General features: G+C 33.2%; 6 protein-coding genes across 13 annotated transcripts; 3 read left to right on the top strand and 3 right to left on the bottom strand.

The window, feature by feature from the left end:
- Positions 1-14,249: 14,249 nt before the first annotated feature.
- LOC133311061 (small ribosomal subunit protein eS26z-like) lies at positions 14,250-16,232 on the bottom strand. The gene is made up of 5 exons (XM_061512077.1): positions 16,114-16,232; positions 15,943-16,035; positions 15,760-15,844; positions 15,531-15,664; positions 14,250-14,770 (listed from the first exon to the last, which is right to left on the bottom strand). Exons 1-5 carry the CDS (start codon positions 16,114-16,116, stop codon positions 14,696-14,698), a joined length of 390 nt encoding a protein of 129 aa, XP_061368061.1. The 5' UTR covers positions 16,117-16,232; the 3' UTR covers positions 14,250-14,695.
- A 941-nt stretch (positions 16,233-17,173) lies between these two features.
- LOC133311047 (uncharacterized) lies at positions 17,174-18,247 on the top strand. The gene is made up of 2 exons (XM_061512060.1): positions 17,174-17,548; positions 17,633-18,247. The coding sequence occupies exons 1-2, from the start codon at positions 17,174-17,176 to the stop codon at positions 18,245-18,247; spliced, it is 990 nt and encodes a 329-aa protein (XP_061368044.1).
- Positions 18,248-26,232: 7,985 nt separating this feature from the next.
- On the top strand, positions 26,233-33,064 carry LOC133311039 (alpha-galactosidase 3). Of its 5 annotated transcripts, none has more exons than XM_061512051.1 (15): positions 26,233-26,372; positions 26,779-26,837; positions 27,473-27,529; positions 27,619-27,653; positions 28,070-28,173; positions 28,296-28,368; positions 29,146-29,204; positions 29,292-29,357; positions 29,446-29,529; positions 30,928-30,992; positions 31,079-31,161; positions 31,578-31,668; positions 31,857-31,915; positions 32,276-32,416; positions 32,620-33,064. In XM_061512051.1, exons 1-15 carry the CDS (start codon positions 26,311-26,313, stop codon positions 32,728-32,730), a joined length of 1,149 nt encoding a protein of 382 aa, XP_061368035.1. In that variant the 5' UTR covers positions 26,233-26,310; the 3' UTR covers positions 32,731-33,064. The 5 variants fall into 5 exon arrangements, with proteins under 5 accessions (XP_061368035.1, XP_061368034.1, XP_061368032.1 ...); XM_061512048.1 differs by having other exon boundaries at positions 26,238-26,546; XM_061512050.1 differs by lacking the exon at positions 27,619-27,653 and having other exon boundaries at positions 26,237-26,546; positions 27,473-27,534; positions 28,094-28,173.
- Positions 33,065-33,318: 254 nt separating this feature from the next.
- LOC133311055 (tRNA (guanine(26)-N(2))-dimethyltransferase) lies at positions 33,319-36,204 on the bottom strand. 2 transcript variants are annotated; one of them, XM_061512070.1, is made up of 6 exons: positions 35,575-36,204; positions 35,125-35,325; positions 34,933-35,032; positions 34,224-34,450; positions 34,086-34,140; positions 33,319-33,718 (listed from the first exon to the last, which is right to left on the bottom strand). In XM_061512070.1, exons 1-6 carry the CDS (start codon positions 36,183-36,185, stop codon positions 33,605-33,607), a joined length of 1,308 nt encoding a protein of 435 aa, XP_061368054.1. In that variant the 5' UTR covers positions 36,186-36,204; the 3' UTR covers positions 33,319-33,604. The 2 variants fall into 2 exon arrangements, with proteins under 2 accessions (XP_061368054.1, XP_061368055.1); XM_061512071.1 differs by having other exon boundaries at positions 34,086-34,148; positions 34,250-34,450.
- Positions 36,205-36,437: 233 nt separating this feature from the next.
- On the top strand, positions 36,438-44,245 carry LOC133311053 (uncharacterized). Of its 3 annotated transcripts, none has more exons than XM_061512069.1 (10): positions 36,438-36,557; positions 37,865-37,990; positions 38,065-38,308; positions 39,274-39,450; positions 40,700-40,792; positions 41,448-41,630; positions 41,737-41,839; positions 41,944-42,126; positions 42,539-43,362; positions 43,455-44,245. In XM_061512069.1, exons 3-10 carry the CDS (start codon positions 38,105-38,107, stop codon positions 43,902-43,904), a joined length of 2,217 nt encoding a protein of 738 aa, XP_061368053.1. In that variant the 5' UTR covers positions 36,438-36,557; positions 37,865-37,990; positions 38,065-38,104; the 3' UTR covers positions 43,905-44,245. The 3 variants fall into 3 exon arrangements, with proteins under 3 accessions (XP_061368053.1, XP_061368051.1, XP_061368052.1); XM_061512067.1 differs by having other exon boundaries at positions 42,539-43,365; XM_061512068.1 differs by lacking the exon at positions 37,865-37,990 and having other exon boundaries at positions 36,464-36,557; positions 42,539-43,365.
- A 3,249-nt stretch (positions 44,246-47,494) lies between these two features.
- Positions 47,495-48,379, bottom strand: LOC133311046 (uncharacterized). Its single transcript, XM_061512059.1, has one exon. The coding sequence runs from the start codon at positions 48,377-48,379 to the stop codon at positions 47,495-47,497; it is 885 nt and encodes a 294-aa protein (XP_061368043.1).
- Between the last annotated feature and the right edge of the window lie 4,786 nt (positions 48,380-53,165).

The raw sequence follows: 53,165 nt of genomic DNA, 5'->3' as shown, positions 1-53,165 counted from the left end.
CATCACGAAAGTGGCATTGTTTCTTTTAGTGTGATTAACAATCCTTAATTGAATTTTGGAGTAATCAAAATCCTCATTTCGGTAAAACAACGTACATCACGAAAGTGGCATTGTTCCTTTTAGTGTGATTAACAATCCTTAATTGAAATTTGGAGTAATCAAAATGTGTATGTATGGCACTCTAACATACATATGCAAATCCAACAAATAATAGAATCGATGAAAGAAAAAAGAAAAAAGAAGACACCGACCATGGCAATCAATGAATATTGGGGGAAAGTTTAGATAAGATTGGTGAGGCGTGAGGCATGAAAAGGAGAGCTCATGGTGGGGTCATGCTGTCCATTTTTTTTTCGTTTAAAAGAGGATTTTCTATGTTAAATTTTATTTTACTTCTTCATCTAAAAGTTAAAATTAAGGAGAGTCCCAATGTAATATCATATATATTTTCCAATCCTTATGCCTTTATTAACTTTCGGCTATCAAGCAGCCAAATGCCACTTTGTAACCGATGGTGTGTCAAAACTTAATCAATTCTTCGGTCATGCTAATGTCATTAACTCTAATTAATTCTAATTCTAATTAACTTCAAACTGAAAGCTGAAAATGAGTTAGGTCGGCTTACAGGAGTCTACGACCTAACCTATATTAGGTCAGACTTGGCCTCTTATAAGTAGTAAAATAGAATAGGCCTAGACTTTTAAAAAAATATATTTAGAATACAGGTCATAGATTTTTTTGTACATGTCGAACCTATAAGCCTACAGGCCGGTCTATATCATATTATTTATTTAAAATATAATAAATAAAATTATTATTTAATAATTTTGAATAATAAAAGAATATTATTTTAATTATTCTTTTAATTGTTAAATGTTTAATAGGTTTAAACATGCTAACAAGCCTAGGCCGAGACTTTTATATTTTAAATATAAGTCAGATCAGACTTGTAATTTGGAGTCTACACAGGCTAATAGACTAGGTCATACCCAATTTTTTTACACAAACTTGACCTATTTAAATCAAAGTCCAGCCTAACTTAACCTATTTACAGTTGAAATCCTTTTAGAAGGGTTAAGGGCAAATCAGCCTAAAAGAAAAAGGCTAATTAAGGGCATGAGGAAGCTAGGGACCTAGAATTGCACGTCCATTCATGTTAACCTTTCTTTAATTTTTTACTAGCTTGAAAGTTCATATAAAGTAACATCATGTTGCCAGCATTAAGTCTTGCAACAGATTTAAAGCCATCAATTGAAGTGGCGATTGTATAGCCAACGATGTTTAATTTGAGGTAGCAATTATGATGACAATGATATAGTGAAGATTTTGACATCCAGGATATATTTACTCATTTTGGTGGATTGTGATAACATAATTTTGCTCATAACATATATGGGGTATGCAAATCTCTGATTGATTGTTTTCACAATTTTTCCCTCGGTGAAATAGAAGGTGTTTGAGGCTGTTATGAATTCCTCCACCGACACATTAATTATTAAAAAAAGTATATTGTTTTTTATTTCAAAAAAAGAAATTGAAAGTGAAAATTGCAGTGCATGTTTGTTTCACGCAAGTCAAAGGAGTGGGTTAAATAGCTCTTTCCGGAGATATTCCTTCTGAATTTTTTAGAATTGAGCTTATTATTATTATATAGCTGATTTATGGGTTTTTAAAAAGTTGGTTAATTTAATATAACATTGACATTAAATTCCAAAATTTTTAATGTTTAAACTTGGAGGAGAAAAAGTTTGATCCTGTGACATCAACGCGGTTGTGGATACAAGTATACAAATGCATATTTAATATGGTCATCGTTCTCCCTTTTCTACTCTCTTTTCAGTCCAAATACAAACTATCGTTAGCAGTTGTATATGTGACCAAGATTCGTAGTCTTTTTTCCAGGTAAAACCTATGTGTATACACCTTAATTAAAGCTGAAATTTCGGCCCTGCCTCCTTTCACTATAATGCTTCGACCACTCATTAATTAGAAAACTCATTTTCTAGATTCAAGTGTCAACCTAATTGTTATCAAAGTTCATCCATTTCAGTACCACAAACACATGACTAGACCATATACAGAAAAATTCTTCTAGCATTATTACAAAGTTTCGTTCTATCATCATTATTTTCTTAAAAAAAAATATATGATAACTAAAAAATTTCTCGTATATATGTTGAATTCTCAGTTTAGTCATGCTTTTAAGAGTTTTATATATAACAATATGGATTAAAGTAATATTTTTTTAGTGCGCGCTAGTATTATAGCAGTTCTAACTAGATAATCTTTTAGTTTTTTGACGAGAAAAAATTTAAAAACAGATTTAAGGATTTGGTGCATTTTAGACTATATCTAATAAAGATATGTTAACGTTCAAGTGGTAAGGAGTTTGTTTCCTCTTTTTTTTTTTGATAAACAAAAGGCCTAAACCCAAACAACCAGAGAAAACAAACTAAACCCTACACACCACTGTCCTAGTCCTACCGACAGCAGATATGTCACCAAGAAGTAAAAACTGAATACTAGGAGGAGGATCCCTCCATATTTGATACAGAATATTAACATCCGTCTCCAAAATAGAATTAGCCATCGAGTCTGCGCAGACATTTCCTTCCCTGTAAATATGCTTGAAAACCACATTCCACTCTTTATTAATCTATGTCCGTATACGAGTTATCAAATGACACTTACGGACGGCTTCTCATTCCTTGGAAAGCACAGTGATCACACTGGAAGAGTCACTTTCAATGATGATGTTTCTATGTCCTTCGTTCCAAGCCAGTTCCAAGTCCCTAAAAACTCCCCAAAGTTCCCTTTTAACAAGAGGTCTCGAGTTGAAATCTATATATGATATATCGATATTTTTTCTGGTCATGAAAAACTTAAGAAAATGATGCATATTCCATGTGAAATTTGATAATTCTGTTATGTGTTTGTAAAGTAAAACTCCACCCAATATATAATATTTTATTTTTAATTTTCGGATAGTGCATGCATAAATTGTGTAGTAATAGTTATTAATTGTCAACTAAATAGAAGTAATATGAAATTTCTTTTGAATATGAAATGTCAAACTTAAAAAAATTCTTTAGATATTAATGATATATATACATAAAATTTTAAATAATATAATAAATGCACAATATTAAGCTACCAAGAGTATGTATAAACGGAACACGACTAAAAGTGCACGGAATAATGAATTTATAAAATATTAATGGAATTAAATAAGCTAACACCAATATCCAATGACAATGCATAAATTTAAAAATTTATAAATTTAAGTGAGCAAAATGTGAATCTGAGTAAAAAGTTAATCTAAATGACACATATATTTGTCACCAAAAAAATGAAAAAGATATATATATATATATATATATATATATATATATATATATATAAGCCTGTAAATAATTATAAATATCCATTAATAAAGTTTAAAACATCCATTATTCAATGGAGAACTATTTTAAAATATATAAAATATATAAAAAATTTATTTAAAATCATTTACACAATTGATGATAAACACATTTTTTTATAGGACTTGAGTGAAACAAATATTGCTAAATTTTGAATCCATAGTTACATAGAATAAGCATAAATGAACTCAGTTTTGGAGATGAGTAACTAAGAAAAATATATATCGATTATGATAATTGATTCAATTGATAAAATATATCAGCGTCAACTAAAATTGATTCATTAGTACTATTTTAAACTCCGTGAAAACTTGGAGAAGTTAATAATAAAAAACCTGTCGAAATGTATGTTTAAAATAAATATTAAGAAATAAAAATAGTTTTTATTATTAATTTTAATAATTTAAAAATAGTAAAAAATTAAAAATTAAAAAATAAAAAATTAAATACTAAATATTTATAGTTCATATTCAATATTTTCTAGCAAAAACCATTAAAAAAAATAAAGAAGGAGTGAAGCGTGTAGACTGCAGAAGAAGAGTAGAAGCGATGAGTGCAAATTCCGTTCCGTTTAGAAGTACGCGGACTCGTCGACTTAGCATCTTTGCCTTGGAATTGACTAAGCAAGATGGAAATTGGACTACTGACTAGTAGTAGTGTACATCGTGGCGTGGCTGTTCAACAACGCCCATTTTCGGTTCAATTTCTTCCTCAATAGTCAACACCCAACTACTACTTCCACGTCAACTCTGACTTTTATCTTTCACGCGCACACCTTCAAATAAAAAAACATTAATATATCGAGAAATAATTTTTACAGTTGTGCCTGAAATTATTTCCTCTGCCGCTAAAATAAAAAAACAAGAGAAAATAAAAGGGAATGAGTAGGTGGCGGTGAGACATTTCTTTGCTTTTAAAGCAGAGATAATTTTTTCTTAATATACTTATTTTTACGAAGAGGGGACAAATTTTGAACTCAAAAGTTTCTTAAAAAAAAAAAAAACGCATTCAAACGATACCTTATCGTAAATATTTTTCCACAAAATCAACTAGATTTAAGGATGTCAGCCGGCCATGACGCGTTGAGTTAAAAGTCCGAACGAATATGAATATATTGGATACAAATGATATGATGAAACATAAATAATCCATCAACGTTAAAGTATATAGTTTACAATGTAAATTTATATTACACGACACAAATAATATGAAAAGAAATTAATGTGTGTCGGTTGTGTGTGTAGCTATTGATTTGCAACATGACATAATTTTATTTTATTTTTGAAAAATTTTATAAATATATAAACTCAAATACAAATTTCGAGTATCGTCCGGATGACCCTGCCTAGCCAACCAAAATAATTGTGGCTCTCTTGTACACGTGTCTCTCATATTTTTCACGCACGCATGACTCTTTACACGTTAGAAGTCATGCAGCCTCACACCTAATAAGATTTCACGACTGGAAACGATTATGACATCACACTTAGCGTAACTCAATTTCATCTCCCCTTTATAGCCTCAATTAACTTGAGACCAGTATGGTAACTTCATAGAGCTCTGATCCATACTACTGCCTCTATTGTTTCCGTCGTATCAACGTACTTTATTCTTTGAAAAAAAAGTAGAGAAATTTATTTATATCTTTCTACTCTAATTCAGTTCAATAAATATTCATGAAAAAAGAATGCCTTTATTCATGATCTCCATTAAATTGTTATATTAATTTTGCGCGAATAAACCAATGCGTTGGTATTAATAACTAAGAGAGCAAAACCTGATAAGATTTTTATATTTTTGTAGTTAGTTGACATATGGGGGAAGACTACAAATAACTATATTTAATGAAAAAGTCGTGAGGGGATTATTATTAATAAAAGACACGTAATGCAATAGGGGCATGAGAGAGGTAGCTGAAAATCACAAGCAATAAAAGAAAACTGGACGAGTGTTACCCAGTTTACAAGCACGACACGACCATCACTGTTCTTCTACGTTCTGATTTCTGACCTCGTCAAATTCCCCATATCCCTCCCTCCATTGCTATACCAATTGGTGGCATCAAAAGGGTACTTTCCCATACATTTTCTCCCCTCTTTCCCTTCCATTCTTCTACCATATATAAAGGACCAAACCCATCTCTCCCATCATCACTCCTTAAATCAAGCATTAACATTACTTCAACCCATAAAACAATCTTCTCTAGATCTCTCTCAAATTCTCAATCTCTCTTCAAACCCCAAACCCATCTCACTCACACAATATAGTAATGGCAAATTTCCCACACACAAACCACCACCTTGCAGCAGTGCTGCTTCTCGTCTTTCTGCTTCTGATATCATCAGCTTCATCATCCGCTAGGCTCTTGAACCATTTCAACCCCACCTTAAACCTTGCGCTTCCCAGCGACATGGCGGTGCCGGAAAAGGAAGACCAAGCTGGACACGTGTCACCATGTGACCACATGAGGGTCGCCGGAAAGCTTCCTTCGCCGGGAACCAGACTCGCCGGTGGCAAATATGGGCCATTGATTCTGAACATGCTTCCCAGGGGACCGGTCCCACCATCTGGACCAAGCACGGGAATCCACGACCTCAAAAACTAGTTTGGTTATTAATATTATTCAATACAAGGATACATCAACATCAACTGCAACTGCTAGCCATTCATGCCAATTGCCAACAGTGTTTCTTCTTCTTCTTCTATATTTATTTGTTACTTAAATTTGTAAATACTATATATCATACATACAGTTGCAGGATTATACTTTTTATTTATAGAAACAGGGTGTTCTTACTTCTTTCATATTCATGTGTTTTTGTTTAGTGTGTTACGAATTTTAGAATACCAAAAATCATAAATTCCATTATTTAATTTGTTTGAAGTTTGAACGCTAGCCTCTATTCTTTTTTATTGTGTATATTTAATTAATGAGACTGTACGTATGCGTGATGCACGAATTTATGAGAACTATATAGTTGTGTACAATTCATACTTAGCTGTTGAAAATGGCCTCCGCTAACAAAGTCATCGTTTATTTAAAGAAGTGTGTATATCGAGTGTAATTAAATTGACCAACTTGAAAACACGTTAGTTTAGAGTTGTTCTTTAGCTAGTGCATCCTCTTATGTTAAATAAAACATAATATGATTATGTGGGGAAAATCATAATTTTAAAAGATGAATGAACAATAAGTAGTTACAAAATTATCGCCCATAATTTATGTTTGCATGATTATGATTTTTCTATATGACCGTGCCATATTTTATTTAACATGAGAGGATGTATTTCGTGGATTAATATTTTGGCACGACCAATAACCATTACATAAAAAAAGTTAATCAAATGAATTAAATAAATTGACACTTTTATTTGCATATATTTTAATATAAACTACCTTTTATTGGCCGTAAAATATGACTTTCGTATGAAATCAAGAGTTAAATCAGTCATAATTGATAGGAAATATTTTTTAGTACTTTTTACTACTTTTAAATTTAATTAATAAAATAATAAACCTTATATATATAATGCTTATATAAAAAACATTAATTATATATAAAAATTGTTGGAAGCGAAGTTAAAGAGAAGGCATGCAAACCGACTTTAGTAAGATTTAATTTCAGGATCAGTCGGTTCTCCAAATGAATGTACTTGTATTAAATTCTCAGTTACACTCTCGTGTTCAGAAATAAGCCATTAATTTGACGCGCAAAAGCTTTTTATTCAACTTATTCTTAACAAAGTTAATTTCTAAAAACAAATGAAAAATATAAAAATTAATATTTAAATAAAACAACTATAATATCTAAAAATACTGTTAAATAAATATTATAAGGACCAAAATATTATGTAAACTTTATTTTAAATTTACTGAAAGCTCATATATATTATTTAAATAGTTAATATATATTTGATGAAAAAGTTAGACATCTACGTCAGGCATTCATTCAAATAAGTTGTGGTATGAATCTAACCATACTGAGATTCAATTAAGACAGAATAAAATAACCATCGAAATTAACAAACTTTCAATCGATCTGTACCTTTTTTTCTATTCATTAAATGTAACATTATTGACTGAGTTTAGTATTTGTGTGCCATTTGAGCTTGAAGATTCTGAAAAAGGAATTAATCATCTTATGTTAAATTGTATTTTGTGTTTATATTTCCTTTTATAGATATTCATTAATTTTGATAGAGTCTCGCCTATTTAAATATCTATACAGAGAGAAATATGCACAAAAAATTTGCATGATAAAATTATGTAAAAGTTTAACATAAGATATTTACTTTTATCGAAAAGAGATTTGCGACTTGGAGATATTGTTCAACCAAAAGCAGTTGCTAGTCAAAAACATTCAGTTGTACAGTATGTTTTGTGTTAAAAAAAATTATTGTAGAACAAGTTTGTTTTTAAAATAAATAAGTGAAAATTTGTTTATTTTTAAATTTTAATAAATTTAGATTATGATATATATTAGATTAAATTAAAGATAAACGAGTCTCTATTTGTTCGTCTTGAAATAATTTTAACCATTTTTTTTTGTAATTAATGTTGACAATTTATTTTTATTCTTAGAAGTGTTACTTCTCATAAGAAAAATGTTAAATACAAGATTCTTAAAATAAAATAAAAAAACAGAGATATTTCTAAATAAATAAATTGTGCAGGTAACTTACGTGTTAATAAATTAAATTTAATGATACAAGAAGGATGTAGACTTTATTGATAAAAATAATTACATATATCGCTTCCATGCCATGTTTCAATTGTGCTTTTTTAAAGTGGCTCCAATGTACTATTTCTAATTGATAATAAAAAATATTTTACAAATAAAGGTGTTAAGAAATTAAGAAAAACAGCATTTAAAAAGAAACATCTAATACATTAAAAACTGACAAAGTTTTTTTTTTTTTTTATAACAACTGACAAAGTTTTTTACCTATAATAATTTTAGGATAATATTTTTCTTCTTTTACATGACACAAGCAATCTTCCTACACAAACATAAAAGTGGGCCCATCAATTCTTTTACTTTTCTTTTATTTTAAAAATAGTGGACCCCACAATCTCTTGTCTCTATGACATGACCTAAGAACTTTCCTACAATATAATATTAGTTTTTCCCATAATTTTAATATTTGACCCTTAAAACAAGATCATCGTAGTAAATCGTATGCCGTTTAGAACAAGTTAACTCTAGGAGAATCCTGAAAAAGGGGCTGGACCGGGGCTTTAATGCTCATTAAATCAAGGCTAGTTTTGTGCTACTGTTTTGGGACCATAAAACATATCAAGACAACTTAATATTTATGGCCATTTTGAACAACCTCAGATTCACGAGAATCCCATTTCACATAATCATATACATAAAGGTTAAAGTTAAAGCAGCTAAATTTTGTTAAGAAAATCTGACCCTCTAATTTACTACCTGTCCTAATAAATGAAAAATCCAATTATATATATATATATATATAGGGCATGTTATATTTACAAACTTTTTTGTTTACAAATTTTTATAAATTATACTAAGTACGACCGGTCATACTTTAATCATGCAGTGTACGACCGGTCGTATTTAGTGTAATTTGTAAAAAAAGTTTGTAAACGGATCCTATCCCATATATATATATATAGGTAAAGGATTTCTCAAGTCACCGGAAATAAAGTTATCTCCAGTGAGTTCAAAATGACGTCGTTTTGGGACAGAAATCAAGATGTTTTTGTAATTATAATATATTGAAGGGTTATATTAGTCTTTGTCATTATAATTTTTTAATCTTATAACCTAAAACGACGTCGTTTTGAGCTCACCGGAGATAACTTTGTCTATGGTGCCTGAAGAAATACTTTTCTATATATATATATATATATATATATAAATATACACGCGCGCGTTGGCCTTGCATATAGATGATATAATATATTATTATTAATATAAATGAGCCGCCTAATATGACCGAAGACACTCTTGTTTTATCTAATGAAATGTATAACTTTTTCGTCTTTCTTGTGAATAGAGTGTGTTTGAAGTTTAACTAAAGTTACTAAGCATTTGCCTTATTTGCTTGACTTGGACGTGGAAGTTGGAACCCATGAGAAAGTCTAACATACTCTTTTGCGTACGCCTTCACTCCTGTCTCTGTTTTGAATAAAAATTGTATTTCGAGCGACTTTGTCGAATCTTTCATTTTCACTTGAAAACATTAGGAGAAATAATAACGTACTAATATGCTGGTTAGCATGTTAAAATGAATGGGTTTACTATTTATCATTTTAAAAGATATAGAGTTATGTCATTTTAAGTAAGAATAAACAATGAAAATCATGGAAGAAAAAGTGAATGATTCTTTTCTTAAATTTAAATTTTAAATAAAAAATTACTATGTTGTGTATTTTTCTCATTTAAAATAATACAATTATATGTCCTTTAAAAGGACAAACATTATGTAATATCACATATCTTGAATAATGTTTCATACGAATTGTTAAATTCTGATCCAAATAAAATATAGGCTCAATAGTTAGAGGTCCAAGAGGGATCCAAAGATGATAGGCGCAACATCCACATTGTGCGGATTACCCTTATGGCACAAATCAGTTTCATTGAGCAGGTTATCACACTAAGTCGTAAGGTAAAACTTAAGGACTAAGGAAGGACATAAAGATTTGATAAGGTCCACCGCGCATAAGAGCCAGTATAAACAGGACAGCTCTAGCTTGTCACTACTCTAAGGACACATACTAGCATTTAGACTTGTTCATCAAATAATAGCTTGAAGGGCACTAACTGTGACAGAAGGGCAGCAACCCTAAATCACCAATAAGAGATGCCGCTTACAAAGGACGGCACAGAGCACACTATAAATTCAAAGAGTACAATCCTAGGTATACATATCTCTCAGTAAAACATTATACACCTCTCATTGATACGGACTTGAGCGTTAGAGTGCCTTTGTAGGTACCCACCCAAGTCACTTCCATTGCGCCAAAGTTACCTCATAAACACTTCGAAGAGAAGCTTATTCTATCTTACAACAACCGTGAGGCCCATAATCTTCAACTTTCAACCGTATGTGATTTGGCTTATCTTATCTTGTAAAATTCTGATCAAATTCTATGATATGACTGAGTTTGGTAATATACTCATTCCATGAAATGAAGATATTTTATTATGGACTTATTTTATTTAAATTAACTTTTAGTCTATTTTACAATGCTTCTATGTAACAAATAATGAAATGACTCTAAAATATATTTCATTCCTAAAAGTTACCAAATTCTAAAATGAGAATTACCATTCTGTTGTAGGTTATCTCATGCCCATTCTCATTCCATTTCCATTTAATAAAATCATCGCTACTAAGTGTGCCCAAATTTTACACGAAATAGTGCAGGCGTGGTATAAAATCGTGTTGAGGAGATGTAAAAATTTCAGGGTATAAATATATTTGATACAATAGTATATAAAAAAAGCAGTGGCGGACTCAGGAAATTTTTTTTATGTCTGCACACTCAGTGCTTTGGTGAATTTTTTTTAAAGATCATAATCATTATTCAATTTTTACTTTCACTTCAAAAATAAAGCTTTGGTGAATCAACCAAAGTTTTAAGGAAATAATCGATAATGATAATTAAAAATAAATAAACACCACAAAAGACATTTGTAAAATATAGTATAATTGTAGGGGTTAATCGATCAAAAACTCACTTTTGTCGATGTCTATTTGATCCAAAGTTGACCAGTTTTGTTTCATAAAAAAACATGAAAAATTCCGTGTGATTCTCCTCCACTCTTTATCTTTTTCCTTTTAATCTTCCTATTTTTTTTATTTTTTTTACTTGACTTGAATCACACGTCATATCATTTATTTTCATTAATTATAAATTATACACTCATTTTTGTCCATTTTAGCCAACTTTAAATTAATTTTAGCATATTGAAAAGTTTGTTTTCATTTTGAAAGGAATTTTGATTCTTTTAATATGTTTTTTTTGGTACGAGACTCTTTTAATTTTTTTTCCAAGCCTACTTGAACCCAAAGCGAGTTAAGAATGGGTGCTTGTTAAAACAATGTACAATGGACATCACATTCGAAAAATGACAGAGAAACAAGTTTCATATTTGTAAATCAAGTCCTCAATTATATAGCTCAAATGCAAGAATGGAACAAAGACTAAATTAGGGTCCATGGGTCCAATATCAGTTCTTTCAATTACTGTGAAGCTATCTGCATGCGATTTCAAGGGCCATTGTGTGACTCCCATAGTTCTAAAGAAAAAGCAAGCTTTTGCTTGTATTCTAAATACGTATCCATTGGACTATAGGTTACAAAAACTATCTTGACCACACTGTAATCATATTAATAATACATAGGAGTAGGACAAAGATTGCAAAATAAGAACCACCCACATAGCACAAAGGAAAGAAAAAAAAAAATCTGAAAATGCAAATAGACTTACCCTGCACCTGTTGAAACGCTGTGGAGGCTCAGACTTCCTCCTGTAAGTGCGAGAGCACAGTAAACACAGTTCTGCATCTTTTTTGAGTAAAGCTCGAGTATTTTTTGGCCGACAGTCGAAGATTGATCTCCTCGAGAGGTAAAGATTACCAAAGTAAATTTTGCCTCTATCAACACAGAATTTTTTATACACTTGCCGGAATTAAACTCCTGAAAACGTGCTTAAAGGACTCAGTTATCTATCAATTATGCTCGACTTTGTTGGTCAGTGCTACATCTTACATACTATAGAATACCTTTTTCTTGGGATTTTATGGAATCAACTCTTAATGGTTTCATTGCATTCATTCTGTCAAAATGGGTTGAAGCCCGGCGGCGAGTTCCCGTAAAATTTTATATTTAGCCCTAACCCATTAGGAATTTTTTGGTAGGGTTTTTTTTGGCTCTAACCCTTAAAATCATGTAATTTAGCAGGTTGGGTTAGGGTTAACCCGCGGGTCATTTGAATGACCTTGCCCTAGCTCATAGGGCTTTTAACTCATGCGAACCTCTATTATTGAAGGTCATTTGGTCCTGTGAAATTTTCTGCCCTAACTCACATGGACTAGTGCCTAATGGGATGGGCTAATCCATTTTAACATCGCAAAATCTTCACAGCTCAAATGATGTCTATCTGGATCAAGCTGCTCAAAATGCATCTTCATCAGGCATTAAGATGAATTTCAGTGTCCTGCTAATTTCACCTTCTAAAACATAGGCTAGACGAAACAAGTGAATCAGTGATCCTTATCTTTGAAACTTTACATGTTCTTTGACGCAACTTGAAAAAAGAATGAATCAAGAATGACTAGATAACTGTTGTGCACTATTTTGATGTCAAATAAATATATTTTGGCCATCGGTATTTTATTGCCACTTTAGCACGACATATTGTTTGTTCATATTTAGATTGTAATGTGAGAAAGCTTATTGACTAATATGAATTTTAAGTTGTGGATGCGTACTATATGCTAAATTGACTTTGGTTTTACATTTTTACAGGTTTGGGCACTTTATCAGGATATCGATTGGATGTTGCACTCGAATCATTGCTCAAAAGTTGCTACTACAACTGTCAGCTTCATGGAAAGCACCTGGGCTTGAATCAGGAATTCATGTTTTAGTGAGGACTGATTGCAGGTAAGCTAACCTAAGTGCATGAAACTGCCCCAATGGGTTCTGTACATCTTGCTCGAGCTTTTATTTATACGTAATGTTATTATACTTTCTGAACTCTTCAAATTCCAACCTTAGCCATCATAGTATATATCAATATGTTCTTGTTTAACCATGTTAATTGCGAGTTACTCGAATAATTGGGGTTATAATTGGGGTTAGTTACTCGAATAAATCATTTAACCGAGTAACTGGCCCAAGTAACTCAAATTAAGATCCACAAATAATTTTAATTAAAATTAAGTTCTAAAGTCTTGTACATATATAAATAGACTTGATATAAATGTTTATGAATCCTTTACAACTAAGGGCAATCCCCGTTCATTCAATTCAAGATGTCAAAACATGATTTTCTATTGATTTTCAATATACAAACACATATTTGGGTTTGTATATGGGTTCGAGGGTTCAAAACAATTGAAAATAATCTTCATCTAAGCTCTCTATACCTTGAACTAAATTTACTAAACTATATTTGATGTACATATTTATATCAATGTGGAATTGAAGATTTATGGTCATTTACTTTACCATTCCCGAAACCCATGAAGAAAGCATTAAAAAAAAAATTGACCAAATCTCTAGAATTTGCTATCACGTAAATCTAAAAAAGTTACATTAAATGATAAAAATTCTGATTAAACATCCAAACCGAAAGTCATGCCCTTCCAAAGTTTGCATTATTTTAAGATATAAAAAGATTGAATGGAGAATATCCTTGATTGTTTTGAACCCGCAAACACCCATCCCAAGTCCATTTATACATACACAAAATATTAAAACTAAGTCTGAATCAAAAATATTAGTTGATCCAAATTTGAATTGCCCATTTACCTAAGTAACTCGCGGTCAATGTAGTTAAAGAGAGACAAAGTGGTATATAGTGTAAATTTGTTTTTTCAAAAAAAAAAGGCCCAAAAGGCTCGCGGACAAGTAGACAACTATATGGTGTAATCATAGTTCTCCCGGTCTACATCCAAACGCTCATGCAAATCCAAAAGAAGCTGAAAACTACAGGAAGCTTGGAGAATCTGACAGGGAAGAAGCAGTACGAGATAAGCAAATAGTGCTTGCTAGATTAATGGTTAAACATGAATATTGTGCCATGTGAAATGACAGACTAGTAGGATGGGGTGGCCTGATAAGGGGTAGACTGTAGAGTGAGGAGGAAATTCTCCAACATACAATAAAAGGAAACTACTGAGCTGACTGCTGTTCCAACCAACCAGGTAAGGAGGCGCATCTTCAACATATTTTAGGAAACGAGAAATTGCTAAGCAAAGACATTACTCACAGTTGTTCCTCTGTTTGCTTCATAATCTCTCATTTTGAACTGACCAGTCATTGTTAAGCTGTGCCAAGTCTAGCTTCTATTAGTTCACAAAATAGTCGGCTAAATCAAGGTCCATTCTCATCAAAACCACCAAATTATAACAATTGAAAATGTAGGTATCACCCATGGAATAAAGCATACAAATAGAAGAAAACATAATATCCCTAAAAAAACTGAAATTTCAAAATTCAAGCAGCAAAGAAATTCGGTTTATCATATGAAACTGATCCAACAAGACCAAAAATCTTAATATTTGCTTTCAAGCACGGGCAGGAGCTCCTGCACCTGCAGGACGAGGTGCTTGACCGGGCTGACCTGGCCTTGGGGCATCATCCTTGCAAAAAGAACCAAATAAGCTCATCAAACACCAGCAAGTGAAGATAAAAGACAGGACTCGGAATTCAAAGCAACAACTAATAATCAACCATTGCTAAAATAAACTCATTGAACACCAGCAAGTGAAGCATAAAGCCATAACTCAGAATTCAAAGCAACAACTACTAACCAAACTTTGCTAACAATTTCATAGGCAGACAATACATTCTCCTAAAGAAAACTGAATGTTAAATGAGTTTCCTTTGTACATTCAAAGGGGGTAAAATCTATTCTTTAACCATTAAACATTTAAACCAACTCAATGGAATATCAATCTTCCTCTAGGATAGAGAAAGAGAAATAACTTTGTATATCAAGTTATGAATCATGCAGCTCAAATGCAAGAGTGGGAAAGAGACAATTTTAATTAATTAGGTTCCAATCTCAGATCCTTCTAGTTCTGTCAAATTCTACATCTAGCCACAAGCAAAGAAAAAAAAAGCAAGATTTTGCTTGGATTTAAATATATGTCACGGAAGTATATTATACCCCAGTGACCACACTATTATCCAGTTGATAAGTGATAACACACAAGAAAAACACAATTTGAAACAACAATAAGTTCGTATTAGGACTAGATTACTTTGGGGCAAAAAAGATTTCAGTGGAAAGTTTCATGATAGCTTAACAAAAAAGAGAAATAAAAACATTTATCAAACAGTAAATCATACAACACAAAGTAAAGCAAAAAAAAAATTGAAAATGTAAAGTAGACTTACCCTGCGCCTGATGAAACGCTGTGGAGGCTCACGCTTCCTCCTGTTTGTGCGTGATCGAACGCGCACAACATGAGAGTGGATAGCACATGAGACGCAATATTGCATTTTCACATACAATTTAGGGAGAGTGTATTCTACAAAATCAAAAAACAAACCAATCAAATCAGTAACATAGCACATGTTGTATTTTCATTAAAAAAAAACAGAGAGACAAGGTAAAGATAATTACGTTCATACACACAAGCCTCTTGCACATCTCTAACGGCAGCCTGTTCTACAATGTTTCGGACTAAAAATCTTTTGATGCTCTTGTCCTGTTATTTTTTTCAGGAAAATCAGAAACCCAATGTCAAAGACCTAAACTTTATTGATATTCTGTACAAAATTTTGAAGGTGCGAAAAAGTACAATACCTTGGGGCAGCATTTGCCGCAGTTGGAGCACCTGATGAACTTTACATGGCCACGACCATGCTTGTTGCGACCTCCGTTCCTGCGCTTGAATGTCTGCAAAGGAGAAGATTGAAGAATGAGAACAAAACCCTAACAGAATTAAAGAAACGAGGCTAAGATCTGATCCCCAACCATGGTGAATAACACTCGGGCAAATTAGGGTTCTCCGCTGCTGATTCTGAAAATGGCTCGAAGGGCTTTTATATCGCAGCTCACACCAAAGCCTAAATATTTTGGTTTTTAAGTTTTCCAGCCTGCCTTTTTTTTTTTCGCCTTCATATTTTTTGAGAAGTCAATTAATATTTTGAAATTAATTCTAAATTTTTTTACTTACTTTTTTTATTTATATATTATAGTTAATGTAATGTTTTTATATCATAGGAAGTTAGAAGTTCAGTTTAATTCGGTTCAAGCATCTTGGGATTCTCCTTATATTATTTTTTTAATATTTAGCTCAATTTTGATTAATTGAAAAAATGACTTTTAAATATTGAAAATTTTAAATATATATTAAATAATTTAAGAACGCCATGATAATAAACTATAATCTTTCACTTAATGGTGTAAGTTTCAAATTATACTGTTTAATATAAAAATATTACACAATTCATCACTTTTTGTGTTTCTTTGACATTTAAAATATTTAATATCTAATAATTTTTTATTTATCATAAAAACAACATATAATAATATAATTTATATCATCAATATATCACAAACTTTGAAAATTAAAAAAATTGATTTTAACAGTACTATTTTTTTATATTTGATTAACAAATTTTTACTATTTTTTGACTTCATACAAACTGGTGTATTTCTTTTTTAGTCTCTTGGTTAATTGATTGGTCTAGCTCAAGTTTTGTTGGTACTATATAATGAGGATAAGCCCAAATAATAAAGGCCCACAACCTCAAGCTGATACACATAGTCCAACCAACTCAGTTTCCACGTCAGATGACAGTTGCATTCTTTCAACTAACCATAACAGAATGAATATAGTTTGTTAGAGATTCATTATCCATTAAAAGCATGTATAAATATTATTTTGTAGAGTGTATCTTGATTATCGATTGTATTCTGAATTCCCTAAGTAATGCAAAGATCTAAGTTTCTCTCAATTTCAATATGGTATCAGAGCTATTATTGCTCTGATACTTCGCTTCAGATATCTGATTTTCAGTTCTTCGTTTCCATGGCTAACCAAGAACAGCTTCCTGCTTTCATTACCAATCCTTCACATCCTTTCTTTCTTCATCCCAATGAGAATCCCTCTCAAGTACTTGTAAGTCCAGTCCTCAATGGTCGCAATTATCACTCATGGTCTCGATCCATGACCATGGCTCTACGGTCCAAAAACAAGTTGGGATTCATCAACAACAGTGTGATAATTCCAGATGATGATGATCCAGAGTATCAAGCTTGGAAGCGCTGCAACACCATAGTTTTGGGTTGGATACACAGATCCATCTCACAAACAATCGCTCAATCCATTTTATGGATTGAAAATGCATCTGATGCATGTAGTGACCTCCGCGATAGATTTTCTCAAACAAATATGTTCAGGATAGCAGATTTGCAAGGAGAGATTTGTAGACTAATGCAAGGTGAGAAATCTGTTTCAGAATATTTTACTCATCTTAAAACTTTGTAGGATGAGTTAGACAATCCGAGGCCATTGCCATCTCCGGTGATTCCATGTGAATGTGGTGTAATTGCTCAAATGAGAACATTTCATGATCAAGATCATACAATAATATTTTTGAGAGGATTGAGTGAACAATATGCTCAAGTTCGTTCTCAAATCATGCTGATGGAGCCAATGCCAAATGTGGTTAAGGCCTTCTCCTTAGTGACTCAACAAGAACGACAATTTCGTTCGGAGGATCACCATAATCTTCCAGTTATTGTGCAAGCTATGGCAGTACACAGTGATCAAGGAAATTTTCGTAGAGGAAATTTTGATAATGGACGTGGAGGTCGAAATATCAGAGGACGTGGACGAAGCTTTTATGGTGGAAGAGGCTCTACAAAATTGTGCACTCACTGCAATCGCACTAATCATACTATAGAGACTTGTTATCTTCTCCATGGTTTTCCATCTGGATATAGAAGAAATATGATCAATAGTGCCTCTGTGAATCAAGAAAGCAATACTAACGATCGAATGACAACTCCTTCCATAAACATAATTCAAGATCAATACCAACAGATCCTGAATCTGTTACAAACAGCCACTCCCGCCAATCCAGAATCTCAAAGCACCTAATCTATGCATACAGCCAATGCAATTCTTGCATCCAACTCCATTTCTGAAAGCTCAACCTCAGGTATCAGTGTTGATGAATGGATCATCGACACATGTGCTACAGATCACATCACCTTCACTATGTCTCAGTTTTCTTCTTTCCACGAAATTCAACCAATTTCCATTTCTTTACCTAATGGTTGTAGTGTCATTGCTTCAATTTCTGGGATTGTACACATTAATTCCACTCTTGTCTTAAACAATGTTTTGTATGTTCTTGATAATGGACGTGGAGGTCGAAATATCAGAGGACGTGGACGAAGCTTTTATGGTGGAAGAGGCTCTACAAAATTGTGCACTCACTGCAATCGCACTAATCATACTATATAGACTTGTTATCTTCTCCATGGTTTTCCATCTGGATATAGAAGAAATATGATCAATAGTGCCTCTGTGAATCAAGAAAGCAATACTAACGATCGAATGACAACTCCTTCCATAAACATAATTCAAGATCAATACCAACAGATCCTGAATCTGTTACAAACAGCCACTCCCGCCAATCCAGAATCTCAAAGCACCTAATATATGCATACAGCCAATGCAGTTCTTGCATCCAACTCCATTTCTGAAAGCTCAACCTCAGGTATCAGTGTTGATGAATGGATCATCGACACATGTGCTACAGATCACATCACCTTCACTATGTCTCAGTTTTCTTCTTTCCACGAAATTCAACCAATTTCCATTTCTTTACCTAACGGTTGTAGTGTCATTGCTTCAATTTATGGGATTGTACACATTAATTCCACTCTTGTCTTAAACAATGTTTTGTATGTTCCTGATTTTCGTATCAATTTACTCTCAGTTTCAAGACTTTTAAAATCTAATTCTTACAATCTCATTTTTGACAAATTTCATTGTTTCATCCAACAGAAAAGGCCCAACTACCAGGAGACGATTGGTTTTGCTAAGCATCGTGGATGATTGTATGTGGTATTCAGAAATAAAGGAGCATTGATTTTGAATCGTGATTCTACTACCTCCTCATCAAATGTTTTCCTATCAGTAATTGTAATTCTACACAGAGCAGTAATAATGTAGTGTGTGATGCATCTCTGTTATGGCATCAACGCCTAGGCCATGTATCAAAATAGATTTCTCAATGTATGTCTTCATATTTTCCTTTTATTCCAAACACTCACATCGAACCATGTGATGTATGTCAATTGGCAAAACAACACAAATTGCCTTTTCCTTTAAGTGAATTCAAAAGTTCTGCAATTTTTGAGCTTCTTCATGCTGCTGATATATGGGGGCCCTATTCCACAAGTTTGATATATGGCCATAGATATTTCCTCACGGTAGTTGATGACTACTAAAGGTTTACTTGGATTTTCTTAATGAAATCTAAATCAGAGATAAGAAAGCAGCACCAGAATTTTATTACATTTGCTCAAAACCATTTCAATGCAAAAGTTAAAACCCTTCGCACAGATAATGAACTTGAATTTATGATGGATGAATTTTATATGTTGAAAGGAATTTTGCACCAACGCAGCTGTGTTGAGACACCAGAACAAAATGGCAGAGTCGAAAGGAAGCACCAACATATATTGAATGTGGCACGAGTCCTTTCTTTTCAAGGACATCTTCCAAGCAAATTATGGTGCTATGCAGTGACACATGCAGTCCATTTAATCAACATAATCCACACCCCTATACTTGCCAACAAGTCCCCATACTCAATCCTATACAATCAACCCCCATCCCTTATCCATCTTCATGTGTTTGGATGCTTAGGATATGCATCCACTCTCACTAGTCAACGTACCAAATCTCACCACGAGCCCGCAAAGCTGTTTTCTTGGGATTTCAATAAAGTATTAAAGGTTACATTCTTTATGAAATATCTTCTAACTCCATTTTTATCTCACGAAATGTCATATTTCATGAACATCATTTCCCTTTTGAACCTAAAAACCTTTTATCCAATATAAACCATTCACCCGAAACCACATTTTCTGAAACTCAGCAACTAAATGCTTATGACCTTGATTATACACCTATTCATCCCTTAAGCACTCAACCATTTTGTCCACAAAACCAAAGTCCAGAAACCCACAATGCACCAAGAAGCCTAGATAATACTGAAGATTCATCAATTGTTGCTCCATCACCTACAGATCCATTTGTCACTACCACAACAGTTATTGCTCCATCAGCTGCTGCTCCACGTAGATCATCACGAATCAGATCAACTCCTAGATATCTTACTGATTACCACTGCAATCCCTCTTCTGCTGCTCACATCTCTCAATCGCATCCAGGTAGTTCCGTTTCACCCTCTGTCCTTTATCCATTATCCAATGTACTGTCATATTCCTCTTGTGCACCATCATATAATTTTTTTTGTTTTAACATCACTACACACACAGAACCAAATTGTTTTTCCCAAGCCACTAAGTCACAGGAATAGAGGCAAGCTATGGATGTAGAATTGAATGCTTTGGCCAAAAATGATACTTGGACCATTATCGATTTACCACCTGACAAAACACCCATAGGATGTAAGTGGGTATACAAGATTAAGTATCGTTCAAATGGAGAAAATGAGAGACACAAAGCCCGTTTGGTTTCAAAAGGGTTTACACAACAAGAAGAGTTGACTTTTTCGATACATTTTCACCAGTTGCTAAACTAACCTCCATTCGAGTTTTACTCAGTGTTGCAGCTGCCAATGGATGGATATTGGAGCAACTGGATGTAGATAACGCATTTCTTCACGGGGATCGTTGTGAAAAAGTGTATATGACAATTCCTCTAGGATTATATACATCCAAAACCAACCAAGTTTGCCGTCTCAACAAGTCCCTTTATGGACTCAAACAAGCGAGCCGTCAATGGTACAACAAATTGTCTGAGGCTCTTCCATCTCTTGGTTATACACAAGGGAATGTAGATCACTCTATGTTTACTCGGAAGGTTGGTTCTTCATTCATAGTACGTTTAGTCTACGTAGATGATGTTGTATTGTCTGGAAACTCTCCATCTGAGATCACTCGAGTGAAAGATTTTCTACATAGAAAATTAAAAATAAAGGATCTTGGTCCTCTTTGCTATTTTTTGGGCCTTGAAGTTTCTCGCACTTCACGTGGAATTCATCTCAACCAACGCAAATATGCATTGGAGATTCTTTCTGATATGGGGATGCTTGCAACCAAACTCAATCGTACTCCAATGGAGCCATCTTCTCGCCTCAGTCGCACCAGTGGATCTCCCCTGATAGATGAGTCATCTTATTGTCGCTTAATTGGACGCTTACTTTACTTGACAACAACGAGACCTGATATCTGTTTCGTTGTTCAACAACTTTCTCAATTTGTATATTGTCCTCGCGATACTCGTCATCAGGTTGCACTTCGTGTTCTTAAATACTTAAAAGGAGCACCAACTTTTGGACTTTTCTTCCCTTCATCTCCAGATATTCAGGTTCGTGCTTTTGCTGACTCTGATTGGGCATGTTTCCCTGACACTCACCGTTCAACCACTAGTTTCTTCATATTTGTTGGATCTTCTTTGGTTTCTTGGAAAACGAAGAAGATATCCATTGTCTCTCGTTCCTCATCTGAAGCGGAGTATCAAGCTCTTGCCACTCTTACTTGTGAAATCCAATGGCTCCAACATCTATTTCACGATCTGCATATTACATGGCTCAAACCAGCCTCTGTTTTCTGCGACAACAAATCTGCCATCTACCTTGCTCATAATCAAGCATTCCACGAGCGCTCCAAGCATATTGAAATAGACTGTCACATCACTCGCGAGAAACTGCAGCTGCGTCTTCTGCGACTACTTCCTGTAACATCCTCTGATCAGCTGGCCGATATGTTTACCAAGTCTCTTCCTCCGACAGCATTTCACACAGCTCTCTTCAAGCAGGGCCTTATTAACATTCACAGTCCAACTTGTGGGGGCGGGGGTAATAAGGATAAGTCCAAATGCAAGCCCAGATAATAAAGGGCCATAACCTCAAGCTGATACACATAGTCCAACCAACTCAGTTTCCACGTCAGATGACAGTTGCATTCTTCCAACTAACCATAACATAACGAATATGGTTTGTTAGATATTAGTTATCCATTAAAAGCATGTATAAATATTATTTTGTAGAGTGTATCTTGATTATCGATTGTATTCTGTATTCCCTGAGTAATGCAAAGATCCAAGTTTTCTCTCAGTTTCAATACTATATAGGAGGTGACTCTTTGTCTGACCTATATATAGAAGACGACTTTCCTAAAATTATTTTATTCAAGTAACTCAAACTCGACCTATATTTAAATATATGAGACTCATTATTTTATTTTATTATTTTATCTTTTTTATATTATTATAATACTATACAAGGGCGGGAGTCAACCCCCACATCACTTACGTGTAAATCCAATTTTGTAATTTAAAAAAAAAACGCTTATTATATATATGAAAAAATATTTCTCATATTACATGAAATAAAGTTATTTTCTGTAATTCTAAAATGACGTATTTTTTATATTGTAGGAAAAGTATTTTTTCCATGTATAGAGAGGAAAGTCTCCGCCTGCATGGTTTAACTCTCAAATTTATTCGTTGATTCTACCTGCATTTAATGGTTTATGTGCTCTAATAAAAGATTTATTATATACAGGTATAATCAACCACTAAGATTGAGTGTGAACTGTTTAATTGGTCGAGCCCAACAAGTAACCCCAAAGGGGGGTGTAATGGTTACTGTAGGGGTATCTAACACAGCTATGTTGAAGACCAAAACAATGGAAGGTGTTCCTAATGATGAAATATGCAGAATGGGGGGATGATTAGTGACAAAATGGGGCTCTGGCATGGTAATGACTTATAAGTTGTGGATCCTTTGTATGGTGAGGGAGGGGAGTATTTATAAGCTTCAATCTGCTGGGAGAGTGTGTCAAGTCAACTGGTATGAGGGGAAGCTAAAGCAGCTTGGCTTAACTGGAGCAGGCCGCCCATCAGCGGCTGGCATGCTGACCGCAACTGCTGAGTAGGGGAAAGTGAGGGGGAGCATTTTGGTGTTCTATAATGGGTACCTGCTAAGGCAACCAGGATGTGGGGGGTCTCCGAGGTAAGCTATTTTGATATTTAATGTTAGGGAGTTGGTCTGCTAATCCAATGGTGACAGGAACGTCAGTGCAGCTAGTCAATTAAAGCTTACGTGGCTTGTGCCTCTAGTATATGTCTGCCTTGCGGGGCTGGTGGATTGGACCAGCTAGAACAGAGTATAAGACTTGTTATTTTTATATCAATGTAAGTTCATCATATTAGGAATATGACTTCCTAATAAGAATGAATGGAGTATTACAATTTTTTTTCCAATTACCCTTTTTTTCTAAATTATATTTTCATCCAAACTTTTAAGTATGAAAGACTTATTATCCATGCATTCAACCATTTCACAATATATACATCATCACAATAATACAATCTATATTAGTATGTACAAGATACTGACAAAGTTATTACAATGCTAGAATAAAAGAGATAAATGTTTAAAATATTGCGAACATGTTATATCTTGCTTTGATCACCTTTGGCATTTACTATTGCATTTGTTTTTAAGGCTGTATAACTAAGTAATTTTATTTTTTTGAGTTATCCAACCCTAATTGCCTTTTTAAGGTGAGTTGGCGTCCTTGATTTTTTACAAGTTTCAACTTTTTGAGTCGGTTATGAGACTAAATCGGAGTGTGGGACGGTTCAAGGATGAAGATATTCAAACTCATCCCAAAAGTGATATATGATGATTGGACTGAAGCTCTTTCCTTTCCACTGCTGAGCTCCATTTACTTTATATTTTTTTGATACATAAGTAATCTACTTTATAATTTTTATAATTTAATTCATTTTTAAATAGTTTCATATATTTTAAACAATTTTAATAAATTTTTTAATATTTATATTTTTTATAATTTAATTATGTTTTTAATTAGATATTTAAGGAAAAAGTGTTTGTCATTTCAAATGACAGAAAGTTATGTCATTTTAAGAGAGATACAGACACAGAAAATTTGAATTTTAAATTAAAAAAAACCACCCACTTTCTCCTCCCATGATTTCCGTTTTTTTGTGTCTATCTCTCTCCTAAAATGACATAACTTATGTCATTTAAAATGATAAACACCAAACCCGATATTTAATCATTATAAAATTACAAGTTTTAAAAATCTATAATAACAATATATAATAGCTTTTATAATTATAAATATCTATTTATACTCCCTTAAAAATGTCAAAAGTATAAAAATCCAATATAAGAATTCAGCTTAAAAAAAATATTTGAAATTTCAATATTACTTAATTTGTTGCAGCAAAATATTTAAAGAGCTATACAAAGTATTGTTTAATTAACTTTTACGAAAGAATCAAACCATTAAACTTTTCACTTGTACTGAAAGTAAAACTAAATAATGAAAATATTCACAGTAAATATTACTTATTAATAAATATAATTAAAAAATTATAAGAAGTGAGGACTTAAATGTTTTTAATATAGAACTAACTATTCAAGGATTATTATTTTGCTTATTTTTGAGTTGTATATATATGTGCAAATATTATTTTATCAAAAAATAATATTTTATATATAATATTTTAAAAAGCGTTAAATTTTTATTTATTAATATAATATTGAATTCTTTGAATTCAAGAAAAAGATACATATTTTTAAATTATAACTTTAGATATTCCTAGCCCGTAGGGCTTTGCAAGACTTTTGACTGGTATTGGTATGACTTATGAGTTTTTATTGTTGTGAGCCTTTTGATCATAACCGACAAAAATCAAGGCCTAATGTGGCGCATTGATATGTTTTGTTAGCTCTATTTTTTCAAACAAAAGTTATACAATTAATCAAAAATTATATAACTCGTAAATAGAAGTTATACACTTATCAAATGGGTCATGTAACTGGAAAATAAATTTTTTCCTGCGACAACATTTTGGAAGAGAAAAAAAATACAAGAAGAGAGAAAAAATAATACATGAAACCCACAAAATGTTGTCTCTGTCGAATTTTTATTTTATTTTTCTATTATATGACCAACAGTTCCCTTATATATTTTGGGATTAATATTTATCATGCAAATAGAAAAATAATTATATCTTTTATATACTCATACAAAATAAATGAAATTTATAAAAAAAAATTCATCTATATTTATATATATATATAAAAAATAAAATCATTTCCTATTATATTTATGGGGTTTTAGTTTGTGCTTTAATATGATACAAAATTTTTTCTTACACACATAATATTTTGTGGGACCTGCATTTTTTAAAGCAAAAAAAATTAAGGCACGCAAAATAAATCTTTATAATATTAAACAATTATTTTTGCTACAACATAACTCTTATAAAATTCTATATCTTTCGCACGAGGAGTATAAATCCAAATCAGCTATACATTATTGCTGTATGGCTGAATGGTGAATACAAGCATACAGATAATGTTCGAGTACGACTTGTATCGATTGGATTCACAGAAGTTTCGACTTTCGAGACATCAATATTATAATGCAACAAAAATTTTAGTAGTGACACGTCATGCAGATTCAGAAACTGATAGTGGGGAGGGGAATATTACATAACAGATTCTTATCCATAATTGTATGATAAACTAAATTAAGTCCCATTTGTTATTCAATATAATTATTTCATAAAATCATAATTATAAAAGTATGAATTAATGGTGATAATTGAGGAAAGATAAAAAAAAATATAAAAATAAGAAGTTAGAAAATCATCGTTTTAATTAAGTCATGATACGATGCATTTTCAAATTCATTTTGTTAATGATCATTATTTTCTGTTATTCATTCATTAATATAATTTAATACTGATTGATCTCAACAAATTGAATATTAACATAAAAAATAAGAATGACTCACATGATGATGTTTTGCGGACATGTCTTAAAGTGACTACTGTGTTCCTGGGTCAAACTTGTCTACATACAGGAGCTAGCTACCTTATAAATTGCATCGTTGTGTTTAAGAAGAGTAGTGAGTATGATGCATAAGGAGATGCAACTCATGGCAAAGCAGAAACGGAGCAACACTCTTTTCATGCAGTCGGTGATTCTCTTCCTTTTTGCTTCCTCTGTTTCAGTTTCAGCAATAGTTGTGCCTCTCTTGCAGAGCTACCAGAAACCTATTTTCAGATCAAACTTTCATACTATTTATGACACTTCAAAGTATGGTGTGGTTCAACTCGATAATGGGTTGGCTCGAACGCCTCAGATGGGGTTCGTTTCCTCTCCCTATCTGACTCTTTTGTTTTTAGCGAAAATAATTTCTGGCTAGTTCAGTTCATCCGGACTTGAAAGTTTTTTTTTTTTTTTTTTTTTTTGCAACCGCAATTTGTCAAAGGCCTATGTGCACAAACACGCACAAGTTTGATGTTTCTTTTAATTTTTCATAAAAAAAGGAAATTGGAGAGATAACTTGTATTATGTGACATGATTTGGTCTTCTGTAGATGGAATAGCTGGAACTTCTTTGCCTGCAATATCAATGAAACGGTTATTAAGGAAACGGGTATAGTTTTCTTGTTTTGATGTTGCCACTTGTGGATGCATCACTTCCATTTCCTCTATGAATTATGCTTATGCATACATGACTGATTGTGTTGATGACTAACAAGGAAGATTAATCTCCTGGGTTTCTTAATCAAACTTTTGATCCTCCCTTATCAAATTTTTTATTTTGCTATGCAAAGGATAAACACATTTTAACTTTGATTTGGTTTAAATCAATTACTAATAAAATTACAACTTATATCCTTCTGCCATTGGACTAGAAATGAGTTTAAATTAAGTCTTGGAAAAGTGGAAAATGATGAGTGTTATAAAAGCCGATATACTTTGAGGAGGGTCTCTGGCCCTAACCGTGCTTCGAAAAACTCTCCATTCTTGAAATATTTTGCCATCTTCTTCGGTGATGTTGGTAAACTATTTATCAAAGACAAAAGTTCATTTGCTTTCCTTGTGAATTTTGCATTCCACAGGATAAAAATTTGTATTAAAATTCTTTACAACATATCTTAATTTTATAGTTTCCCATGTCATATTTTGTTTCACTGCAAGCATTATGTTTCATATTTTTACAATAATAGTAATCTTTTCCTCAGTAATTTATGCCTACCAACACTGATATGTATTTTATCCTTCCAGCTGATGCACTTATATCAACGGGATTGGCTGATTTAGGTTATGAGTACCTCAACATAGGTACTGTTTCTTGTATGTTCAAAATGAACATTCTAATAGTAGTTTGTCTATTTTATACTTGAAACATATTACAATTTTACAATGTGCAGATGATTGCTGGTCTTCTGTGACAAGAGATTTGAAGGTCAGCTAAATCCTGTTCCTTTCAATGTTACTGGTTCAACTTTCGGGCTATCATCATCTCTTATCGTATATACTTATCAGTTTTCAATGTTTTCTATCTTGACTTTCAATTGGCATTTGTTATGTCTTGGCTTAAAATAGATATAATGATATAAATATTAAGTCCTTAGATATATTTTAAGGAATATTAATGGGTAAAGATTTAAAGTAATGCTTTCTTTGTGCTTCCACTGTATGGTGTATTTGTTGTTTTAATGTTTAATCAAGCAGGAAGGCATGTCTTGTATACATGATTACATGTACTATCAATTTTCTATGTGAATAAATGTTTTTTGTAGAAAAGCTTGAAAGTGAGTGATTGGAACCTTGTCTCAGAAAATATATATTGCTGCTTACTGTTTTGATGTGGAAGTGCAGGGTCAGCTGGTCCCTGATCATAAGACATTTCCATCTGGAATCAAAGCACTTGCAGATTATATACATGGAAAGGGACTCAAGCTTGGCATATATTCTGATGCTGGGTAGGGTGATATTGCAAAATCAGGCCAGATGTTTGAATAATTCAATCTAATATAATCATTCCCATGTTGAGTGTGACTAACTGATCTTCTAATCTCCTGCTCAATATTCCAACTGTTATTAGGGCTTTTACGTGTCAAGTCCGACCAGGTTCGATTTTCCATGAAACTGATGATGCAGATTTGTTTGCCTCTTGGGTTAGATTCTATTCTCTCATTTTTTTAGTTTGCAAAAGAGTATCAGATATTCTTCATGTTTCAGGGAGTTTGTGGTGGTCCAAAGAACAGAAGTCCACCTTATTTATTTTTATTTATTATGGAATTACATATTGGTAGGTCAGGTTCAAATCCCACCTGATATGAATTCTTTAGCTTTACAACCCCAATATATATTTTTAGGGAATTAGTCTTTTTTTTTAAGGAAACAAAGACAGCCTTTGAATATGAAGTTCTAATCAGTGCCATCATACATACCAAATTTGGACTAGATAAGAGATTGGGTCATTTAATGGAATTCTTTTAATGTTCTTAAGAAAATAATTGGAAAATTATGCCTTTATAGATCAAATAGTTCTCAATCATTCATATGGTTGAAATTTGTGCGTTGAGAGTCTTCATGGAACTTGGCAATGAGCTTTACCCACATAGATATTATGTCTACACAGCAGTTAGATTGTTAGAAATACGGCACAACTCTAGAATTTCTAAAGGAAATGGTGCAGTAATACCTGAAAATTATTATCACTGCTGGATAAGTTTAACCATAAGATATTAATTGTACTCCATTTAATATGTTGACAAATATTTTTATGATATGAAAGTGGACTCATCTTGGTAACATATCTTAAGGTGTTTTTTGGAATAATTCCTTCCTAACTAAACATATCTGTCACATTATTTACAAATTTGAATTGTTGATAGTTATATTTTTCTTTAGCTTATCAGTGATATTTTCCCCATTCAATCTTTTTCCAGGGTGTTGATTATTTGAAGTATGACAATTGTTACAATCTGGGCATCCCTCCTAAAAAACGGTTTCGTCTCATCTTTGTCTCAGTATTTGCAAAAGCAGCAATACCTAGTAGATGTAAATTGAGTTAACATGGTTGCATGTATTCCAGATATCCACCTATGCGTGATGCTCTCAATGCAACTGGACGTAAAATATTCTATTCAATCTGTGAATGGTAATAAGGTGTCTTTTTTTTTTTTTATATCTGAGTTTAGTTACTGTTGGCTTGACAGAGATCTTCCTACTTGACTTCTGTTTTAAAGGGGTGTTGATGACCCTGCCTTATGGGCAGGCAAGGTTGGTAACAGTTGGCGCACAACTGACGACATCAATGATACTTGGGCAAGGTTAAAATTCTGGACTTTTGACTTATAGGTTCATTTAACATTCTACTAGGGTTGCTTATAGTTCAATAACGTCAATAGGTCAGGCTATCAGGGGTACTTCAGATAAAAACATTTAACCAGATAACACAGAAGTTTAGGGGTAAAAGTTAAAATCTGTCCTTGATTGCCACCTTGGGATTTTGCTTTTGTCTGTTGTTTTCCATTAACTAGTGTCCAGTAGCCTTAACACTAATTATGTTCGAAAATGGTATGTGATGATGGCATTAATGGAAATTATTTGGGATTTTGAATTATATTAAGGAAAGTTCTTAAGTTTTCCTTTTAGTTGAGGTAATTTTTAATTGTTCGGGCAGTATAATGAGAATATAGTTAGTGATGTGGGGATTAGTGTTTCATTATGTCAAGGCTTTGTACCCTAGTCAATTTATGATTGGACTTTCATTCATAGAGGAATATTATATATTTTGGTTTCTGTCAGTGATGCAATTTATTGAATGGTGTTACCCATAATCTTCTGTTCCCTCTATGTTCTTTCTTCATTTTCTACGTTACTCCCTTGGCACCTGAGAATAAAGGGAAGTGATGAGTATATAGGCATTGTGCACATGCCAACAAATAATGAATATTTCATGGTGTAATGGTTACACTTTATCAGGCCTTGTCTTGATAGGTCACTAGCTATTAAGGTATGAGAAAGGTTTTAGGGATGAGTCATGAGTCAACATGTGAAACGAAGGAGAAGAGGCTGGGAAAAATGAGAGCGGTGGATGGTATTTTTTCATCTATTTCTCAGAGCCAGAACACAAAAAAGAATTAACAATATATATCTGTGCATGTTCTTTCTCTGAAGAGCAAGATGATAAGTGGGTGAATAATCCTACCCAGCTGAATTTATCTTGCTCTCATATAGTGACTGGACTCAAAATTGGATGCACACTAGCATAAAGTTACTTTAGATTCTTGCATGAAAGCTCTAAAAACAAATTCAGAATGATAGAATATGGGAATAGTGATGGGCTCGAGGCTCATGACTATATTTGTCATAAAAGAATGCTATTGGATCATGATGATAGACATTGCATTACCAAAGAGTTAGGTATTACAAATTTTTATGTGGATCTGGGTCGTACTGCTGCATCCATCAATTTTGCTTTAGGTTAGACCACTTTGAAATAATATAATATGTACCTCGTGATAATTCTTCATGTCTATTAGTAAAAGATATACTTCTCTTTGGAAATTTGCTCTTGGCAAACTATAGATGCAAGTGCCAAATTTTTTTTATGTCTCACTGTCATTTCGATATGGAGTTTTAACATATGATCAATTAGCATTTTTGTCTGAAATTGTCTGTTTATGGGGTAGTCCAATTCTGAAAATATCGTTTTTCTTGTTTAGCATGACAACTATTGCTGATCTTAATGACAAGTGGGCTGCATATGCTGGTCCTGGAGGATGGAATGGTACACACGTCTGAAATTTTTTATTGAAAATGTAGAGCAGGCCAAAAACATTCTTACTTATCCTTCATATTACTATTTCTGGACAGACCCAGATATGTTGGAAGTTGGCAACGGTGGCATGACATACAAGGAATACCGTGCTCACTTCAGCATCTGGGCTTTAGCGAAGGTCTTGCTTTTAAGTCTTATTTCTCCCCCTCTCCCTTTCATCTCCTACGGGGATTTGACTGATAATGCATATATTTATGCTGGATTGTGATAATCTCTCAATAGTCATCATCATCACCCTTTTTTCTATATGTTGCTTGATAATTTAGCTAGCAATTTCAGGATCCTAGGATAGCAGGAATGGTGGCAAAATTGATCTTCTGGTAAAACTTAAAAAAACAAAAACAAAAACAAAAATAAAAGCCATTCTGATTTCATAAATTTGTTTAATCTGTGATGTGATGGTAATCCTCACTTTAATTAGTATTGACCATAATTTCTTATTACTAAAGCATGAAGACAAACTTGCAAAGAGTACAACACAAATACTATAGCTGAATTTTTCGCATGCTCAAAATTGTGAATTTGTGTATGTAGGCTCCTCTATTGGTTGGTTGCGATGTAAGAAATATGACTGCTGAAACAATTGAGATTTTGAGCAACAAAGAAGTCATTGCCATAAATCAAGGTAGTACCCACTGCTTTCTGTTTATCTTTGTTATCAAGTTGATGTATAATGCTTCTCTCTCTCTCTCTCTCTCTCTCTCTCTCTCTCTCTCTCGTTGTTGTTTCTATTGTTACTTGGTTTATTTTTTCATTTATATTATTCAGGAAGGTATAATGAGCAAGGTTACTAATTCTTGTGTGTCTCTGCAGACTCACTTGGAGTCCAGGGAAGGAAAGTTCAAGTTTCTGGAATAGATGGTTGTAGTCAGGTAATCTATTCTGTATCACCTCATAGTGCATCTATGTGATAAAGCTTGGGTATTTTGTCTATGATTTCCAGGTTCATTGTAGTCATGCTTCACAACACACATGATCCTTGTCTTTAAAACTTGACCTGTTCTTAGACGCAACTTAAAAGAGAATGAATCAAGAATGATTAGGCTACTGTTATGCACTATTTTGATGCTTGATAAATAGATTTTGACCATCTGTATTTTGCAACTTTGGCAGGACAAATCTCTATTCTTATTTTAATCTTAATGTGACAAAGTTTATTGACTACCATGAAGTTTAAAGTTGTGTATATGTTACTATATCCTAAATTTGACCTTAGTTTTACATTTTTACAGGTTTGGGCAGGCCCTTTATCAGGAAATCGATTGGTTGTTGCTCTCTGGAATCGGTGCTCTAAAGTTGCTACTATAACAGCTTCATGGAAAGCACTTGGGCTTGAATCTGGAATTCATGTTTCTGTGAGGGATTTGTGGCTGGTAAGCTAACCTAATTGCATGAAACTGCACCAAGACAATCTTTATATATGATCTTATTGGTTCTGTGCTTCATGGTGGAGCTTCTATTTATAATTTAATTGAGATAATTTCCATACTTTATTGAAAAATTCCCATACCAGTGTCTATTTGCTTTTACTATTTAAGGACCAGTTAAATGTTTTTGTCCCTTTACTATCTTGCAGCACAAGTTATTAACTGGAGATGCAGTGTCATCATTCAGTGCTCAAGTTGATGCTCATAATTGTGAACTGTACATTTTCACTCCATCTAAAGTATCTCAACTTGTAAAGTAGCTCATGCTTCACACCTGTGGGTCTTGGTCCATCTGTATACTACGAGCCGCATGTAATTGAAGGAGAAGATGATGCCATGCCTATTCTGGATTCAATGCTATAATGAAAGTGAATTAAATGAACTTCTGCTTGTTTTTTTTCTTCCTTTTTTTTTTATCATTAATCATTTGTTGGTTAGACATGGAGAAGTTAAATCTTCAATATCTTTGTGGTCCCATTTCAAATAAATTGTGTACTAGATGGCCTGCTACTCATGAATAATGATCACAAGATTGCTGTGTTCCAAATGGTTGTATGATGTTTTTTAAAAGTTATTAAATAAATTACGGCAAAAAGAGAGCCTCATAATTTAGTCTATGAAATTGGACCGTTTTGGTCTGTTTCTTCCCTAAAATTCGAAATGGCCAATTTCAAACGTATAATACGTGTCATAAATTTAGTACGCAGAAATAGAGTGTATTTATGTCATGGAATGTAGTAAACTGAATATTTGAAAAATTTATACACAAATCATATTCATTAAACCCCTACACGGTAGTAATAACAAGTTAGTAATTAAAGCAAAGTTTACAAATTGGTTTAGCATTTTTTTCGACTTACATATATGTGTGTAAAACCTGTGTGTATAGTTTTGTTGGATTTAAATGGGTTAGTCAGCCGGAAAAAAAAAGGTTCAATCTAAATCCCAAAACTGTGGACAGAAATGTACAATTGTTTTTTTTACAATCATTTTCACTAGCTGAACTAAATCATATAGTAATGAAATTGATCTCCCAAGCAATGAAATTCGATCCGGCTTCATTAATCATTTTCCTTATGACTTGCGGCTTCTATGTTGGTTTTACAGCCTGAGGAACCTTGAGCATTCAAATCATTAAGAGATAGAAACCTGCTGTAGTTCTTTGGCAATCTTGATGCATTCTGTCATGGGGCAATTTGTCTTAATTGCATTTGTGCGAATGTGAGACCTGCTAGCAGCATAACCCTTCTGCAATAAACCAACATAGAAGATAAGTAAAGATGTGTTGTGCCATGTTGCCATGTGAACAACTGAATTTTGTACCATAAATGATTTCATGGCTTAACATAGGTGTTTATTTCGTTGTACCATTTTGTACCATATATCTGACATACAATTGAAAAGATGATCTTGACATAATTTTCTAAATAATAAACATTTACACAGTCTGATCATATCAATGCAATGGTTAATGATCCTTTAACACAATTTTGAAATAGATTTAAATTAGATTTGTTCTTAACATAGAGATCATCCAAAGGAGAAACATTCAATGAACAAAGCACACAATTATAACTTAATTCTGTTACCATATTAAAGATTTTTTAATGCGTACCTGGTGTATGGCGCTCATCAAGGTCTTCAGAGGTGGAGTACTAATTTTTGCAAGGCTTGACATCTGGATAAATACACGAAAAACCACCATTAAGTCATTTTTGTAACCAAATTAACTAACATTATTTTACAATGCAACAAATATATCACTTGAACAAGAAGCACCTCATCCAACTTGATATAACCAAATGGCAACTTTGGGTCACTTTCATCCACCATCAGTTTTATAAGCTTTTCAAGACTGTCTTTACCGTCACATCCAATCCATTCCCACTGCTTGGCCAGATTTAACATATCCATAAGATAGGCAGCATCGTGAAGAGGCCCTGTCCAGAGAGGTCCTGACACCACAAGGGAGTTTGAAACCTGAAAAAAGAAATGAAATAGAATGTACTTTATGCATTCATAGAAAGTAAAATCTTTCTGTAATTTGAAATCCGGGAAATTAAAACGCACAGATAGATAATAGAAACTTCAATAGTTTTCCTCATTCGGGTTCCATTAATCGTACGTTAAAACAATTGACAGAAATGGCAAAGAAAAAACGTGTCAATAATATGAATCTAAAAGGATAGCTTTTACATCTTAGTTGTATATATTATGATTACCAAAGGGAAAAGGAATGAGTATAGTTGGAACAGATTGTCTTATGCAGTAACTGTTTAGATAGGAATTTAGGATTAAAAAATAAAAATAAAAAGTGGCACAAGTTATGAAGGGATTATCTAGCAATGTTCCTTAACAACACAAGTTAAAACTTACAAAGATCTTGTACCCCAAAAAAAAAAAAAAAAAAACTTACAAAGATCAAACCTCAACGAGGAAGTCTCAAACAAACCAGATCATACCTCGGACATACTGCAGGAGCAACTGATATGACCAAGTTGATTCCAAGAAAATTCATGGGAATTTCCACACCGGTGGCAATAGCCAATAAAACCATAATGCCTACGGTAATCATAAAAGTAATAGCAATTAAATGAGAACACAAGGAAAAAAAAAGACTAAGAAGAAGTAACACATAGACAACGATACATCACCTACTGTCATGAATCTTCCCACGATTTAATCTGAGCAAGACTCGGAAAACAGGTCCATGAAAAGCGTAGTACGAAAATAAAGGAGTAATATGATACCCCAACACTGCAGCCTCCCTGGCAGCCCCACCTATAAGCATTCGCAAACCAATCTCATTCGAATATGGCATAGGGCGCACGTAGGCTCCATATGCAGCTAAAGAACTAAGAAAAAGTAGGAAGTTACAAATTACAAACTGGGGGCCCAATTACATAAGTAACATAAATAACAACACAAACATGCAAATCACCTATTACAATCTAAGTTTGGTAAACAAAAACAAACCAGCCATCACCCAAAAAAAAAAAAAAAAACCTTTGTTACAAAACATCATCACATTCAAAAGCATCCCATCGTATATGAATCTCACATCAAACATAAGACAAAACAAAACAAAAGAGAGAGATTCTTACTGATGAGGACGATGGCCACCAGATGAGTAACCATCAGTTGAAGTAACATAGAGCAAGCCACCAATTCTCAAAGCATTAATAGCAGACCTCAAGAAAGAAGAGTCACTCCCAAACGAATCAACATCAATGAAATCAAAGAAACTCTTTTGCAGGTAATACTCAGTCATCACACGATTAGCTTCTAAATGAGTAACCACCCATCTTTTCTCTTCCTCCTTCGAAACCCTCGACAGATTCTCCACAATGGTGCTTCCATAGTTCTCATTTCCATCATTCGCCACAACAAAATCCGCATCCGCTTCCGCAAGGTACCGAAGCGACCGAACACCACACCCACACAATGCGTCCAGAACGCGCAAGCTTCCGTTGAACTTCTTGTGCAGCGAAGCTGCGAGAACACCAAGGTCGCGGCCGGTGGCGCTCTCTTGCCGGAAAAAGGCCTCGCCGGTGTTGAACTCCAAACCCCTTTCCTGGAATTTGCCGTTTTCGCTGAGTTTCGGAGTAAAGGTAGTGTCTTTACAACTATGACACGTGGTTGAGGAAAGTGGGGTGTGCGGAAATTGAGAAGAAGATAATGAATGGGGTTTAGAAGATAGCGCGAGAGTCAACATCGCCTGAAACTGATGACGGAAGGGAGTAACTGCCTTTGTCTTCTTTTATGTGAAGTTATCAAGAACCCTATATACAGTACACGTGTGGAAATGAGAGATTAAAAGATGAGGTTTTTTCTTTTTTTTTTTCCTTTTCGGATATTTAAGGAAGATGATCGCGACACTTAAGAATTAGCTGCTGCCAAACTCGTGGACTATTGGTGGGGTCCAACGTGACGCGGGGCTTTGATGAAGGAGGAGTTTCTTCTGCTTAGGGTTTTAATGTCTTCAACAGCGTTTCTTCTTCTCCGCCATTGTTGCCGGTAACGTTCAGAGCTTACGACCCAGTTCTCCTTCTCAGACAAAAGGCAACAACTTTTTATGTTTTTTAAGGTAAACTTTTCTCCCCTCTGCTTCCCCAAATTTGTTGTTGTTATGGGATGAGAGGACTTGAAATAGGGTTTCATGGAAGAAATTTGTGACCCCAAAGTATCTGTTTTCTTAATTTTTTTAATTTTTTTTTTTTTGCTGAAAGAGAGTCTTCGGTTTTTGGTCCCTCATTGTTCAATTGTACGTTTTTTTAATCCTCCTCGTCATTTGTATGGTTGAATGGTTGAGTTCTCCAGCATTACCTGCTTAAAGGAACAAGCTTTTACTTTTTCGGGTTTGGACTAGGGTTTGTCGTTGCTGTATTTTTTTCATGTTTTTCCCCATTAGGGGTATATCACGTCTATCTTATTCTATGTCTACTTTCCCTGCATAATTGTCTTTCTTTTGAACTAGCCAGTGTGTCTATATCTGAAATTGCTTCTTGCACTTTGTTTTTTTCTGTTACGTTGGAGGCGTAAGCATTTGGGTAGGAGAGGGGAATGGGTGACCTAGTGGATGATCGAAACCCAAACGTCATTATTGCAACTAAATCTAAAAGATTTGAGTCAATTCCGATTAAATTACTAGTCACTCTGATTTTATGTACCTATAAAATTCCATATCATTCGTGGATATAATTTTAAATGCCTATTTTTTCCTTGGACAATCATTCTTTCCTTTTCTTCTCTCCCTCCCTTAAATCAAGCTTACGATGTTAACAGTCCCTGAGTGTATAATAAACACAAAATGGTCATGGAGGACTGTCGCGTTGGCCAATGATACAGACCAACCAACAATCAACTCAAACAAGATGGAAATAAGGAAATTATATTGCAAACTCTGTCTATATCGTTCAGAACCAGTAACACTACAATTGATTCAAGAAATTAACAGCGGAAATCTCTAAGACAAATTACAGAGCAGCACAGCTATTCAACTCATAACACACCAAATTGAAGATTACAATAAAAGGAAATAACAGAAAAGTAAAGATAACATGGAGCAATTGGAGAGGCTCCATTCTCTCCCAAGTTCCCAATTCTATTCTTCTGATTCGATAAAACTTCTCTCACCCCCAGCCACGTTCTTTAATCCTCCCCCCTCTCGCGTTGTTGTGCTTCCCTATTCTGTTGTAACAGAATAGCTGAGTCAGCAGCTAGCTCAGATTGGGCTGGGGCCCACACTCTCATGTGTTTGTCTCTTTTATACACAATGGGCTGAGGCGTGGGTTGGGTTGTATCAGCCAAGCATTTGATTTTCTTCTTAGTTGTATGCAAAATTAATTAATTGATACTGCAATCTCTCTGCTCATTTATTTTAAATTTAACTAGGTAAGAGGTGTCCCATCTTTCATTTGAGGTTCACCCGAAGAAGGTTGTTCTCTTATGAAAAGATCTTAGTTTCAGGGGTCTGTTTTGCTTCCTCTCCAAAGAATGTTTCTTTCTCCTACGGCCGAGGTTGGTAAAGAAAAAAGTTTTATGTGCAGTTATTGAAGTCAATGCTGAGACATTGTGTTTGTGGTGTTGTCTAGATTTTCATTGCAGGAGATCCGAGTTCTGATATCTGCAGCTATGGATGATATACAAGAACAATTGTCATCCCCCTCCTCGCCTAACCAACAGCTGTTGTCAGTTGATGAGGAAATTTGGATGATGGCTGAAGAGAGGGCCCAAGAAATACTATATACAATTCAACCAAATGTGATTTCAGAGGTGAACAGACAGGAGGTTATTGATTATGTTCAGAGGCTGATTAGAGGTTACTATGGGGCAGAGGTGAGAATATTTGGATCCGATTTTCAGGGTTGTAACTTTCTATTGGTTGAGTGGTTTTTCTACATTTGGTCAATTTTTCTTTAAATCAAGTTGCTTTCTTGCCCTCATGATTTGTTGCGTTTTTGTCTAATGCTTGCTGCTTTAAATCAATATGAATGTTCTTTGATTTCTGTTTAGAAATTATTGGTTGAAATTTCTGTTCTGTTTTTTTCTCTTCATCTTTCTTTCCTCTTAGGAGCAGTTAGATTTAGTATGATTTTACTTTCTTAAGAAGTCATTTTACTTATTTTTGTTGAGATATATAGTCCCACATTGGTTGTATGTGCAACTAATGTGGAGTTTATAAGGTCTTGGGCACTCCCACCCTTTGAGCTAGCTTTTGGGGTGATGTATCTCAAGGTTCTTTACATGGTATCAGAGCCTCGCCGTCCCCCACTTTCTCTTGTGGCGTTTCTTAGCACAGGTAGGCTGAGCCTGTTACATTGTCCACTCTTCAAGCCCAACGGGCTCTCGTGTGAGGGGGCGTGTTGAGATATATAGTCCCACATTGGTTGTATGTGCAACTAATGTGGAGTTTATAAGGTCTTGGGCACTCTCACCCTTTGAGCTAGCTTTTGGGGTGATGTATCTCAAAGTTCTTTACAATTTTACTATCTTATTTTGATTTTACAATTATGGTGTTGGCTCTTCTGTGCTGCTGCTACCTTATCTTAGGTGCCTTAATTGACTCCTGCCACTATTGGTTCCTTCCTTTTCCCCCTATATATTATTCGAAATAACCATTAAAATCATGGAAGACTGGGTTATCATTTGCAAGTCTTATGATCAATATAATCCTATTACGACTTTAAATTTAAAAGCTTAAAAGCTTTTAGGTGCCAATAACATGTTGATTTTCGTTATGATTAGACCATTATAGTAGTGACCATAAATGAATGTTTTCCCTTTTTGTGGGTCACCAACAGGCCTTTCCATTTGGCTCAGTCCCACTGAAAACGTATCTTCCTGATGGAGATATTGACTTGACAGCTCTCACTTATGAAAGCACAGAGGAGGATTTGGCTCTAGCGGTATGCCGTATGCTTGAAAATGGAGCCCACTCTGAATACGAAGTAAAAGACGTACAACATATACGTGCACAGGTTTTGAAACAAATTTTCTATTTAAACTGTTGTAATTATTGAATTCTGATTTCTTTGGATCTTTATGTATCTGAAATCTTGTGTTTAAGATCTTTCATTTTTTTTTTTTTGCTTGTATGTTTTATAATTTTACCTGTCTTCAAGAGTGTATTACTTGCCTTTAACACTGCAGTCAGAAGAATCTTCAATTTTTTCAGACCTCTAGAAACTTCTGAGCAGTCACCGTAGATCATGCTATTGTTGACTTTAAAAGGGAAATTAGAAGTAATCAACAGAGCTAACAACTATATGAAAGCTACTTTAATCCCAAAAGATTTGTTCCAAGCATCCATTTTTGTCCTAGTCCATTTTCTAACTATTAATGGTATGTCTGAGTGTTGTTAAAGATCGAAGGGGTGCAATTGCAATTCGTCACACCCTGTAATCTGCTTGTTCTTTCCTTCGATCTCATGAAACATAAAAACTGGGAGGTTAGAATCGTGCATGGTCTTCATGAAAGAAATCAGGTGGCAGACTAGTTGGCTTCCCTCATTCTCGGCGCCTTTATGTGTTCATCTCTTAGAAAACCCCCCACCGGGTGTGGCTCTGTTTTGCACCGGGATTTTGCTTCAGTTACCTTTCCTTATAAATTAAATAATGGATTAGACTAATTAATATTAAATTATCAGGAGTCATGATGTACTACTGGAAAGTTTGAGATCTGTAACAGCTACTTTTACCATATGAGGTTTCTATATTTTTGGGCCTGCTTACTAGTTTCAATTGTTCCCTTCGTTTCTTTGCTCACATCAGTGTCTACTGTCTAAACATTTTGTCATGTTAGTGGAATAGGCTTATAGGATTTTAAGCATTCCTTGTATGCTTTGACTCACTGATAGTAGAACTAAGGTTGGAATGTTTCAATTGAATTCATTTGAGGATGGGTGCTCGATATGGATTTTGGTTCTGTTTGTGTGGTAAGGCTTGGCCTTGGCCTGTTAGATAGATACTAAAACATCTGTATAGTTTCTCGCTCGGAGTCCAACTAACTTTGTCATGCCAAAGCTAGTGTATTATTTCTGGAATGTTACATCCTATGTGAAAAAGTAGCATCTCCACTGCCAATGTTGCTTCTTTATCTTTTTATATTCAAAATTATTCCTTTTCTCGGTTTATCCTGATTAGAAAGTAGTATTTAATGTTCTTATGTAAAATGATATATTTCAACTTTATCAGACTCCTTTTTTGATGTTTGGATGATGTAATGCAGGTCCAGCTTGTTAAATGCACAGTGAAAAATATAGCAGTTGACATCTCTTTCAATCAGATGGCTGGACTCTATGCTTTGCGCTTTCTGGAGCAGGTAAAATCTCATTTGTGCTTCTCAACTAATTCATGCTCTTTGAGTTCTTCATACCATGTGCTTTAGATCTATATGCTTAAATTTCACTGTTGGTACTGTAAGTCTGTACAGTTTCTTTAATGCTGAAACTTGATAATTGAATAAACCTAATATGTGGTTAGTCTTAGCAGTATATAATTGAATATGAAATTGTGTGCCATATCTGAAACTTCTTTTATATCAAATTTGTGTATATGTTCTGCTATTTTTCAGCTCTCTTGATGACTTTTTGAACTCGTTTTCCTGTTATCTTTTTTATATATTTTTTTTGCTTCTTCTTCCCTTTTTACAGTTTGTACTACTTGTTGAGCTCTGTTCCTGGGATCCTGCAGAGTCAGAACCATTGTGAATGATCATATAGAGAATACCATCCAATAAATTTTACTGTTTCCATTCAGTTAGATTGGTTTTTGAGTGGCCTCAATGTTGAATTATTTGTTTAGTTAGACCCTTTCCGATCTCTTACCCCATGTATTTTCTTGATAATTGGTTGTTATCAATTCTCTCTCTCTCTGCCACCACATTTTATCCATTTCTGATTGAAATCCAATTTTTTTCCCTGTTCATAATCAGGCTTTACGAATTCTTTTTTTTTTAAAAAAAAAAAAATTCTCAGATTGATGAACTTGTTGGGAAAGATCATCTTTTCAAACGCAGTATTATCTTAATCAAAGCTTGGTGCTATTATGAGAGCCGAATTCTGGGTGCACATCATGGCCTGCTATCAACATATGCTGTGGAAACATTAGTCTTGTATATTATTAATCGTTTTCATTCATCAGTGCGTGGTCCTCTAGAGGTGAGTCTAGTCTTCCATCAATTTTCTTTTGCACTCTTTCAGCATTTCTAATTTTCTATTTACATCTACGTGAAGAATAAAACCACTGAACTGCTACTACTAGCAGGTGCTGTACAGATTTCTGGACTACTACAGCACATTTGATTGGGAGCATCATTATGTCAGTGTAGATGGACCGAAAGCCTTATCTTCCCTTCCAGTAATTATTGGTAGGTGTTATTGGGGTGTATAAGCAATTGGATGCCTACATGATTTGATGGGATTTTTTTTTTTTAATCTTCACTTCTTAATAATCCCAACTCGCTTGTTGCAGAGACACCAGAATGTGAACGGGGCGAATTTTTGCTCAATAAAGAGTTTCTGAGAAATTACAGGGATATGTGCTCTGCTTCAGCAAGGGCAATGGAGACTGTGACCCATGAATTTCCCATTAAACCCATGAACATTTTGGATCCTCTAAGAAATGACAATAACCTTGGCCGTAGTGTTAGCAGAGGTAATTTTGCCTACTAAAGCATCTATTGATTATGGGGAAATTTTTGGTTTGTATTTTAATTGCTTCTGGTCTGACTTCATACTTCATAGTGTTTTAATTACCTAAGGAATTTATATTGCTCCGAATGTTACCCCATGGAAAGTATTTATAGTTGGGAAGACGTTTACGAATGGTTGGAAAATATCTACAAGTTCACTACAATTTTGCGTGCTAGTGACAAATTCATAATGCCTTGCTCCAATGTCATTACATATATTTATATTTAGTATATGTTCCAGTGATGCCTTTAAAGTTGTATTTATGATGCTGAAATAATTATAGAGATTGTGATGTTTCATGACATGACATTATTTCAAATCTGTAATGGTTACTTCTTTGAACTGAATACTTACCTTTCACTTACTGCCTGCAGGCAATTTACATCGAATAAGATTTGCTCTTTCTTTTGGTGCTCGAAAGCTTAAGGATATCCTCACACTTCCAGAAGTATGCATGGTTGGAGAGATTGAGAAGTTTTTCGTGAACACTTTGGATAGAAATGGGAAAGGAGTAAGGCCAGATGTTCAAGTTCCAGTTCCTGCATTTGGTACTGGAAGATCTGAAAAGTCTGACCTCCGTGGAGATTGTGACAGTTACTATGGTGGCCTTCAATATGCTCAGTTGTTAAATTACACCGTACCGCACACTGCACTTACCATTTCTCCATCACTGCCTTCTCAATCTGATATGCACGTGCCTCACACTGCACATACCATTTCTCCATCGCTGCCTTCTCAATCCGAAATGATTGTGCCACACACTGCGCATTCCATTTCTCCATCACTGTCTGCTCAATCCGAAATGTTTGTGCCGCACATTGCACATTCCATTTCTCCATCACTGTCTTCTCAATCTGATATGTTTGTGCCGCACAATGGATATTCCATTTCTCCACCACTATCTTCTCAATCTGATATGTTTGTGCCGCACACTGCACATCCCATTTCTCCATCACCGCCATCTCAAGCTGATATACTTGTGCCGCACACTGCATATCCCATTTCTTCATCATCGTCTTCTCAAGCTGATATGCTGGCACTATCGACACAACAAAACTGTTATATGTTTTATCAAACAGGTACTGATGTATATGTCCCAATCCCAAGACAGACACTCTATCATCCAAATGCTTCGCAAGCAACTTATTGCCTTGAAGAAAGAGGGAAATCACGAGGAACAGGCCCTTACATACCTGACGTGGTATATTGTTTTTGTTATGAAACTTTTATCTCTTTATATTATCTTGTGATAACTCACTTTTTCATCTCCTCAATGATTAATATTTGCAGACTCATAATACCTACTGGGATTTGCACGTAAGGGTGACCAGGCCAAGGAGATTTCCTCATGCGAAGCATAATGCGTTGCCCCATTCACCACAGAGAAAGCAGCAACAAGTGGAGGTTCATTCTGAGACAGACATGAATGGTAATTCAAAATCATTTGAGCTCTCAAACGAAGAATTCCCTGTGCTTCAAAGCATTCTCAAGACCTGCCCATCAGAAGCCAAAATGTATGATAAGTTAACTGACCAGGCCGGGAGTCCCTCTTCGCCTCAACTGAATATAGATTTTGGAACTTACAGTAATTCGGCTTCACTGACAGAACTAAGTTTGCCAACAAAGGATAAGAAAGAAGATTCTGGTGTTTCATCATCTGAAGGCACTATGCAAGTTGTCCCAAGGGTGGAAATGGAGATGAAAGAGGAATTTCATGTGGAAGATGAGAAGATGGATTGACAGTATCTAACCTATAGACATTTTGTAGGATAACATATTAGTGGAGTTCTAATGTGTTGCTTTGTCACCGCAGCTTGTTTTCTCTGACAATGCCAACTTGAAGATAATACTCAATTCCCCCCCTTTTTGTTTTTCCAGATGTAAATTTGGGAGAAACTAGAATTGGTTGCTAGTGATAGTACAGACTTCATAGGAACAAACCATTGGTAGGTATATTCACCAATTTTGTTCTACCGTTTGTATTTTATACCCCATTGCTGTTCTCTTCGGTGGGAACAATTGGCTATTTTCCTTGGAACAAAATAACATCTCCCTTGTATCCAAAAAAAGATAACATATTTCTCCTTTTAAAGTCCAATTGAACTTGTACATGATATCTTTTTTTATAGACAAACAAACTCAATATACTGAATGCAATGCTGTGAACATCTCACCTTCAAACCTCTGTGATCCAAGGCTAGTTGACAACCAAAAATCTTCAACGAGAAAGACATTTATACAAGAGTGTTGTTACAAGCAGTATTTGTTTAAGTTTGAGGGTTCAGCGAAATTTAATCGGAGTACCAAATCATGTTAGGTGATACCACTCAATCATGTAAAGGTTTTTACTTTTCAAATTCCAATCTTTGATTTATTTTATATATTTTACATGGGACAGATTATATTTATAAACTTTTTTGTTTACAAAATCTTACAAACTACACTATCTTCTCCCAGAAGAACACTAGTTACACTATGTTTTCCTGGGAGAAGATAGTGTAATTTGTAAAAATTTATAAAAAAAATTTGTAAACGGATCTTTCTCCATTTTACATTATAATAAAGATTTGGCATCATAGTTCTCCATCATACTTATAGAAAGGAAACTACTTTTACGTCTTGATTCCCCCCATATATGAGAAAAAGAAAGTAACATTGAAGTGTAATAGTAGTGGCACATTTAGAGGTTACGAGTCAATGTCATAGTGAGGCTAAACCAGTTCATGCATCCCAGTCTTCCAATGTAATACATGCGTCGTTTCAACCCACGCATGTATTGAGTTTTAGGTACATGTATAGTGAGATTCTGTTACTTACACTTTTGGAAGAAAATAATAGATTTGAGTTCAACACAAATTATTTTTTCTTATCTGATAATCTTTATCTCAATACTTCAAGGTTTAAATAGATATATAATCATAAAAGTAACTATCCACTAATATTAGATAAGCTCCACTAATAGCAATAATCTATTTTTTTTATCAAAGTTAAATTCAAATAACAAAACAAACAAAATAACTATCCCTACCCACTATTTAAACAACACAATAATTCAAAAAATAATAAAATAATAAAAATAACAGTAACATATTATTCCAGTTTAACCGGTGTGGATTTTTCCTAATATCATGGTAGAAGTATAATATGATAGTTGTGAATACTTAACTGTTTATGGAAAAAGAATTGTTACTTGAAAATAATTATAATTTGATTGAACAAGTCAATTAATAATTTAATATTTTAAAATATCAATGACAATATCGTATAAATATTAATTGATAAGATATATATTTGAGGATATCTTTTTATTTGATTGAATTAATTTATCGGCTCATTAAAATAATAATAATAATAATAATAATAATTGATAATTAGTTAACCCTACTCCATCCATAACTATTAATTTTATCTGATAGTGAGTTAGCTTGTATTTTTCCTCCAACATTGATATATATAAATTTTAATTCCACTTCAATTTTTCTTAAAGAATTATACGATTATTTTTGGGCTTTTTATCAAATAATATAAAATTTTAAAAATATTAAATTGATATAATTTTCAAATTACTTATCAATTTGATATAATTTAAAGTTGTCCGCTCCACCAGCAACATGTACAAGTAAATGATTTACTCAAATAAATTATGTATTTAGTCGAGCAAATGATATTACATGGTATCAACTATTATCTTAATCATCTCCTCAAATTCCTAACACTCTTATCCCTTCGCTCACTCTATGTAAATATTAATCAGGAAAATAAATAATATATAATAATTAAGATCGTAAATAATATAATTATTATTATTTTAAAAATTGACATTAAATATATCCAAAAACAATTTGGCATTAAATTCATTTGGTCAAATGATAATTAAAACTGTAAATAATTCTTATTTATTTGGCTCAGAATCACAACAAATGTAAGATTTATTTTAAATAATTTGATAATTGATTTTCTTTATCTTCTCTTTTTACTAGGAGGATTCAAATATTTGATATCATTAATTTGGGTCAATAATACCATCTATAGTCCATAATCCTTTAGCAATTCTGAGATTTATGGGCGAAATATATTGTGATTCTTGTACTATAATTATAACTTCTTTTCGGTGATTAATGAATGTATGCACATTTTGTTTTATTTTAAAATATCTGAAATGTGCCAAATCAGAAAAAATTTATGAAAAATTTGATTAGTTTGAAGTGCTCAAACTTTATTAAATATTTGAACTTTTCGACCGAACAGGGAAGGAAAAGAATAATCGTCAAATTTAAGTGAAGTGAGTGAGACGATAAGGATGGTAGATTAGTAGATGGAGTGAATCTGAGACTATCACCTTACACCATTTATCAATTTGAGACAAAATCAAGATAGTATCAAGTGGAATCAAAATATATCATATTAATAAATAATTTGAAAATTACATCAATTTCATAAAAAAAATTAAAATTTATATTTATTTGGTCGAAAAGCCTGCTGAACTTTTTTTTCTATTTATATTTTAAATTTAAATTCTCTTTTAAAAAGAATTTATTTTTGATATACATTTAATGGAAAAAAAATTATATGATCATCCAATTATGTTTTATCATCCAATTGAATTTTACATTATGCATCTTGGTAAAAGAAGATTTATATAGATATATACAGGGGAGGGTTATATTTATAATTTTTTTGTTTATAAATTACACTATGTACTCTCGGAAGTACACTAGGTTACACTATACTAGTTGATTACCCGTGGAGAAAAAAAAAGTTGGTTTGTTTGTCCCGTAAACGAATTAATAAGAAAATCGGTTTGTTCGTATGACATAAACATGTAACTTTTAAGGTAGGAACAAAAAAAAGAATATAATAATTTAAACACAGTAAATTCCATGGTTGACAGCAAAATCTCCATTAAAAAAATATAAATGTCATGTTGACAACAATATAATAAGAAATATGCCCAACCGATACTCACAACAGTTGTAAAATATCGTCCGCCATGCACTATTGATATTTGCTGCTGTTCGAAATGAATCATAAACAATATATAAACAATATTTGGAAAAGGAAAAATTATTGAATGGAATTATATAGTTTAGGCAGATGAATAATTCAGAATTACAATGAAAAACCTTTGACTCTAAAAAAAGACAAGGGAATAATATATTGATTGTGCCTCGAATACTGAATCTGCATAACAATAAAAAATTAGCAGAAAAATAGGCATAACAACTAAAGGAAATCAACAAAGAAGATTAAAAAATATTTTCTGATAAAAATTGAGATCTTACCTGATACCAAACAACAATGTTATCTCTTTGTAGAAATAACCAAGTATACTACACTAATCTTTGAAATACTTCCTTGTAGACGATGTTAAAGGTAGTATTTGTAACGCAACCATTTTCATCAAGTATCAACATCTTCAATCCATGTCTGCTCTTTACTCTAGATAGTGCCACATATAATTGCCCATGAGTGAAGACAGACCTAGGAAGATAAATGCCAACATGAGACAACGACTGTCCTTGACTTTTGTTGATAGTCATCGCAAACGAAACTACCAAGGGGAATTGTCTTCTTTGGAAGTTTACTGGAAATGTATGACCCGATGGGCTGATCGTCATTCTAGGGATTAACACAGTATCTCCTATATTGTTTCCTGTAAGAACAATTGCCTCAACAACATGATTCCCCAACTTTGTAATAAGTAATCTCGTACTGTTGCATAAACCTCTTGATTGATCAATATTTCTCAATAGCATCACCGGTACTTTAACCTTCAAAGTTAATTTATGATCAGGAATCCCCGAACATGAGAATGTATTTAAGATATCAGGGGAGATTTCGTCATCCTCAAGAGATGAATTACCGTCTTGTTTCAAAACCTTATCTGAACTCAATAATGTCCTTTCTTCACCCGAAATCACAGCCATTAGGTGCTCGTTTAACATGGCAACATCGGACAATTTAGGAGTCAGAAGAGCACGTTCTTTAAAGAAAGTAGGATCTAATATATTATCCATCAGATTCGGGTAAACAAAATCAACAATATCTGAAAGTGGGTCTTCTGAACCTTTGATCAACAATTCATCTGGAATTGTTATAATAGATTCTCCATCAACATCATCCCTAAGATCACCATCTCCTATTTTAAGGAGCCACTCAGAAAATTCTTTTATTTCCAACAAATTATTAGTGCTACTTCCAGAATTGAGACGCATGTTCTTGGTCAAAGATAACAGATGACAATGGGATCATAGATAAGAAGAATTGATGGTGGCATGAACTATATCTTGTCTACTGCCATTTGGAATGACAGGTAATATTTGCTGAAAGTCACCTCCTAGAATGACAACTTTTCCACCAAAGGGCATATCAACACAGCTAAGAACATCTCTAAGTGTTCTATCAAGAGCCTCAAAGCAAAATTTGTGTACCATCAGTGCTTCATCCCAAATGATTAACTTTGTTTTTGACAACAACTCTGCCGCCAAAGTAGAATTTTGTTTTATATTACATGTTGAATCTTCGGTGATCTGTATAGGAATACGAAATCTAGAATGTGCCGTACGTCCTCCAGGAAGAAGAAATGAAGCAATTCCGCTAGAAGCAGCATCAATGCTGACAGGGTGTTCCAAATAAATGTTTTTTTAGTCCCACCAAAGTCGTACAGAAAAAAAAAATCCTCCTTTACCTGCCGAAACAGCTGAAATTATTTTGTCATAAACAACCCTCTGCTCATCAGTGAGTGAATTCAGTAGTCTGTCATGCTCTTCTTTCAAAGAGAACCTGTCATACAACAATTCATCCATCACCAATCTATTCTGCATATCCAATAAAGATTCACCCATGATGCTCGGCATGAATGGGTAATCAGAGAGGCATTTACCGTTGCTTTGCAACACCTTATCGATTTCTGCCAGGGTTATGTTTTTTATAGAATCCTCTGTAAGCAAAGCATCTGAAAAAAATTGAAAAATACAAAAAAAAAAGGATTAACAAAGACAAAGTTGGTGAGGAAAGAAAAATAAAGTGAAATTATGAACAAAGCAGAGGGTGTGAAACATAACGAAAATTTTTAACCAAATATTAAGAATAGGATGGTGTATAATGTATAGATGTAATTTTATTATGAAGGAACAAAAAATGCTCACATTTTTTCGAAGATCAAGTGAATTAAACATAAGCAAACTGTTTGCATAAATGAATTTTTTTCCCACCTGATTATCCAATTAAAATTTCGAATTTCAAAATCATATTTATTAATTAATTATTGTTTTATGTCTGCCACCACAAATGGTCATTTAATTATTCGATTTACAAATAAAAATTGGATTTTTAAAAGAAATTCTTTTTCCACCATCCATATTTAAATTCAAAATTTTAAACCATTTCAAATTTTGAATTTTAGATCAGATGACCAATTCCAACATAAAAAGCAATCAAAACAACTGATTTCTTTTTGAATACCAATGTGATGGGCAGTGGGACATTCAATGACTTGTCTGCCACCACAAATGGTCATTAAATTATTCGATTTAAAAAATTAAAATTCGATTTTTAAAATAATTTTTTTTCCACCATCCATATTTAAATTCAAAATTTTTAACCATTTCAAATTTCGAATTTTAGATTAGATGTCCAATTCCAACATAAAAAGCAATTAAAACAACTGATTTCTTTTTGAATACCAATGTGATGGGCAGTGGGACATTCAATGCCTTGTCTGCCACCACAAATGGTCATTAAATTATTCGATTTAAAAAATTAAAATTCGATTTTTAAAAGAAATTTTTTTCCCACCATCCATATTTAAATTCAAAAATTTTAACCATTTCAAATTTCGAATTTTAGATCAGATGACGCATTCCAACATAAAAAGCAATTAAATCAGTTGATTTCTTTTTGGATACCAATGTGATGGGCAGTGGGACATTCAATGTCTTGTCTGCCACCACAAATGGTCATTTAATAATTCGATTTAAAGATTAAAATTTGATTTTTAAAAGAATTTCTTTTTCCACCATCTATATTTAAATTCAAAATTTTAAACCATTTCAAATTTTGAATTTCAGATCAGACGACTAATTCCAACATGAAAAGTAATTAAAACACTTGATTTTCCAATTAAAATTTCGAATTTCAAAATCATATTTATTAATTAATTATTCTTTTATATCTGCCACCACAAACGATCATTTAATTATTCAATTTAAAAATTAAAAATCGATTTTTAAAAGAAATTATTTTCCCACCATCCATATTTAAATTCAAAATTTTAAACCATTTCAAATTTCGAATTTCAGATCAGACGACTAATTCCAACATAAAAAGCAATTAAAACACCTGATTATCTAATTTATTTTGTCTGTCAGCTCTCTTGATTCTTGATTGTTATGATATTTGAATCAAATATATAACAAAGATAATGTCTTTGTTATATCATTATTGTGTATATATTATTTAAAAAATAACCATAACGAAATTGTGAATTGAATGACAATCAGGTCTTCAACAATTGTGAAATTTGTTTTTATTTCTATTGATCTCCATGAATAGAGATTGTGAATGCATGTCCGTGAAAAGAGTTTTCTTTTTATTGAATTTAAAATTTCGAATTTCAGATTGTGCAAAATAAATACATAATTTCAAAATTTAATTGATAAACTATTTAAAAGTTCGAATTTCAGATGAGATGACCAATTCCAACATAAAAAGCAATTAAAACAGCTGTTTTTTTTTTTGGATACCAATGTGATGGGCAGTGGGACATTAAATGCCTTGACTGCCACCACAAATAGTCATTAAATTATTCGATTTATAGATTAAAATTCGATTTTTAAAAGATATTCTTTTCCCACCATCCATATTTAAATTAAAAAATTTAAACCATTTCAAATTTCGAATTTCAGATCAGACAACCAATTCCAACATAAAAAGCAATTAAACACCTGATTATCTAATTAAAATTTTGAATTTCAAAACCATATTTATTAATTAATTATTCTTTTATGTCTGCTACCACAAATGGTCATTTAATTATTCGATTTAAAAATTAAAATTTGATTTTTAAAAGAAATTCTTTTCTAACCATCCATATTTAAATTAAAATTTTTAAACCATTTCAAATTTCGAATTTTAGATCAGATGACCAATTTCAACATAAAAAGCAATTAAAACAGCTGATTTCTTTTTGGATACCAATGTGATGGGCAGTGAGACATTCAATGCCTTGTCTGTCACCACAAATGGTCATTAAATTATTCGATTTAAAAAATAAAAATTCGTTTTTTTAGGGTAAATTTTTTTCCCACCATCCATATTTAAATTCAAAATTTTAAACCATTTCAAATTTCGAATTTTAGATCAGATGACGCATTCCAACATAAAAAGCAATTAAATCAGTTGATTATACAATTAAAATTTCGAATTTTGAAACTTATTAAACAGCTGATTATCCAATTACCGGATTAACCACATATTTATCATTCTAATAAAACAATTGAAAATATTGTGGAAAATAACTAATGACAAAGAGATAAACTTGTATTCCAGAATATGCATAAACATTACTTTGTCTACAGGAACGCTCCTATTTGAAGTTAAACACGGAGGAAGTGATTACCAAAACACAGCAATAAAAAACTACAATTATATTGTTCAATCCCAAACAATCTCGAAAACAAAAAACAAAAAACTTTCAAGTGACGTTGTTCCAGCTTCCAAGTGACATTGTTCCAACTACGCGTCTTTCAGAACAACATCAAATCTAAACAGAAACAAAAAAATAACGACGTATTAACAGACACATCACACTCACGATTATAAATAAAAAAAAAGCTACACAAAGAAAAAAAATAATGGGTAAGTACTCAACTCTTTCTCTAGCTTAATCTTCTTAGGAGGACGGACAACTGATGTATTAAAATCGTCTTGAAGGGGATCATTAGTATTCATTAACGGCGTCAGCATTGATAGCGAAATATAACCAACGTCTGCACTATCACACGTCTGACTTTCCACATCCTTGTCAGAAACAAATATTGTTTGAAATTAACTTATGTTTTGCAATAAAACTGCATGCAACATTTTTTTGATTAATTCATAAGCAATAATTTCGAGATACCGTAGCTTTTTCCGGTTCTGCTGATGCAACGACACTGTCGCAAGCCTTGTCAAATAATCCTTCATCCGCATTTAAAACAAATATTTTGAAAAAAATCAAATCCATTGAAACGCATAATGAGAACAGCAAATCCTAAATAGAAATAATAATGTTAATAAAAAAATAACTCACATTTGTATCCATAACAGTCTTAAGGAAGGATGTGATTACAGGTTCGCTTATACATACTTTAGAAATCTGATACCTAGGCTCACTGTATGAGTCCAAATTATTTTTTTCACATTCACTTTAAACAACATGGATTTATCAATAAGAACATTAAGTTCCTTAGGATAGTGCTCGAAATCATCACCCTGCAAAAGAAATATTAATGAAATTTTAATAAGAACTTTAAATGAATAAAAAAATGAGTGGAATAAGAACACAAACCCTTTTGAAATGCTGCAGAATCATTGTGATCCAGAATGAAAGATGCAGAATCAGTGTGATCCACAACTCTCAACTGCACACAAAATCTACAACACATGACCACCAATTGTGTTATTTATAAATAAAATGAACGATCTAATAATAACAACAACAAAAATAGATATAAAATCTTACTTTGGATAATAATCATCAAAATGTTTTTGGCAGTTTTTACAATACCGTTTCTCGAAATCTTCATAAATAGAATATGGACATTTATTACAGGACTTGTACCACCATTTATATTTGCTCTTAATCGATTTTATGGTTCCATAAGTAATGCAAGTAGTAACCTCACTGCAATTCTTAACAACACTGATACACTTCCTTTCCGTCTCTTTCAGGAAATCATTCTCAAAAGAATATGAGGATTGACTTGATAACTGAGACAATGTGTAACCGCTATCAATGAC

This window comes from Gastrolobium bilobum, unplaced genomic scaffold (genome assembly GCF_033153095.1).
Source record: "Gastrolobium bilobum isolate Gb01-03AN ecotype WA unplaced genomic scaffold, APGP_CSIRO_Gbil_v1 utg12942, whole genome shotgun sequence".
NCBI classification, from domain to species: Eukaryota; Viridiplantae; Streptophyta; class Magnoliopsida; order Fabales; family Fabaceae; genus Gastrolobium; species Gastrolobium bilobum.
Note: the sequence above shows the minus strand (reverse complement) of the source record. Positions and strands in the feature narration are given on the sequence as shown.

Coding starts and splice junctions, on each gene's coding strand:
- LOC133311061 (XM_061512077.1), bottom strand. Junction 15,845..15,942: donor GCGGCAAATGCTGCCCCAAG/GTATTGTACTTT, acceptor AAAAAATAACAG/GACAAGAGCATCAAAAGATT. Junction 14,771..15,530: donor AGCGTTTCATCAGGCGCAGG/GTAAGTCTACTT, acceptor TCTTTTTGCAAG/GATGATGCCCCAAGGCCAGG.
- LOC133311047 (XM_061512060.1), top strand. CDS start 17,174: ATGGCTAACCAAGAACAGCTTCCTGCTTTCATTACCAATCCTTCACAT. Junction 17,549..17,632: donor AAACAAATATGTTCAGGATA/GCAGATTTGCAA, acceptor AAAACTTTGTAG/GATGAGTTAGACAATCCGAG.
- LOC133311039 (XM_061512048.1), top strand. CDS start 26,311: ATGATGCATAAGGAGATGCAACTCATGGCAAAGCAGAAACGGAGCAAC. Junction 27,530..27,618: donor TTATGAGTACCTCAACATAG/GTACTGTTTCTT, acceptor TACAATGTGCAG/ATGATTGCTGGTCTTCTGTG. Junction 29,205..29,291: donor GGCATCCCTCCTAAAAAACG/GTTTCGTCTCAT, acceptor CATGTATTCCAG/ATATCCACCTATGCGTGATG.
- LOC133311055 (XM_061512070.1), bottom strand. CDS start 36,185: ATGTTGACTCTCGCGCTATCTTCTAAACCCCATTCATTATCTTCTTCT. Junction 35,033..35,124: donor GGGAAGATTCATGACAGTAG/GTGATGTATCGT, acceptor TGATTACCGTAG/GCATTATGGTTTTATTGGCT. Junction 33,719..34,085: donor TGATGAGCGCCATACACCAG/GTACGCATTAAA, acceptor GGTTTATTGCAG/AAGGGTTATGCTGCTAGCAG.
- LOC133311053 (XM_061512067.1), top strand. CDS start 38,105: ATGGATGATATACAAGAACAATTGTCATCCCCCTCCTCGCCTAACCAA. Junction 39,451..40,699: donor TACAACATATACGTGCACAG/GTTTTGAAACAA, acceptor GATGTAATGCAG/GTCCAGCTTGTTAAATGCAC. Junction 41,840..41,943: donor TTCCCTTCCAGTAATTATTG/GTAGGTGTTATT, acceptor CGCTTGTTGCAG/AGACACCAGAATGTGAACGG.
- LOC133311046 (XM_061512059.1), bottom strand. CDS start 48,379: ATGCGTCTCAATTCTGGAAGTAGCACTAATAATTTGTTGGAAATAAAA.